The sequence below is a fragment of the Lissotriton vulgaris genome, chromosome 7, assembly GCF_964263255.1.
Source record: "Lissotriton vulgaris chromosome 7, aLisVul1.2, whole genome shotgun sequence".
In the NCBI taxonomy this organism is placed as follows: domain Eukaryota; kingdom Metazoa; phylum Chordata; class Amphibia; order Caudata; family Salamandridae; genus Lissotriton; species Lissotriton vulgaris.
The window spans coordinates 1025538504-1025610293 of record NC_141695.1 but is presented as its reverse complement, the minus strand read 5'-3'; the positions used below and the strand labels follow the sequence as shown (position 1 = coordinate 1025610293).

Genomic DNA, 71790 nt, shown 5'->3' with positions numbered 1-71790 from the left:
AGGAACCTTGAGGAGTGTTCCGCCCTGGCTGTGCTTTACTGACACTTGCATGATTGACTACAGCTGTCTTTTGTTCTCTGCCGCCATCAGACAGGGATGTTGGATCATAGCCATTGATATAGCGCATGGGTACTCACAAACTTTCTCTCGGGGGCCAAATTTACAGTGTGGTTTGTGTCCGAGGGCCGCACCGGTGGGGGCGGGGTCAGTGGGGGTGGGGCGGGGCTAGAGCAACAAAAAAATAACTGACCATGAGGTTGAACACAGGTCCCAGCAGCAGACGCCTTCGTCCACTGAGCTACAAGACCCGGCATACACACCTCTCTCTCCCCCTCTCCATCCCTCTATCTCTCTCTCTGCCTCCCTCCCTTTATTTCCCTCTCCCTCCCCGGTCTCCCTCTGTCTCACTCACTCTGACTGTATCACTCCCTATCTCCTTCCCTCTCCCTCCCTCCCTCCCCTCCCCTCACTCCCTTCCTCCCCTCCCTCCCCTCACTCACTCCCCTTCCTCCCCTCCCTCCCCTCACTCACTCCCCTTCCTCCCCTCCCCTCACTCCCTTCCCTCCCCTCACCCCCTCCCCTCACTCTCTCCCCTTCCCTCACTCTCTCCCCTTCTCTCACTCTCTCCCCTTCCTCACGTTTTGAGATCTACTACTTATATGTAATCGGAAGCTGTGAGAAGTTGGCCTGATATGCAGTGCTCACTATTCTAGTGAGCACTATGTATCAGTCCAGCAACCCTTATTGATGATTGGTTGTAAGTCAACCTTATAGACCAGCTATCCTAGTAGCGTGGATACGAGCAGTCTAAGGCTAAAGACTCGAGAGGGCGTGTTAAGCCAGCTGTTATACCACACATATACATCTTGAACACCAAGTGAAAGGACACCACACAAGTGTTATGAAAATAAACAATGTATTTATTAAAATCACAACAGCCCTGTACTCTTTATGAGGACAGGGTACTAAGCACAACACAAAACTCTTACGAAAATACTTAAGTTAGCACAGTATATACAAATGCCCGAGGGGCACGGAAAACCATATACTCTGAAAGTGGAATGCGAAATTACTAGCAGGTAAGTACAGTACTAATAGGCTTTGGAATCGCTAGGTCTTGACTATAGAATCTTCAGATTACTTCTAGGAGGTCTAGGGGACTCGGGTGCAGTGTGTGCACTCTCACGCGGGATGCGGGACAAAGTCTATGGTAGCTAGTAAAGACAAAGTTAGTGTTCTCGGGCGAACCCGACCTGGTAGGAGGAAAACGAAAGTGGATTCTGACCCTTGGATAGTGAGGCTATGCTTGGGCACCGAAATGCCAAAGTTACCTAGCCCAGGGGCTGCAGCTGCATATGTCTCAAAAGACATCGGGAATCCTCGTAGACGGACCAGGAGCCTGGAAGAAAGATGCTGGCAGGCGACCAGTGAAGAGAGTTCGAAGTGATCCAAGCCTGGATCTTGAAGAGAGATGACACCTGAAAGCAGAGGGGACCAAGTTCGTGACTACTAGCCAGTAGTCAGGTGGCACCAGGAGGGCACCGGATGGTAGTCACCTCGACTAGGTGAGTGGGTGACGCTGTGCTCTGCAGATCTCACGGACCAGGAGGCGATGTCGGCGACCAGGATGGAGGAGCGAGCTGCCCCACGATGGATGAAGCTGTCGGCATCGCTGGACCCAGGATTGGGCAACAAAGCCTTGGCAAATTCAAGCCCACGCGGTGGACCTAAAATGGCGTCTGGAGTGGACCAGGGGGGTCCGGGGTGCTTCTCTTTTGGAAGGAAGCAAGGGCCAGTCTGGAGCAACCAGACCAGCAGCAGTGATGTCGTCGGGCGTCGTGAAGAAGGCCACAAGCCAGCCGGCTAGTAGCCAAACAACGCGGTGAGCAGCAGAAGGGCCCCACGCAGATCGTGGAGATGCTGGAGGGCTGATCTTCGGTGCTGGAGCCGCTCAGGGTCGGGGCTTCTCGGACCCCAAAGCACTCACCAGTGGAACACTCAGTGGGCTTGCTGTAAAGAAGTCGTGCAGTCTTGGCGATCGTCGGTCCCTCGAGGTCTCGTCGCACTCACGGTTCTCAGCTTGGCTGTAGAGGTGAGTAGGGGTCAGAGGTGCCAGGGAAGCCGGGTCTCGTCGAGCTGTGTCGTCGGATTCCTGAGGAAGGACTTGCAGCAGACCGCAGTGTTCTTAAGATGGTGCCTTCGGATGCAGGGTGACTACTCCTTAGCCACAAGGGAGAATCTTGAAGAAGAAATCTTGATGTCCTTTCGCAGAAAGTCGTGTCTTGATTCCAAAGATGATCTAATTTGAACAGGGGGCCCGCTGCTATCTTTATACTAAGAAAAGGGGCTGACCCGGTGACTAGGTCCTGCCTATGGCTGGGACTAGGAGGGGGTGGTTACACCCCTCTCCCATGCCGGACTTTCCCCAGGCCAGGGGCTGGTATGCCCCTGGAACTGGTTCTGACCGGCCTATGCGTAGTGAGCACCGGGGTGCCACTCAGCAGTCACCTTCCTGTAAAGCCCTGCCTACCCAGGATACACAAAACCCTGTCTGGGATGGTGCTAGCACCGCCCCGGACAGGAAACCCTTTGTCCAAGCTCTCCTCGCTGGAAGGACTCCCAGCAGCAGGAGGTCAGACTCGTGTCTGTGGTGGCAGCATCCATTTTGTGGAGCTGAGGCTTCGTTTAACTTTAACCGGGGTTCACAGTTACATACATGTCGCGTCCCTCTGGAAGGGTGGAATGCTAACCCCGTCGCCAGAATTGGCGAGGGGTTAGTATTCCAATTCGTATGACACCTTACTCGACATGTTTTGATAAAGCAATACCAAAGATAGCATTTAACCGCGAGGATTATAATGCACTTAAGAGTATATGGTATGCGTTATCATGGAACAGCTATTAGGACTTGGTTCCGCAAGCTGCAGACAGGCTCAGCTCATGCCAGAGCACCATCTCACACGATTCCAAGCACTCTGCCTTCAGGATTGTCAAGGCTTGCCATAGGAGTGACTGATAGGAATCTGTGTGTCCATTTTTAGGGTTAGATATAGGTATACTATATCTATAGCAAAGGGTGATTACACGACTTTGCCCCAGCTGTCATGCAGCCAGTTGTGTCAAATTTAGGAGGCCAGCCAGGGGGGGCATAATACATGCTTCAGCCCCTGGTGGGCCCTGGGTACACCTATGCCCTGAGTTACAGGGTCTGATAAGGTGGCCCAGTACCAATTGGTAAATGCACCTAGGGTACATGTTGTAATTTAGAGAGAGAAAAGCTAGGCTGTGGGTCTGATTGGCAGGCCCACAGCCAGAGAAAGTCGTAAACCAGTGAAACAAAAGCAAAAAATCTGGGCGATCATAGGATTGCAGACCCTACTCTCCTACATGAGACCCCCCCCAAACTTTGGGACAATAAGCTAACCTTGACCAGGTGAGTCTTCTTGTTCTAAGTGGAAATATCTGGAGAGCCCATCGGCATTGCCATGATCAGTACCAGGTCTATGTTCCACTGTAAAGTCCATCCCCTGTAGGGAAATGGACCACCTAAGCAGTTTGGGGTTTTCACCCTTCATCTGATTTAGCCACAAGAGGGGCTTATGGTCGGTCTGAATCTTGAAGTGAGTGCCAAACAAGTATGGCCTCAGCTTCTTCATGGCCCAAACCACAGCAAAGGCCTCCCTCTCAATAGCTGACCAATTCTTCTCTCTGGGGGTCAGCCTTCTGCTTATAAAAGCAATGGGCTGGTCTTGACCATCAAAATTCAGTTGAGATAGAACAGCTCCCACACCCAACTCAGAAGCATCTGTTTGGACAATGAATGGTTTGGAGTAGTCTGGACTCTTGAGGATAGGTGCTGTGCACATGGCCTGCTTTAGGTCATCGAATGCTTTTTGACAGACTGCTGTCCACTGAACCTTTTTTGGCATTTTCTTACTTGTCAGTTCATTTAATGGAGTCACAATTGATCCATAGTTCCTGACAAACTTTCTGTAGTAACCAGTCAGGCCCAAGAAAGCTCGAACCTGAGTCTGGGTGGTTGGAGGAGCCCAGTCCCTGATTGACTGTATTTTGCTCTCCAGTGGCTGAACCTGGCCTCCACCTACAAGGTGGCCCAGGTATACAACCTGTGTCTGCCCTATCTGGCACTTGGTGGCCTTGATAGTGAGGCCTGCTGCTTGCAGAGCCTATAACACTTTCCTCAGGTGGACCAGGTGATCCTCCCAGGTGGAGCTAAAGACAGCAATATCATCTAGATATGCTGCACAGAAGTCATCCAGCCCAGTGAGAACATGATTCACCAACCTTTGGAAGGTGGCAGGTGCATTTTTCAGACCAAAGGGCATTACCACAAATTGATAATGCCCACCAGGGGTTGAAAATGCTGTCTTGGGAGTGGCATCCTCAGCTAACCTGATTTGCCAATACCCAGCTGTCAGGTCAAATGTACTTAAGTAGTTGGCAGAAGCCAATCTATCTATAAGTTCATCTGCCCTTGGTATTGGGTGGGTGTGAGAAGTTGGCCCGATATGCAACGTTCGCTATTCTAGCGACCGCTATGTATCGTTCCAACGACCCTTATGGTGTTTGGTTGTAAGTCAACCTATAGACCAGCTATCCTAGTAGCGTGGATACGAGCAGTCTAAGGCTAAAGACTCGAGAGGGCGCGTTAAGCCAGCTGTTTACCACACATGTACCCCTTGAACACCCAGTGAAAGGACACCACACAAGTGTTATGAAAATAAACAGTAGATTTATTAAGAATCACAACAGCCCTGTACTCTTTATGAGGACAGGGTACTTAGCACAAACCAAATCTCTTTAGCAAATACTTTAAGTGCACAGTTAAAACAAGTGTCCGAGGACACGGAAAGGTTAAGGCAAGTCGGAAGCGAGGGACTCGGGACCCTAGAGTAAGGAGGCTATGCAGGCACTGAAATGCCGAGTTACCTAGCCACGAGGGCTGCGGCTGCACAAGTCTTACAGGCGTCGGGGTCTTCGCTGACGAGCCAGGAGCCGGAAGAAAAGGAGTTGCTGGCCGGCGACCCGTGATGAATAGTTCGTAGAGATCCAAGCCTGGATCGGAGATTGATGAAACCTGAAAGCAGAGGGGACCAAGTTCGTACTACTAGCCAGTAGTCAGAGGGTACCAGGAAGGCACCAGTTGGCCGTCACCTCGACCAGGTGAGTGGGCGACGCTAGGCTCTGCAGTCTCACGGACCAGGAGGCGTTGTCGGCGACCACGGTGGAGGTGCGAGCTGTCCCACGACGGATGACGCTGTCGGCGTCTTGAGTGGACCAGGAGGGTCCGGGGTGCTTCTCGAAAAGATGGAAGCAAGGGCCAGTCTGGAGCAACCAGACCGGCAGTGATGATTCTCGGATGTCGTCACAGAAGGACACAAGCCAGCGGCTAGTGACCAGACAACGTGCTGAGCAGCGAGCAGAAGGGCCCCACGCAGATCGTGGAGATGCTGGGGGACTGCACTTCGGAGCTGGAGCGGCTCAGGGTCGGGGCTTCTCGGACCCCAGAGCACTCACCAGAGAGTTACCTCGATGGTCGTGCTGGTTTTTAAGAGCGTGCAGGTTCTGATGATGGCCGGTCCCTCGAGGTCTCGTCGCACCCACAGATCACAGCTGAGCTGATGACGGGGGTAGAGGTCAGAGGTGCCAGGGAAGCCGGTTCTCGTCGAGCTGGGCCGTCGGATTCCTTGAGGAAGGACTTACAGCAAACCGCAGAGTTCTTAGATGGTGCCCGCTGATGCAGGGTGACTACTCCTTAGCCACAAGGGAGAAATCTTGAGAAGAGTCTTGAAGTCCTTTCGTAGAAAGTATTCTTGATTCAAAGATGATCTAATTTGGAAGGGTCCCCGCTCCGGCCTTTATCCTAAAGAAAGGGGTGGGTACATGACTAGGTCCTGCCCTAAGGGTGGGACCAGGAAGGGGGGTAGTTACACCCCTCTCCCCTGCCGGACTTTCCCCAGGCCAGGGCTGTCGCCCCTGGAACTGGTTCTAACCGGCAGATGCGTAGTGAGCACCGGGGTGCCACTCCGCAGTCACCTTCTCGCAAAAGCCCTACCTACCCAGAATACACAAACCCTGTCTGGGACGGTGCGAACACCGCCCTCGACAGGAAACCCTTTGTCCAAGCGCTCCTCGCTGGAAGGACTCCCAGCAGCAGGAGGTCAGACTCGTGTCTGTGGTGGCAGCATCCATTTTGTGGAGCTGAGGCTTTCGTTAACTTTAACCGGGGTTCACAGTTACGTACATGTCGTGTCCCTCTAGAAGGGCGGAATGCTAACCTCGTCGCCAGGGTTGGTGAGAGGGCAGCACCCCGATTCGTATGACACCTTACTCGACATGTCTTGATAACGCGACACCGAAGTTACCGATGTGGTACGCGTTATCATGGAACACCCATTGGGTCTTTTCTCCGCAAGCTGCAACCGGCTCGGCTCGTGCCAGAACACGGTTCACACGAGCCCATGCACTCTGCCTTCAGGATTGTCAAGGCCTGCCATAGGAGTGACTGATAGGAACTCGGGTGTCCATTGTATGGTTAGATATAGAGCTACTATACCTAAAGCAAAGGGTGATTACACGACTTTGCCCCAGCTGTCATGCAGCCAGTTGTGTCAAATTTAGGAGGCCAGCCAGGGGGGGCATAATACATGCTGCAGCCCCTGGCGGCCCTGGGTACACCTATGCCCTGCGTTACGGGGTCTGATAAGGTGGCCCAGTACCAATTGGAAATGTACCTAAGGTACATGGAATCCATTTTAAAGAGAGAGCAGTAGGCCTGGGGTCCTGATTGGCAGGATCCCAGGTCGACTATGTCAAAAACCAGCTAAAACACAGGGCAAAAAGTTGGGGGCAACCATAGTCAGGATGTACCTTCCTACAGTGGGCATCAGTCTTAGTGACTGCATTGAGACCCCTGTAGTCTACGCAGAACCTCATCTCTTTCTTACCACCCTGGGTGTGAGGTTTTGGCACTAGAACTACTGGACTAGCCCAAGGGCTATCTGAGGGTTCAATGACTCCCAACTCCAACATTTTCTGCACTTCAGTTTTGATGCAGTCTCTAACATGATCAGGCTGCCTGTAGATTTTACTCTTGACTGGCAGGCTGTCACCAGTGTCAACCTCATGGGTACACCAATTGGTCTGACTGGGTGTCAGAGAGAACATATGTCTGAAAGACTGGAGAACCTGTTTACAGTCTTTCTGTTGATGCTCAGAGAGGCTGCCACAAAAGACAACACCATCTACTGACCCATCATCAGGATTCTGAGTGAGCAGGTCTGGGAGAGGGTCACTCTCTTCCTCCTGTCCCTCATCAATGGCCATGAGCAAGCTCATGTCCTTCCTGTCGACATATGCTTTGAGCCTGTTGACATGGGGGGCTCCTGGGAGTTCCAAGGTCCACCAGGTAGGTGACCTCTCCCTTTTGCTCAAGAATTGTGTGGGGCCCAGACCATTTGTCTTTGAGTGCTGCTGGGGCCACTGGCTCCAACACCCACACCTTCTGTCCAGGCTGGTAAACAGTCAGGACAGCCTTTTGGTCATGCCAAGCTTTTTGAAGTTCTTGACTGGCCTTAAGGTTTTCAGATGCCTTCTCCATATACTCAGCCATCCTGGAGCGGAGACCAAGTACATAGTCCACTATGTTGGTTGCAGGCTTTTTGAGAGGTCTCTCCCATCCTTCCTTCACCAAACACAGGGGGCCTCTCACAGGATGCCCATACAAAAGTTCAAAAGGGCTGTAGCCAACCCCCTTTTGTGGGACCTCTCTGTAAGCAAACAGAAGGCAGGGAATCAGGACATCCCATCTACGCCTGAGCTTTTCAGGTAGTCCATGAATCATCCCTTTTAGGGTCCTGTTGAACCTTTCAACAAGCCCATTGCATTGTGGATGATAGGGTGTAGTGAACTTGTAGTTGACACCACAATCCTTCCACATAGCAGTTAAGTAGCTTGACATGAAGTTTGCACCTCTGTCAGAGACAACCTCCTTAGGGAAGCCCACTCTGGAGAACACTCCAACTAGGGCCCTTGCCACTACAGGTGCTGTAGTGGTCCTAAGTGGAATAGCTTCAGGATACCTGGTGGCATGGTCCACCACCACCAGTATAAACTTGTGCCCTGATGCTGTCTGGGGTTCCATTGGACCAACAATGTCAATCCCCACTCTTTCAAAGGGCACCCCCACCACAGGCATTGGTATAAGGGGGGCCTTTGTTGTGCCACCTGACTTACCACTGGCTTGGCAAGTGACACAGGAGCGACAAAACTCCTTGGTATCCTCATTCATGTGAGGCCAGTGAAAGTGTGAGACAAGCATGTCCCAAGTCTTTGTCTGGCCTAAGTGTCCTGCTAAGGGAATCTCATGGGCCAAGGTGAGAAGGAAACCTCTCTGAGTCAAGGGCACAACCAGCCTCCTGATCATGCCAGGCTTGGGGTCTCTTGCCTCAGTGTACAGGAGTCCATCATCCCAGTATACCTTGTGGGTACCTGTGGCGTTCCCAGCAGCCTCAGCAGCAGCCTGCTGTCTGAGGGGTTCAAGGGAAGGGCAGTCTAATTGTTCCTTCCCCAGGTCCTCCCTTGAGGGTCCCCCTGAGCCCAGGAATTCAACTTGATCAAGTTCAAACTCTTTAGGCTCAGTTTCCCTCAATTCCTGTAGGTTAGCCTCCTCTGAGACTTGATCCACAACCTGGGAGAAGGGGGAAGGCACAGCCTTAACCCTACTGCTCTTCTTCTTGGGAGGTGTCTGGTCCATTGTTCCAGGATCCAGCACCTGTTCAGTGGGGCATCTTTTGACCTGTGACCTAGTCACAGCAAGCACATGTGCTGGCAAGCCTAACATCTCCATGTGAGTCCTCTGCTCCACTTCTGACCATTGTGATGACTCCAAATCATTGCCCAACAAACAATCCACTGGGAGGTCTGAACTAACAACAACCTTCTTTTGGCCATTTACCCCTCCCCAGGAGAAAGCAACAATTGCCATACTATGACTGGTAGTGACATTGCTTGCATTGGTCACCAGGAAATCTGTACCTGGCATGATCTGTCCAGGGTCCACAAAGTTAGGTGTCACCATTGTGACACTGGCACAAGTGTCCCTATAGGCCTGAGCCATTCTTCCATTTATTAAAGGTGTCTGTCTGTATTTGCCCAAAGTATTGGGCCTGACATCAGGGGATATATCCACATCCCCTGTACAAACAAGGACAGCCTGAGTGAGTGTGCCAACTAAGTTGTCATACCCCTCAGAACCCAAGGTTAACCCAACTAAACCCTTGAGAGGTACACTACCACTGCTGACTGTACTAGGGGGCACAGGTGCCTTAGGGGCTGCAGTGGCAGGAGTCTGCCCTCCTCCTTTCTTGGTGCACTCACTAAACCAGTGAGTTTTACTTTTACAGTACTGGCACCACCTTTTGGACTGGCCTTCTTGGTTTTTTTTCTGGGGAGCCTGACCCCCACCCTCTTTGGGTTGTTGGGGACCTGACGAAGACTTCTGGTCATTTTGTTCCCCCTTAGAATCTTTACCCTTCTGGTCTGCTTTCTTCTAACCACCCTGGTTCTGGCCCTGGTTCTACTTAACTCTTGTTCTGACCCATCTGTCTGCCTTCTTTCCCAATTCTTGGGGAGAGGTCAGATCTGAGTCAACAAGATGCTGATGCAACAACTGGTTCTGACAAGTGTTTAAGATGTGTTCTCTCATGATCAAATTGTACAATCCTGTGTAATCAGTAACCTTACTGCCCAGCAACCAGCCCTCCAAAGCCTTAGTGGCACAATCTACAAAATCAGACCGAGACTGGGTTTTCTGGGTATCCCTGAACAGCAACCTGTACTGCTCAGTGGTTAGGCCAAACCCATCAATCAGTGTATTCTTCAGGACTTGGTAATTGTTAGCATCCTCCACTCTAGTAGTGAGGAGCTTATCTCTACCTTTACCTTCAAAGGAGAGCCACAAGATAGCTGCCCACTGACTCTGGGGGACACACTGTACAGTGCAGGCCCTCTCCAAAGCAGTAATCCGTTTGTGGATGTCATCCCCTTGCTTAAAGGGGGGCACTATCTTATTCAGGTGCTTTGTATCAAAACTCCTTTCCCTATTGCTAGGTATAATGCTGCCACCAGTGGGTTTTGACCCACTCAATTCCTGCTCTCTAGCAAAGGCAAGTCTTTCTTTGGCCAGGGCAAGTTCTTCCCTTGCAATCCTCAGATTGACTTCCCTTGGCTTCATAGACTCTCCTCTGAGGGGAGGTCATCCTCCTCAGAGCAGATGCCTGAGAGCCATTGGTTTGAATGGATCTGTTAGAGCCTCTTGATAGAGACCTAACTCGTCCACTCCCAATGTTAAGCTGGCCTGAGAGGGGTCCCAGGGGTCTCCTAGTACCATTCTCATGCCTGCTTAAGTTGTCCCTAGTTAGCTGACTAACTCTTTCTGGACCTTTGTCTGCCTCATCCCCAGATGTCTCCTGATCATCATCCTCCTCACCTGAGAGATGGATGAGATCTGGGTCACCCCTGGTTCCTTCTAGGGCTGGCATGTCCCCTTCTGGATGAGAAGAGCTAAGACGTTTCTCAGCTTTTCTGGCATCATAAGTCTCTAAGAGACCAATCAGAAATGGGATTGTGGGGTTAGACCCCTGTTTTAGCTTCCTGGAGGTACACACTTGTCTCATCTCCTGGAAGCTAAGGGCTGTATATCTAGAAGAGGCCTGTGGAGGGTCCTCAACCATCACAGGGGTCTCAGTAGACTCTCCGAGGTTAGACATGCTTCTAGTGTGGTGCAAGTGATGCACCACACTATGTGTTTGCCTACTGATCCCTTGCTAAGAGTTGCAGCCAAGGTGTGCTAAGCCTTGAGGAGCTGCAACAGCTGGTTCAGTAGAACTCAGAGTATTCTAAGCTAAGTTATATGTACCTAAAGTACTTATGTGATCTTTCAACAAGATATTCTTAGGATACGTGTGGTAAAACAAAAGCAAGCTCAAATCCCAACCGCTGCTCACCAATGTGAAAAGTTGGCCTGATATGCAGTGCTCACTATTCTAGTGAACACTATGTATCAGTCCAGCAACCCTTATTGATGATTGGTTGTAAGTCAACCTTATAGACCAGCTATCCTAGTAGCGTGGATACGAGCAGTCTAAGGCTAAAGACTCGAGAGGGCGTGTTAAGCCAGCTGTTATACCACACATATACCCCTTGAACACCAAGTGAAAGGACACCACACAAGTGTTATGAAAATAAACAATGTATTTATTAAAATCACAACAGCCCTGTACTCTTTATGAGGACAGGGTACTAAGCACAACACAAAACTCTTACGAAAATACTTAAGTCAGACCCTCCAGTTTATCGCGATTTCGCGATTCACGAAAAAATCGCGAAATCGGCAGATTACCGCGATGGCCGCGATAATAACCATATTGGCCGCGATATTTATAAAAAAGTGTCTCTACAGCAAAACAAACAATGCCTTTTATTGGCTGAGCGCGCCCCCCCTCCCCCCACTCGTGCGTGTCAGCAGCTTCCCTGGACACACACAGACAGTCAGTTTTTGAGCACCGAGTACTTCACAGGTCATTAAAAGACCTTTCACTTGCTAATGAGGCTTTGTTTTTCACGCCCCCGCCTGTTATCCTCGGCTCTGTCAGGGGCTTGCGGTGGTTTTGGGGTTCTGTGTGTCATTGCACGAGAAGCCAACCCCCTGGGTCCTCCCATTAGGGGCATGTTTTTCTTTTATGGCTGGAGGGGGGGGGGCGGCATTCTTTTTATCCTTTCCAGGCCGGTTACGATCTCTTCTGGATTTCATTTCATTACAGTCTCCTTAGTAACAGCATGGTGGACTGTCAAAGGAACTGGATGCATTTGCCTTTATTTCAGCAGTTAGCTGCCTAAACCCAGATTTCGATAGGATGGAGACTCACTATGTATAAGTGCATTTTGTCCGATAGTTTTTAGTTTGCTTTCAGATCCAATACATTTGTCTCGTACTTTTTTCTACAGTTGATTTTTAGTCTCCCTGCCTATTACGTTGTCCCTTGTTTCCAGGTCATTTCTTATCAAACAAAAAAATCAGTTGAACCTCCCCTGCACATCTGAGACACACCCAATACATATGCACCTATTAAGGTAATGACCGGGGGCTTTGACAGTTCAACTCTGCAGCATTACCAACACAGCGCTGATCGCACAAAATATACGTGCCACTAAATGTGAAGAGTGATAGCCAAGTAATTGGAGGCGCTGGGAATTATAGTTGAGCGCCTTGTGACTTCAAGCTCACAGGGTTCCAGGTCCATTACTCCTCGCTCCTTCGAGTGCAATTTGACAGTGAGTCAGTATTACAGTGAAGTCTTCCATTGCCAGAGTAGACCGGAGGGAGAGTTGTGGTAGACTTTAGAAGTATTTGATAAGGGAGTTGGTGGTAAGGTTATGGGCTCAATGCCAGGATGGATGGTGACTAAAGCAAAATTATCCATAAAAAGGCAGTGGGCTCTGCACTATATAAGCACTGGCAACAAGCACTTAAACAGTGCATACTTGTGCTGGGTGTCGTGAGTTGCACGGGTGGTGGGGGGGGGGGGGGGCGTCCGCATCAAGACCCATGACCTCACAGGAATTGACATGACAAAATGTGACACAAAATTTTAGACCTCACACTTCTGTTTAGCCCAACTGGCAGATGAAGAATTGCCATTCCAAGGGATAACAGCCTTAACCTGTGGGCTGCTTCCTCTATTCCAGATTGCCTAATCAAAGTGGAATACTCTGCTAAAACAGTTTCCATTGATTTAAGGCTGAAAATGAATGCTTATGAGTAAAATAAAGTGCCGCTAAAATGCCGCTAAATTTCCATATTTGTGCCGCTAAATTTCCATATTTGTGCCGCTAAATTTGCGAATCCATGCCGCTATATCCTGGGGGGTCTGTTAAGTTAGCACAGTATATACAAATGCCTGAGGGGCACGGAAAACCATATACTCTGAAAGTGGAATGCGAAATTACTAGCAGGTAAGTACAGTACTAATAGGCTTTGGAATCGCTAGGTCTTGACTATAGAATCTTCAGATTACTTCTAGGAGGCCTAGGGGACTCGGGTGCAGTGTGTGCACTCTCACGCGGGATGCGGGACAAAGTCTATGGTAGCTAGTAAAGACAAAGTTAGTGTTCTCGGGCGAACCCGACCTGGTAGGAGGAAAACGAAAGTGGATTCTGACCCTTGGATAGTGAGGCTATGCTGGGGCACCGAAATGCCGAAGTTACCTAGCCCAGAGGCTGCAGCTGCATATGTCTCAAAAGACGTCAGGAATCCTCGTAGACGGACCAGGAGCCTGGAAGAAAGATGCTGGCAGGCGACCAGTGAAGAGAGTTCGAAGTGATCCAAGCCTGGATCTTGGAGAGATGACACCTGAAAGCAGAGGGGACCAAGTTCGTGACTACTAGCCAGTAGTCAGGTGGCACCAGGAGGGCACCGGATGGTAGTCACCTCGACTAGGTGAGTGGGTGACGCTGTGCTCTGCAGATCTCACGGACCAGGAGGCGTTGTCGGCGACCAGGATGGAGGAGCGAGCTGTCCCACGATGGATGAAGCTGTCTGCGTCGCTGGACCCAGGATTGGGCAACAAAGCCTTGGCAAATTCAAGCCCACACGGTAGACCTAAAATGGCGTCTGGAGTGGACCAGGGGGGTCCGGGGTGCTTCTCTTTTGGAAGGAAGCAAGGGCCAGTCTGGAGCAACCAGACCAGCAGCAGTGATGTCGTCGGGCGTCGTGAAGAAGGCCACAAGCCAGCCGGCTAGTAGCCAAACAACGCGGTGAGCAGCAAAAAGCAGAAGGGCCCCACGCAGATCGTGGAGATGCTGGAGGGCTGATCTTCGGTGCTGGAGCCGCTCAGGGTCGGGGCTTCTCTGACCCCAAAGCACTCACCAGTGGAACACTCGGTGGGCTTGCTGTAAAGAAGTCGTGCAGTCTTGGCGATCGTCGGTCCCTCGAGGTCTCGTCGCACTCACGGTTCTCAGCTTGGCTGTAGAGGTGAGTAGAGGTCAGAGGTGCCAGGGAAGCCGGGTCTCGTCGAGCTGTGTCGTCAGATTCCTGAGGAAGGACTTGCAGCAGACCGCAGTGTTCTTAAGATGGTGCCTGCGGATGCAGGGTGACTACTCCTTAGCCACAAGGGAGAATCTTGAAGAAGAAATCTTGATGTCCTTTCGCAGAAAGTCGTGTCTTGATTCCAAAGATGATCTAATTTGAACAGGGGGCCCGCTCCTATCTTTATACTAAGAAAAGGGGCTGACCCGGTGGCTAGGTCCTGCCTATGGGTGGGACTAGGAGGGGGTGGTTACACCCCTCTCCCATGCCGGACTTTCCCCAGGCCAGGGGCTGGTGTGCCCCTGGAACTGGTTCTGACCGGCCTATGCGTAGTGAGCACCGGGGTGCTACTCAGCAGTCACCTTCCTGTAAAGCCCTGCCTACCCAGGATACACAAAACCCTGTCTGGGATGGTGCTAGCACCGCCCCGGACAGGAAACCCTTTGTCCAAGCTCTCCTCGCTGGAAGGACTCCCAGCAGCAGGAGGTCAGACTTGTGTCTGTGGTGGCAGCATCCATTTTGTGGAGCTGAGGCTTCGTTTAACTTTAACCGGGGTTCACAGTTACATACATGTCGCGTCCCTCTGGAAGGGTGGAATGCTAACCCCATCGCCAGAATTGGCAAGGGGTTAGTATTCCAATTCGTATGACACCTTACTCGACATGTTTTGATAAAGCAATACCAAAGATAGCATTTAACCGCGAGGATTATAATGCACTTAAGAGTATATGGTATGCGTTATCATGGAACAGCTATTAGGACTTGGTTCCGCAAGCTGCAGACAGGCTCAGCTCATGCCAGAGCACCATCTCACACGATTCCAAGCACTCTGCCTTCAGGATTGTCAAGGCCTGCCATAGGAGTGACTGATAGGAATCTGTGTGTCCATTTTTAGGGTTAGATATAGGTATACTATATCTATAGCAAAGGGTGATTACACGACTTTGCCCCAGCTGTCATGCAGCCAGTTGTGTCAAATTTAGGAGGCCAGCCAGGGGTGGCATAATACATGCTTCAGCCCCTGGTGGGCCCTGGGTACACATATGCCCTGAGTTACAGGGTCTGATAAGGTGGCCCAGTACCAATTGGTAAATGCACCTAGGGTACATGTAATTTAGAGAGAGAACAGCTAGGCTGTGGGTCTGATTGGCAGGCCCACAGCCAGAGAAAGTCGTAAACCAGTGAAACAAAAGCAAAAAATCTGGGTGATCATAGGATTGCAGACCCTACTCTCCTACAGAAGCGGGTACAAAATCGCCTCTGTATATTTGAGCTATAGTTCCCAGTGGCTGCTGGCATCTACCGGGCAGGGGAGGTGGGCAAATAAAATAATTTATGCATGCAACATGTTAGCAGCGCCCTGATTGGAGGGAGCGACTCACTCGGCACTCCACAGCTGCCTAGAGGCGTGTACTTACTCTAAGCCCAGCTACCTTAATGCAGCTGGGTTGAGAGGTTTAAAGTGTGCATGTCTGGCTGGCAGTAGCATGATGGCCAGTCTAAAAGACATGTGCACTTTGAACAGTGCATAGGCAGCTTTCTGCCCACCACTCCTCCCTGCTGTCTCACTCAGCAGGTCCTGTGCTGTCCTAACACTTTGTTCAGCACGAGACAATGAAAAATAAAATGGTAATGAATTTCCATTTTATTTTTATCAGGGGGATCTTGGCGGGCATTTAAGTGGGGTGACGCTCCTACACTTTAATGGAGGAGCACCCCCTGAAAGTTCCCCGTTCTGAAAATCCAATACTATACCATCAGCTACTCACCGGTCATAAATGAGGTCTTTAGTGGTTCAGAGCTAGAGCAGAATGAAGAACCAGCAATCAGGGACATATTTTCCACTCTTTATGAACCGCTCTCTGGTGTTAACAGGAGATGCGGTGGGAACACCTGAAGCCATCGTGGTATCATGGCACGCTGCCCAGTACTTTTGGGAGATATCGTGCAGCATTTTGCGGTTAGGCTGCGCCTCTTGAGGAGAGTGCCCTGATTGTATTTCTCGGCTCCAAAACTCATCTGCCGAGTGGACAAGATTACCTGTGAAATCATGCCTCAAACATTTGTATTTTCTCATATTCAGCAAGAAAGCGGAGTGCCTTGCACTCTTAATGATCAAGAGAATAGATTGGCTCTTTAAATCCCATTTCAGGCCTGGAGCCGGTGGCAGGCAGCGCTGCAGCTATTCACTGAAAGCGCTATTCTGAACTGAGCTCTGCGATAAATATTTGGAATTGGGTTGGAATGTAATGGGCTGCCACTCCTGCGCCACTCACCCTGCCTGTGTGCCCTCCTACCCCAGTTTTAGTACAGTCGAGCAGGGGGGGAGGGGGGGGGGGGGGGGCGGAAGGGAGTTCATTGCATAATGAACAAGTTTTTTCAGTTCTAAAGCTAGGGCAAAACCTTAAGGCAAATGTGCATGATGTTGCTATGTGGCTGCGATACCTCAGCAGCAATTTGCAATGTTGTATTGTCTATGGCAGGAGAGACGATCACCTTCATGTTCTGAAATTGGTTCTGTTGCTTCAGCGCTTGTGCCCCCTTTGACAGTACTTCTCTGGAATGTGCGAGGTTTAGGGGACAAAATTAAGAGAGGCCTCGTGCTGCACTAATGAAAGCATTGCGGACCAGTGGTGGTACTGTTACAGGAAACCCTTCTGGTGGGTTCTGCTTGCAAAGCTTTGGATCGCTGGGGATTCAGAATGCTGGTACACTCAAGAGTTCACATCAGGCTCGAGAGTAGGGATTTTACTCCGGAAACAATTCCCATGGATTGTGCATCACACCTGGTCAGATACGCAATGGCGGTTTGCAACCATCTCCTGTCAGTGAGAGGGGAAAAGATTTAATATAGTATCAGTTTATATACCCCCTGCTCTTCAATCCGTAGGCTTCCCGGCGCTTAGCGCTTTCCCGTTAGACCTGCCCGAAGGAGAACTTATGGGGAGCGATTTTAATGCAGTGGCTGACCGTTCCAGGGAATCGCTGAGACTTCCTCCGTAAAAATCTAGAACCTCCCCTTTACCGATTCCGATCAGATGTCAAACACTGGCACACTTTGCCACTGACACTGCTAGGTAAAGCCTTATGATGCATTAGCAGAAAAGGTTATTAACTGGTTGTTAATGCTTGTAGCTCACTAACTCTTCTTAGAGAAGTAATAGCTATTAGGAAAGCAACTTTCCAGGTTAAGAATTGCAACACACATTTATGTAAAGGTTCAAATGGAGGTCCCATTAACCGTGTGAAAACAATGTTTAAATTCCACAAAGGTGAATGTGGTGCTCTAGGAGGAATTCTTTTGAGGCCCTCCTTAAAAGCCTTTATGGCAGAGCGATAGAAGTTTATTTTGTAGGTATGCTGCAATGGCAGCAAGATGCAGCCTGTTGGACCTAGGTTATCCAAGTCTACATAAGGTAGCTTGGCACAGTAGTGGCTACAGCTAAACTCAAGGCATTGGTTAAGTGCTTACAAGTCTCACTCACAGTAACTCAGTGATGAACCACTAAAATAAAAGACACAACACCAATGTTTGGAAAAATACCGTTACCTTTTATAAAAATAATATGACTCTTGCGATTCAAATTATACCGGGTACGACATCAGTTTCTCTCAGAAATAATCATTATACTTTTGTCTTGGAAAAATACATGTCACTCTTCTTGCTGTGGAAAAATTACAGTAAAACACATTCTATTGTCAAGGATTCAGTAATGAGTAAATGACACTCTTTTGGAATTAAAAGAATCCCATTAGGTTTACACTATGCAGGGTTACTTTACATTAATACTCAATGTCAACAATACTTCATCAATTGAACCTGCCAAATCACTGGTTATTCTATCACTTACAGGGCTATGATCTCTATCCCCTTATCTATTATGTCACAGTTAGAATTTAAGAGGACCAAAACGGTCAGGGCACTCTGTTTGGCGCTAGATCTGGTAAGGTTTCTTTAACTTTAATCACTAGGGCCCAGCACCTTCCTTCCTCACCCCCACTCTCCTTACTGTCTTAGTGGCAGGTACACCACAGTCCACAGGTCTCTAGATGACACCAGACTCCTGGTTTTCCCCAACCAGCTGCTTGCCTGTTGCTGGCGTGGGGGGGGGGGCTTGTTAAACTTCCTCAGCCCAGGCGCGCTTCCACTGTGCAGCGCTGGGCGAAGGGGCCTTGTTGAAGATCAGCGCAATGCACTCGCTCGCTAGCAGGGCGCGAGGGGGGGGCTGGTCAATCTTCCTCTCAGGCGCGCTTCCACTTGACAGCGATGGGCGAAGGGGGCCTCGTTGACGTTCAGCGCGTTGCACTAGCTTGCTCCGTTGGCGAAAGGCTGTTCTGCCTTCCGCCGGTTCTCCTCCGCTCCCTCTGTGCAGCGCTGACTCTCCCACTGAGCGTGCGCGATAAACGGACGCTTCCCGCGGCGTCACCCAGGCCGCCGGAACACGGAGGCTGCTCGCTTCTGAGACACGCCTCGCCTTCACCGATCCGCCTCCTCACAGTGAAGGGTTGAACAGCGCGGGCGCGAGGGATTAGTATTCCCGCCCAGCGCTGTGCTTTCTCCACTTTCCTGCGCAGTCTCTCCCCTCACCTGGCTCCACGGGGACCACGCTTTGGAGCGGCGACTCGCTCCTCCAGGCTGCTAAAGTTCCACTGACACGCGCCTTCTTCTCAGCGCGACCAAGGACACCGGTCACAACGTGGGGCTCACAGCTCCTCTTCCAGTCTGGTAGGTGAGCGTTGGCAAGGGGAAATTGAATGTTAGGGAAGCCCTCAGAGCGACCTATCAGGATTCGTTGGGGCTCAGTCTAGGAAGGGTCTTCCTTTACACGCAGGTTGCTTTTCTTCTTAATAGTTGATGTATGGGGAGGGATTGGTCAGAGGCTGAAGGGGGAACGTCCCTCTGAAGTGACTGTCTGCCTCCAAGACAAACTAGCTGCTCTCAGTGCGTCCACCTCCTCTCACCACTGCCTCACTCCTCCACTCTTGGGTCAGCACAAAATGGCTGCTGGTCACTGGCCTTATATAGGGTGGCCTGAGACCTGCAGAAGTCTCTAGTTGATTCTAGAAAGTTCCCTATGTTAGCCTATGGGCCTGTCCTCCAGTAGTGTCCGTTATGGCAGTTGGTGGACACCATTTTAGGTTTCTGGAAGTCCCTAGATTTTCAAGGGCCCGACTAGGCCTCACAGGTTATGAGGGAAAAATGGCGTCATAGCCAAGGAACACCTAGCCCCCTGACAGCATTGAAAAATCCTGATGGACATATATGTAAAAATAAAAATAGAAACTCTGGGAGGCTAAGGGGGACAAAAATAAATAATAATGGTTACAGTATCCCCAGAAGCAGACAGGTCTAACACGCGTCCCCCCCCAGCTGAAAGTGGGGAGAACTACCCAACCCCTTGGGAGTCCTCATCACTAAGGCGGAAGTACCTGGATAGACCGTCTGCATTGGCATGGTCCGTCCCAGGTCGGTGTTCCACCCTAAAGTCCATTCCCTGTAGGGAGATGGACCACCTCAGCAACTTGTGATTCTCCCCCTTCATTTGCATCAGCCAACGAAGGGGGCGGTGGTCAGTCTGAACTAGGAAGTGCGAGCCAAACAAGTATGGCCGCAGCTTCTTCAGAGCCCAAACCACCGCAAATGCTTCTCTCTCAATTGTACTCCACCTCCTTTCCCTGGGGAGTAGTCTCCTAGACAGGAAGACCACGGGTTGATCCAAGCCCTCATCATTTAGCTGCGATAACACTGCCCCAATGCCATGTTCTGACGCATCTGTTTGGACGATGAATTCTCTAGCAAAATCAGGGGCCTTGAGAATGGGAGCAGAACACAATGCTTGTTTCAAGGTCATGAAGGCTCGCTGGCAAGCCTCCGTCCAGACTACCCGTCGGGGTTGTTTCTTGGAAGTAAGTTCAGTGAGGGGCGCCACAATGGTGCCATACCCCTTCACGAAGCGACGGTAGTATCCAGTGAGGCCCAGGAAGGCTCGGACCTCTGTTTGAGTCTTGGGGGGCTCCCAGGCAATGATAGCCTCAATCTTTGCCTGGAGGGGCTGCACCGTCCCTCTGCCCACCAAGTGCCCTAGGTACACCACCGACCCCTGTCCGATCTGACACTTGCTGGCCTTGATTGTCAAGCCAGCCTGTTGCAGGGCATGTAGAACAGCTTGCAGGTGCTGCAAATGGTCCTCCCAGCTGCTACTGAAGACAGCAATGTCGTCCAGGTAAGCAGCAGAAAAAGCTTCCATTCCAGAAAGGACCCTGTTCACCAGCCGCTGAAAAGTGGCAGGGGCATTCTTGAGCCCAAAGGGCATCACACGAAATTGGTAGTGTCCCTGAGGGGTAGAGAAGGCTGACCTTTCCTTCGCCTCCTCGGTAAGGGAAATCTGCCAGTACCCTGAAGTTAGGTCAAAGGTACTTAAGTATTGAGCAGCTCCCAGCCGGTCAATAAGCTCATCCGCCCGTGGGATGGGATGTGCATCAGTTTTGGTTACTGAATTCAAGCCTCGGTAGTCCACACAGAATCTCAATTCAGGTGTGGTGCTGGGTGGGGCAGCTTTTGGTACCAAAACCACCGGGCTAGACCAAGGGCTACCAGAAGGTTCAATCACTCCTAGCTCCAGCATCTTGGCGACTTCACTTTTGATGCTGGCCTTCACCTTGTCCGACAGCCGGTAGATTTTAGACTTCACAGGTGGGCTGTCTCCTGTGTCCACATCATGGGTACACAGGTGGGTCCTACCTGGGACAAGGGAGAACAGAGAAGAAAATTGCTCCAGGATCTGGCGGCAATCACTCTGTTCAGGAGTCAGGGATGGCGAGAGAATTACTCCCTCCACTGACCCATCCTTTTCTTGGGACGAGAGAAGATCAGGGAGAGGTTCACTTTCTTCTTCCTCTGCTCCATCGGTTACCATCATTAAGACAACCTCGGGCCTCTCATGATGTGGCTTGAGGCGATTGGCATGCAGCACCCTGTGGGGCTGCCTCGGGGTCTTAAGATCCACCAAATAGGTGGACTTCCCCTTTTTCTCCAAAACCTCAAAGGGGCCTGTCCAACGGTCCTGGAGGGCGTTTAGCTCTCCAGGTTCCATTACCCACACTTTGTCCAGGCTCCAGTTCCACTGGGTGAGCGTTGTGGTCATACCACTCTTTCATAACTGCTTGGCTGGCCTCCAAGTTGTCTGAAGCTTGCTTCCACAACTTAGCCATTTGGCTCCGGAAGGCCAGCATGTAGCTCACCACGTCCTGGGGAAGCTTCCTGGGAGTCCGTTCCCATCCGTCTTACACCAGGCTGAGAGGTCCCCGTACAGGGTGCCCGTACAAAAGTTCGAAGGGGCTGAAGCCCACTCCCTTCTGTGGCACTTCCCTGTAGGAAAACAAGAGACAGGGTAGGAGGACGTCCCATTTCCTCCGCAGGCTCTCAGGTAGACTCCGTATCATACCTTTCAAGGTTTTGTTAAACCTTTCCACAAGACCATTGGTTCGTGGGTGATAAGGAATGGTAAACCGATAGGTAACACCGCACTCCTTCCACATAGCCCGCATGTACGCTGAAAGGAAGTTAGTCCCCCTGTCGGACACAACCTCCTTGGGGAAACCCACTCGGGTGAAGATCCCCATCAGGGCCCTTGCCACTGCAGGTGCAGTGATGGTCCTCAGAGGTATTGCCTCTGGGTACCGTGTGGCATGATCCACCAAAACCAGTATGAACCGGTGACCAGCTGAAGTTGGTGGATCCAATGGCCCTACAATGTCGATGCCCACCCTCTCAAAGGGGGTGCTAACGACAGGTAGTGGTTCCAGGGGAGCTTTTAGCTTCACCCCTGTTTTCCCACTGGCTTGGCAAGACACACACGTCCGACAATATGTATCAGACGCCACTTTCATTCGAGGCCAGTAGAAGTGGGGGACAAGCCGGGCAAAGGTCTTGTCCTGTCCTAGGTGTCCTGCCAATGGTATCTCATGAGCCAGTTCCAGTAGAAAGGCTCTAAAGCATTGAGGGACTACCAAGGCCCTGGATGAACCATGGCCAGGTGCCTTGGGCTCACTGTAGAGGAGTCCATCCTCCCAGTAAATCCGGTAGCTCCCTACAATGTTTCCTGCTGCCTGGGCTTTGGCCTGTTGCCGCAGCCCCTCGAGAGGACACTCTTTCTGAGCTTCGCAGAACTCTTCCCTGGAAGGACCTCCCTCCACATGCCATTCAGTAGGGATGGGTAGGTTTTCCAGGGAAGCAACATTCTCCCCTGTGGACTCCAGATCCACCTCCGCAGGTGGCCCATCTGTCTCACGAGGTGGAGATGTCGAGGCAGGGTCCTCCGGCCTCCTGTCCTTCTCCTCTCTGGCAGCCGGCTGGGCCATTGTTCCAGGCTCCAGCGTAAGTGAACTCCCCCTTCGGGCAGTCGCGGACCTTGTGCTGACACAAGTCCAGTCAGGGGGTCCCAGCATCTCAGAGTGAGTCTGGTACTCCACCCTCCTCCAAGCATTGTGCTCCATATCATTCCCTAACAGACAACAGGCAGGGCTTACGGCAACTCGAAGTGGACCTGCAACCCCTCCCCACTCAAAGGGAACCTCAGCCACAGGGTAGTGGCCCAATCTGCCGTCAGCCATTACGGCGGGATGGAGTACATCTGGGATGACCTGCTCTGGAGACACCAGCTGACTCCTTACCATAGTCATGCTGGCTCCTGTATCTCTCAGAGCCTCCCCTCTACGGCCATTGATGGTGACCCACTGCTCATACTTAGTATTAGAGGGCAGTTGGGTCTTTGGAACCATCTCCTTATCTCCCAGGGACACTAAAGTGACACCCGCCCGCTCCCCTCCATTAACCAAAGGCATCTCCTCCCCGAGCACTACACTAGTTATTCCCGGGGTTTTTCCTCCAGTGGGAGGGGGTGGTCTTTTTGGGCATCTCACATCTCCCTTATAGTGTCCCACACCACCACACTCAAAACAATGAACAACCCTTGGCTGCTGGCTTTGGCCAGGGGTAGGGTTGCGAGGGGGGTTACTCTTAGGGATGAATCCTCTGCCCCTTCCTTGCGAAGTATTTTGTGGCCCTTTTGAGAACTCCCTCTTATTTTCCCCTCCCTCTTTCTTCTGGGGGGCGCCCTGTCCATGCTTCTGGGAATCCCCTCCAGTCCCCTTAGTCGACACCCGGGTACTAACCCAGATGTCCGCCTCCTCAGCAAGCTTCCTGGGGCAGGTCAGCTTGCTGTCCACCAGATGCTGTCGTAGTTCGGGAAGACATTTCTCGAGTAGGTGTTCCTTGAGTATGAGGTCATATAGTCCCTCATAGTCCCCTACCTCGCTGCCTCTCACCCAACCCTCCATGGCCTTCCTGGAGTAATCCAAAAAGTCTACCCAGTTCTGCGTGCCTAGTTTGTGGCTGCCCCGGAACTTTTGCCTATACTTCTCAGGGGTCAACCCAAACTTTCTTAGCAGCGCTGTCTTCATAGCCGGGTAGTAGGTCTGTTCACTCTGATCTAGGGCCAACAAAGTATCCCTGCCAGTGGGGGGCATGTATTTATATAACCCACCCCCCCAGTGGACTTCCAAGATCCCATGGGCCCTCAGTGAGACCTCGTAGGCGGCTAGCCATTTGGCAATATCATCACTGGGTACATAGCATGCCATAATATCTTTTGGTAGGTAAGGTCTGGGTTCCCTGATGTTGGTCTGGATATCGCTGCCACCATTCTCTGATTTGGGGGTTCTTAGGTTTAGGGCTTGTAAATCCATCTCTTTGATGGTCCGCTCATGCGCCAACCTCTTGTCCTCCCTCCTTTCCATGTCCATCCTGGCTAGTTCTATTCTCATCCTCCTCTCCTCCCTCCTATCCTCTAACTCGGCGTCGGTCAAACCCCTCTCTGAGACACTACTGCCCACTCTGGAAGGTGTCCTAGGGCCTGTTAAAAGGTTCCCCCTTCCCGCCTGGTACAGTGTTGCGGTCTCCAGGACAGTGTCCTTGTCACTCCCCTCAGGATCTACCTCCTCCCCGGAATGAGCCTCCACCCATGCCCGGATACTGGTCAGCAGCTCAACTTACCTGGCGCCTTTCTTAAAAAACACCCCCTGCTGCTGACACCATTCCTTCAATTGGGTCACGGTATAATTTTCCAGCTCTTCCACATTTATCTCCATTTGGAGTATAAACTTCTACACAGGAGAAATCCACAAAGTGACCTGGGGTCAACCTCCACCCACCACCAGTAGTTAATTTAGAAAAAGCAAAATTTAGATTAGGAGGGCCGCAGGGAGAAAACACCAGGTGAGGTCTCGTGGTTGGCACTGCGTTACTAATAAGTGAGTGTAAGCACAAATCCGTGATCCCACCGCTGAAACACCAATTATGCTGGACCTAGGTTATCCAAGTCTACATAAGGTAGCTTGGCACAGTAGTGGCTACAGCTAAACTCAAGGCGTTGGTTAAGTGCTTACAAGTCTCACTCACAGTAACTCAGTGATGAACCACTAAAATAAAAGACACAACACCAATGTTTGGAAAAATACCGTTACCTTTTATAAAAATAATATGACTCTTGCGATTCAAATTATACCGGGTACGACATCAGTTTCTCTCAGAAATAATCATTATACTTTTGTCTTGGAAAAATACATGTCACTCTTCTTGCTGTGGAAAAATTACAGTAAAACACATTCTATTGTCAAGGATTCAGTAATGAGTAAATGACACTCTTTTGGAATTAAAAGAATCCCATTAGGTTTACACTATGCAGGGTTACTTTACATTAATACTCAATGTCAACAATACTTCATCAATTGAACCTGCCAAATCACTGGTTATTCTATCACTTACAGGGCTATGATCTCTATCCCCTTATCTATTATGTCAGTTTAGAATTTAAGAGGACCAAAACGGTCAGGGCACTCTGTTTGGCGCTAGATCTGGTAAGGTTTCTTTAACTTTAATCACTAGGGCCCAGCACCTTCCTTCCTCACCCCCACTCTCCTTACTGTCTTAGTGGCAGGTACACCACAGTCCACAGGTCTCTAGATGACACCCGACTTCTGGTTTTCCCCAACCAGCTGCTTGCCTGTTGCTGGCGTGGGGGGGGGGGGGGGGGGGGCTTGTTAAACTTCCTCAGCCCAGGCGCGCTTCCACTGTGCAGCGCTGGGCGAAGGGGCCTTGTTGAAGATCAGCGCGATGCACTCGCTCGCAGGACGCGGGGGGGCTGGTCAATCTTCCTCTCCTCAGGCGCGCTTCCACTTGACAGCGATGGGCGAAGGGGGCCTCGTTGACGTTCAGCGCGTTGCACTAGCTTGCTCCGTTGGCGAAAGGCTGTTCTGCCTTCCGCCGGTTCTCCTCCGCTCCCTCTGTGCAGCGCTGACTCCCACTGAGCGTGCGCGATAAACGGACGCTTCCCGCGGCGTCACCCAGGCCGCCGGAACACGGAGGCTGCTCGCTTCTGAGACACGCCTCCCTCAGGCCTCGCCTCCACCGATCCGCCTCCTCACAGTGAAGGGTTGAACAGCGCGGGCGCGAGGGATTAGTATTCCCGCCCGGCGCTGTGCTTTCTCCGCTTTCCTGCGCAGTCTCTCCCCTCACCTGGCTCCACGGGGACCACGCTTTGGAGCGGCGACTCGCTCCTCCAGGCTGCTAAAGTTCCACTGACACGCGCCTTCTTCTCAGCGCGACCAAGGACACCGGTCACAACGTGGGGCTCACAGCTCCTCTTCCAGTCTGGTAGGTGAGCGTTGGCAAGGGGAAATTGAATGTTAGGGAAGCCCTCAGCTAAGAGCGACCTGTCAGGATTCGTTGGGGCTCAGTCTAGGAAGGGTCTTCCTTTACACGCAGGTTGCTTTTCTTCTTAATAGTTGATGTATGGGGAGGGATTGGTCAGAGGCTGAAGGGGGAACATCCCCTCTGAAGTGACTGTCTGCCTCCAAGACAAACTAGCTGCTCAGTGCGTCCACCTCCTCTCACCACTGCCTCACTCCTCCACTCTTGGGTCAGCACAAAATGGCTGCTGGTCACTGGCCTTATATAGGGTGGCCTGAGACCTGCAGAAGTCTCTAGTTGATTCTAGAAAGTTCCCTATGTTAGCCTATGGGCCTGTCCTCCAGTAGTGTCCGTTATGGCAGTTGGTGGACACCATTTTAGGTTTCTGGAAGTCCCTAGATTTTCAAGGGCCTGACTAGGCCTCACAGGTTATGAGGGAAAAATGGCGTCATAGCCAAGGAACACCTAGCCCCCTGACAGCATTGAAAAATCCTGATGGACATATATGTAAAAATAAAAATAGAAACTCTGGGAGGCTAAGGGGGACAAAAATAAATAATAATGGTTAGAGTATCCCCAGAAGCAGACAGGCCTAACACAGCCTAATAGATGTGTACGCTAAGTTACATCTTTGGAGGTGTAATAAGTACCCTATGATGTGTTGAATAAACACATCTAGACGATTGATGTTGTAGACCCCACATGTGAAAGAACGGGTGAAGAACTTGTGGATGAAGTTCGCATCCGTGGATCTGTTGTCTGATCGGCCATGGTGTTTTATACCGCTGGAACATGTTGGGCTAAAAGGAATATGTTCTGGAGGTGTAGCCCATCTCCATATCTGCTGCGCTAACAGAGTTGCAGAGTGTCCCTCCTTGTAATGTGCTTTAATTTCTTGATCAGAAAAAGCAAGGGCGGAATTGGTCTAGTGGCTCTTCAAATGGAGGCCTGGAATGAAAGACTATTTAAGGCCCAGTTCCAGATAGAACTTAAGTCACATAAGAGCCGATCAGGTCGAGCTCAATGCAAGCAGTGTGTAACACTGGAACTGGTCTTGAAACAAGGCACAACTGCATATAAATTCATGCGAGTTACTTGCCGGCTCCTCCGCCATAAAATGTTTTAGGATAGGCAGGGCTGTGAAGAGCAAAAACAAGTTAGAAGGGTCTCTCTCAAAGAAATTTACAGATCTTGGGCAAGGCGGTTTCACTGAGCAATAACAATGGTCCAAGCAGAGTATCTATTTGGATTAGTAAATTTGGTAGTAGAATTGAGTTTCTGCAGGAGATTAGGGCTTCACAAATTTGTTTTACTCAAAACAACCACCTCTGGGGTCCCTTACAGGCGCCAAGCTTACTCCGCTTCAGTTCGAGGCTGGGACACAGAAGTTGAGGCAGTGGACGATTTACTTCAGCTGTGGTTGCATACAAAAAGGTTATTCATTTTCATTTGCAATGATTCTTAGGACTTTGGTTCGTTTCAGGAGGAACAAATCCACGCTTGTCCTGGTCACACCATTCTGTACAGCTGAAACTTGGTACCCTCAACTTCAAAGACCAATTGAACAAGTTACTTCTCTCCCATAAATAACATTATCAGATTATAGACTATATAGTTGCATGTTCCTTACCACTGATTATTCACAGGTGTCAGAATGGGTCCAGAATTCCTGCCACAGACCAGACTAATGCTTAGTGAATGTGTGCAGAAAGGCCCAAGTTGCAGCCGAACAGACGTCCAGAATAGAAACTCCACAAGCTAATGCAGTCTTTGCTCTGGTTGAATGAGCCAAAAAAACCTCAAGCGGTTGATTTTGGGCCAGTGCATAGCAGATCTTACTGCAGAGTACAATCCATCTGGAGATTGTCGGCATCTGCAGTTTTACCTTTCTTTGCCCCAGCAAACCTGATTAAGTTAATCATTTCTTCGGACATCGGGCTGAGGAGGGGAGCAGGCACGCGCATTTTCCCTTACCTGCTGCTGGGGCCCGGACGCTGCTCGTTCCCCCTGCCGCCGTAGTTTCCAGCCCCACGGCCGCAGTTGGGGGGGGGGAACTACAGCTCCCAGCAAGCCTTGGGCGAACTTTCGGTCCCGCCCACACAGCCACAGGAACAGCGCGCCCGGAGGCGCTCAAATTGAGGAAGCTCCCTCCGCGTCACGGACGCCGGGCGAAGCCCGGGCAAAGGGCGGGCCCTCTGTGGCCCTCAGAGGCACGAGGACGGGACGGGCCACATCTCTTGGCTCCAACGCTAAAGATGGTATAGTACTGCATACTACCCACAAGACTATTTATGGACTTCTAGGCTTCCCCTTTACTGCCACATTTAAATTGAATATACTTTGATAGTGATACATAAGGGGGCATACGAACTTTCTATACTAAAGTCAGAGAATGGAAAAACTTATTCTGCGCTATGCATCACCTACCACTATTTGTGAAATGGTTACTGATGATAGTCGTCAACTGCTATCCCCGTCACAAACCCCTGTTAATCTGCCAAACTTGCCCTATTGGGAGGAACTAAATGCACTGTGCGGGTCTAACTTTGTTCCAGTGACATCCCCCTCCCCCATAAAAGGCCCTAGTATTAACACTCCCCCTGACAGACCTTGTGAACTTTCCCTATTACCCAATAAGGATATCATCGAGGCAACTGCTCTATCGCTGGGCCAAGTGTGAAAAGGAAACATGAAGGGGCAATTGATTGCGAACTCCAACCTAAAACACAAAAACGCTGTATTGATCCCCCATCGCCTGTTATAAACTCCATCACACCCAGGGGGGTCAGTGAAAATTTGGATGTCAAAGTACCATCGCTGCAATTGCAACTACTGCCCCAGCTCGAACAGTTGTTAAATTCTGTAGTAGCACCCCTGCTAGAACAAATTTCCGTTTTAGGGGATAGGCTGACAAGTATAGAGTCCGCCATAAAAGCAAACTCTTTACCTGTTAAAAAGATAACACTCAATTGCTCTATTCCACGATCTGTACCTGAAGTGCCCTTGTTAACAAAAAATGTTCCAGCTCCAAGTAAGTTACCTCCAACTGCTACTAAAACCGCGCACAAACCTTTGGATAATATAAAAAAGGTCCAGATTGATAGACGGCCTCCCAAGAGTCAACCCCCACCGGTCACTAAAGTTGCCCCCATTCCTTTGTTAACAAATTACTCTGCTATTAGAGCAGAGTATAACAGAACTACACATATAGACCTACCTCCAGAAGCCGCCCCCTTTGTGCTAGTTCTTTCGGGAGTTCCAGCTCCCGCTCACAGGAAACCAGAGAGATACCAGGACCTATTGTACAAGGTCGTTTTCTGGCTAGATAAAAATAGACCCCTGCCACCAAATATGGATGGTGGTATCCTGAGTGTTAGAAGGGTGGGCTGGTTAGGGTCACTAGCCAAGGACATTCCGGGGGACCTAATCCTTGTTAAATTTAGGAATAGGAACATCGTCCCCTATCTACGATCCTCACAGCCCCATGAAGGTGACGGTCCCATCTCCATTTGGGATTTGTATGATTTTTATCCGTGTACCCCACACATCCCCTTATTAAGATCTACAGCAGTATACAATTGTTTGCCAGAAAGGGGTGATATTAGCCCTTCAGCCCCCCATAGACACGACATACCCTATTAATACTGTAATGGTTGAATAGCTGTTATTAAGGGTCTAGTTTATATTTTACCCCAGTCAGTAATGTGGTTTCTTGTAGTATGTTCTTAGACCAGGTATAGGCTCCTATAGATTGGGCATATGTCTCTTTTTAACTTGTATTATATGTAACTACGAAGTGCTAATAGCTAAGTGTCTAATCTGTTAAACTATTTTTTCCGGGAAGCATTCCTAAATAGACCACTTATATCTGTATTAACATTGACACTAACGTCTTTCAATGCAATTTAATTGTTTTTTTAAACAAGATTCTTGAAGGAATATTTTAATTGTCTGTATAAATCTGTACATATTAGTTGTGTGTTGTGTATGTATTTTATATGCCTGTCTTTTATGAAGAAGAACTTCGAAATAAAGACGTTAAAAACTGAAAACTGAAACTGTTAATCATCCACCTAAAGTTTCTTAGGACAATCAATATAGAATAGGAAGACTTAAGATCTAGTCAATGGAGTCTTCTCATTGGAGTTAGCAGTGTGATGGGCTGGCCAACATGAAAGGAGGTCACCACTTCTGGCAAGAACGCAACCTGTGCTCTGACCCAGTTTGTCTGAAAATAATGTAGTGGAGTATGAAGGGTGCACGGAGTGCCTTTCAGTTCGCTAACCCTCCTGTCGGATTTAATCAGTATTAGGGCTTCTAAAGTGTGTGGTGTGGGGAGGTGGGGGTGTAGTAATAACCAAAAGGGGACAGACTCACTCCTGGCTCTGAATAGCAGCACAGTTGACCAGTAGCAACTAGGATTTGAGGTATTTGACAGCATTCCTATTGTAATGGGCATTAGAAAGGCAGTTTTAATGGTCAGAGGGCAGTTGGGCATAGGCTCAAAGGAAGAGCACATCAAGAACCTTAAGATACGGTTCACATCTCATTGGAGCATAAAGGGTTTCAGAGGAAATGTCGAGTCCTTTTAGAAAACAAGTCACAACAGGTGACAAACAGGAAGGGCTAGTCCAGTAACCAAAAGAAAGCTGGGATGGTCTAAAGATGCCCTTTAACTATGCCCAGACAAAAGCCTTGCTGGGCTTGGAGTTAAACAAACCTCATGCGAGGGTGCAAAAAGGATCTAAAGGTTTGGTAGCACAAGCCACAAATGTATCCCAATGGCAGGTGCATAATGTCTCTGCTGAGGAACACCTGGCTGCCACAATGACATCACAGACTTCAGAAGGGAGATCATAGAATGGTCAGTTACCACTGCTCAATAATCCATGTATGAACGCAAAGCATGGGCAGATTGGGGTGCAGAACCTTGCCCTGCCGCTGTGACCGGAGATCTCCCGAAAAAGAAACTGATGACAATGCTCAGGATACCCTAATTCTCCTGCCCATTCCGTAGCCATAACGACGACTTTAGCCCAGTTGTTTCATATCCTCTTGAGAACGGAGTCAGTATATTTCAGCTAGGCGCCCCACTGACAATCTCCCTACCTAGCAAGTGAGACAATCCAGTCCACAGCCTATGGTGATCTTAGCTCTGCATCCCAGCAAAAGCACGAGTCAGCATTGCTCAGGCCCCCCTCCAAAACCATGGGCAGCTCTTGCACAACAGAAGCCCTAACTGGGTGTATCGGCCTAAAAGGCACGCTGTGTACACCGCCCAGTGCGAGGCTGGTGAAAAACATTTTGCCTAAGGTATCCGCCCTCTTTTGGTTCCCTGTCTGGGGTGGTAGAGTTGACTCTGGATGTGGAGGCCTGGATGACCAGGTAACTCGAGTGGAGTGCTGGATACAGGAACCTGGGTCCTCAGAAGCAGCAGGCGGCAATGGTCATGTCCAAATAAGCCCCTGTTGAGAGATAGACCCATGCCCTGTGTTTGACATCGGTGAGCGCTTTAAGAGGGGGGGGGGGGGATAGTAACCAATAGAACACTGCTTCTGAATAGCTGCACTGTAAACTAGTAAGTAGCAACTAGGATTTCTTTAGGTCTTTGCTTGAAGGTGTTCAAACTGCCCTCTCGTGACGTGGGGGGGGGGGGGGGGGGGGGGTCATCACATTTTTTTAAGCTGTACTACAGTGGCTGCTTAAGCTCGAGAATAAAGTTTGGAAACTTTTCCTCCAGATCACCAAGGGAACATACAGGGAAAACGTACCCGGGTGGTAGTTCTACAGGCTAGGATTTAATGTACACTTCTCGCACTTAAATCTCTTATCTGGAAGATACTCTCCCATTTTGTATTCAACTTTATACTTTACAAACCCTTCACCTAGCCCAATTCACGTGTACCAGCACCCTCTGCTCAATCATGACCAGCCACAAATTGCATCCAGGTCTCAGTTCGCCCTTATTGAATTTGGCACGTTGGTCTCGCACTTCATTTTACATTAAAAATGGTTGTGGAGTTGTGTAACTATGTACACATTACCTTTAAGCCAGGCAGCCATGTGCATCATCACCGGAGATTGAGCAGATGTTCATTTTCTTTTATTAGACATCTAGCACGCGCTGGCCTTATCCTTTGAGGTGGACAATTATTCACCCTGAACACATTTACCTACAAATAAGGTATCTAGGCTTCTGCAAGGACTTAAACCCCATTAACTCGACAGTACAGAAAAATCACTAAGCCCCCGCAAGATTTTAAAGATCTGCATGCAAAGAAAGTCTGTTTAGCCACAACTGGAGTCAGTCATGACATAGTAAACCAATCACCGATATAATGGGATTAATGCAGTGTATAACGAAAACAGTGTATCTACAATATGGTTTACCACACTACTCAGAGACTCCATCAATTAAGTAACAATTCTAAAATAATGACACATTCTATTGGATAGGATTGTCTGAAATATCGTCCATCTACAAATGTTTAGCTGAGCTGGCATACAACTAGCTTAACTACTACTATGCATCTCAGATCCATTATCGCCAATTTAATTTTACATGATTATCTTAACAAAATCCAAAAATATTGCTTGTGGCAACGGAACAAGTATTTACCGCACAACTATTAGGCTTAGTCAACATTAAAGCTCCACCCCATACCAGCTATTGGAAAATTGGGATTTTCACCTAAATGCAGACAATTTCAAGACGGGGTTTATAAAACAAATGGGGCATGGGTTCGGTCCACCAAGCCGTTCAAACTACCATCATAGTAAATTCACTTTAAGTGACATGTTCTTGCTATGCCAGTTCAACAGATTACCAAGGGAAAAAAATGCATCCAGAGTACTCTATTGATATGGTCCTTCGTGCATCCACGCACTGGCACCCTAGTAGCTAGAATAACTATTAGTCCAACGTGTCGGATTGTACCAGAGGCCCACCTAAAACACTTCTGTACCAAGTCTTGCCTTTTAGTAGAATACCCCTCCGAAGCATTTTTTAAATTGGGTTATTATTACAACAGTCTACTGCTTCCAATAAGGCTTGCACCACCAAAACTCGCATGGTGAGAAGGCCCAACTGTAGAACTGCCTTATCGGTGTAAAGACTGTTGGTCAGGTGGGCACATTGCTAAGCAGTAAGCAGGCTTAGGCTACAACCACTTTCTTTGAAAGGAAAACAGATTTTAATTTAAAAGGTTTATTTAACAAGTTTCACTTTACATCGCGCAGTACACCAAACAAAAGGCTTCACAACACAAGATTAATTGTGGCTTTGGAATTTCATACAAACACCAAAGCCAAACCCTTATAACTGTTCTCGAAAAAAATGCAATTAAACTAAAGCTCTCATACGAGTGGGTTTACATAAGACTTCTCATGCATTCGAAACAGTAGAACAGGTAAAAGGGTAACTTTACAATCCAACAGTTAAACCAAAATGTGCCAACTGTTGTCTATGGAATAGGTAATTGAAAATGAATGTCTAACCCTGCATCCATTGTTTAATTCTGTGTTTTAAAATAAAACAGTCCCGATTACACTTACAGTAAGCATAAATGACAAGCTTGTATTGCATTTTTTTTAAAAGTCTAATGAACATTTAAATTCCCCAGGCACCAGTCATGTTGGACATGTTTGACATCCCAGCCATTCCATTTACACCCAAGGACGGTCGGCTGGTATTACTGTAGTAGCTGCTACTCAAACCACTCTGGCTACCTGCAACAAAACAGATTAAAAAACTAAAATAAATACATTTTTATGGCTATAGGACAGCAACTGGCATGTTTATAGTACACGTCATTTCAGCCCTCTTGTAGCACAACTTCTTTATTTAGCTAGGTTTAATAGAATCACGGTATAGCAATGTAAACCAATTGTTAAAAAAGCAAGATTTGCATAAAAGGTTTGAAGTGGCCTGTATGATTCATTAACAACGCTTTTCCTGTTCACGCTCTGCAGCTTTCATGTATAAGCTTGTTTTTTTGTATTTAGGCTATAGGTCTGCTCCTTTAAAGCGTACCGAAAAGGTCAGACAAGTCACAAAAAATCGTTAGTGCATGTTGATGGCATCTTTAGGTACAATTCACGCACGTTTGATGCCCAAAACCAAAAAAATCCGTAATCCCATTAATGTCCCCTGTAGCTGCACTGGACACCTACTTGTAAATCTGAAAACCCAGTCTGGTATACTTCGCTTATAGGAACTAAAAACCATTAGAAGCAAGAGATGTGGCTATCGGCACAATATGATGAATTGGCTAAAGAGGCGATGCACTTTCACCTTGGTAATAGCCTTCCGTACTTTATAGTTAAAAGTAGTTTTGAAGTTTGCTAGCAGTTACTCAGAAACCAGTGAGATCATTCATTTCTAACTAGCATTACGAACCGTGCTTGCAATATCGAACTATGCCACAAGTACGCAGAGAATGTAAAACCGAACGATTTAAGCCCCAGCATATTCAGAGGCTCTTAAGCCCCGTCGTGAAAATTGCCACAATTTGTCACCTAATTGCAGGACACAAAATAACAAAATGGGCAACGCTACAAAACAACGCTACATGGTCTTCCTTTGACACCTACACTGAAGAAGAAATAGGCAAACTGCTCATCACCTTGAAACCCTCTAATCACCTCACGGATCCCCTCCCCGCTAATGCGGTCAAGGATTTCACTCCATTGCTACTTCCACTCTGGACCAACATTATGAACAGCTCGCTCCAACAAGGAACCATTCCTGACTCCCTCAAAGTTGGACAAGTTACACCTTTACTAAAGAAACCTACGGTCGACCCAACCGACCTAAACAACTATCGCCCCATTACCAATATTCCCACCCTCGCCAAACTATTGGAAAAATGCACGCAACTACAACTTACTAAACACATTAATCAGTTTGATCTCCTCAACCCTCATCAATCAGGCTTCCGAGCAGGACACAGTACTGAAACTGCTATGACACATAATTGACGATGCCCTTCAAATCCTAGACCAAAATGATACCTGCCTCCTCATCCTTCTTGATCTCTCTTCAGCATTCGACACTGTTAAACATGAGAATTTACTCGAACTTTTGAACACAAGGATGGGTATATCTGGGACTGTTCAAGTGGTTCACCTCCTTTTTACACAACAGATCGCAGAAATTTAACAGTAACAACCTGATGTCCGCGCCAATACCTGTTTCGCTAGGCGTCCCTCAAGGATCCTCCCTATCACCAACTTTGTTCAACCTAGTTATGGAACCTCTTACAAGCATCCAATGTACTTTTTTACATTTACGCAGATGATACCCAACTATATCTCAAACTACAATCCCCCAAAGACATTTTGCTCCTGAACTCAACGATCAGAAGCACCCAATCCTGGCTTGCCGATAATCATCTCAAACTCAATGCGCTGAAAACAGAGTTCCTTCTGATCTCACATCCCGCGAAGATCTATACTACTCAATCCTGGCTGAAACCGCTAACTGCACTCAATGTCCAACCCACCATAGTAGACTCAGCAAAATCTCTAGGCATAACTCTTGACTCCAATCTCAACATGCAGCATCATGTCAGCAAGGCTACTAAGGGAGCAAACTTACAAATCAATATCTTGAGGAAACTTAAACCATTCCTGCCAGCCAAAGACTTCCAAACTGCAGTACAAGCACTAGTAATCCCGCGAATTGACTATGGCAGCATCGCCCTCTGCGGTCTTCCGTTAACCACTACTGCACCCCTAAGAGCTTCTCTAAACGCTGCAGCGAGACTCATCACGAGGTCAAAAAAAACTCGCATATCTCCCCTAACTTGAAATCCTTGAACTGGCTGCCTTTGGAAGCCAGAATTCACCTGAAAATCGCCTGCATGACACACAAGGCTATACATCTGAGCGCTCCCGGATACCTCGCTCAGAAGCTGTTAATCTCTGGCGGTTCTAGAAACACCTGAGGCACTAACAATTTTCTGCTAAAACCTTGAAGATTCCGTAAGGAAAAAACTTATAAACGCTCCTTCTCAGGAATGGCACCCAGGATCTGGAACTCACTCCCTCCTGAAACCAGGCTCATCTCTTCCATCACACTTTTTAAGAAAGTAGTAAAAGCTATTCTCATGGCCAAATACACCTGACCAATGAACGTTATCCGTATAGACTCTGCACCATTCTGTATTATTCTGCCTGCTCACTACGACTATGTGTTACCTGTATTATTGACTTACCTGACTATATATGCACACATCTATCTGTAATTTCTGCATATTGATGTACCTGTTTTGCCTTACTCCCTAATGATCCGAGTTTCACTCTCTTGTTGGTATGCCCTGCCTTTGTAAAGCGCTATGATATCTGCAAAGATCTTGTTTGCGCCATATAAAACTTTCAAAATAAAAATAAAATAAACTTCACAGCTGTAGCTTTCAAAGTTTTAGATTCACGTGCAGGATCCAACCACAAGATAGAATAATGCAAGTTATGTGAATTCAGAAAAAGATTCATGCTGCTAAAGTAAATCCATGTGATTTGATACATTTTTGGCACTTAGTACAATACTCATGGGCCCGGACTCAATTTCGCCCATTGAAGCATGGGGCTCACACAGTTGCATTGCAGTTACTTGTGTAAGATACAATGGCACCCAACAAGCTTACTTACCGTACGCACTCATGCTGCCCTGACTTCCATACGCTGCACCATAGCTTCCAGTTAATGGTTGGTTATTTGGACTTCCGTAACTCGTCTGGCTCCCTGTTGCACAAACCAATGACATTTAGAACAAACCCTGAAAGATTTGCTGGCTGCATTGCTCAACAGTTCTTCATTATAAAGCAGGACACATGCAGCAGAACATGTTAAAATGTCATAAGTACCATTCAGCCAAATTGAAAAATTTGCTTAGCGTGCTCCACCTTATAACAATCTTGAGAAAGCCTTTTGTCACTTTCATGAGTGCTGCATGAAGCATCACGTGAGTGACAGGATGGCATTTTAGACAGAATGGCATTTTAGGATTGTATGTGCAGGAAGGGGCACCTTCCATACAAACCATCCTCCCCTGCAGACACCTGCATTGGAGTTAAGTTGCTAAACATTGTGCCAGCGCAGGACATTGTGCCATCGCAGGGGGGAAAAGCAAGGCTGCGCCACATTCTTGTAAATATGGTGTGGTCTTGTATCAGAAGTGGGGAAGAGAGGCTTTAAGCCAGGAAAGCGAACCACACAGTTTCATTGCACATATCTAGAAGTATTCTTCTGCCCACCCACTTAAACACCTGTAAGACAAAGCCTTTCTACTTAGCATACATTTGCACGGACAGTACACAGCCACACACTGGAGCACCTTTCCATTCAACATGCAGGCACGCAGAATGAAACTGGGGAATTTTAAGTGCAGCAAAGCATTGCACTGTACAGTACTAACGTATCGTGCATGTTGAGTAATAAAACATACCCATTCCAGCCATCATCTGGCTACTGTATGCACCACCAGTGCCCCCTGCTGTAGAATTCAGGAATAGTTCGACGTATCTGTGTTCTAGGAATAAAAAGGTAAATAGAAGATCGAGATCAAGTAGTCATAGTAGAGAGCCCAAAGAACAAAAATGAAAGTTACTTAAAGACGACCTTAATGCTGGCCATTCACTATTAAAGGCGATATACTGCATTTATGCAAGATATTGCACCACTTTTCCTACTCGTTCCGGGACAGGCTGCAACGGTGTAATAGAAAACCAAGTAACAAAACTTACGCATATTTGCTTTGTCTTTAGACATGGCAGCAACAGCATCCTCGTGTGTAGCAAACTCGACATCTGCCTCTCCTGTTACTCTACCATCGGACCCAACTTCAATATGTACTCTGACTGGGTTCAGAGGAGAAAAGAACTGAAAAGCAAAGGAGCCATTGAGATGCGACGAAACTGGTCCAGTGGATTAAGTCAAGTTGCTAGAAATTGAAGGCATCCCCTAATTTCTTTAACTTAAGACATTCTAATTATTGTAGGCACGAATGCATTAAGTGCACAAGCAAAAACCCACTCTAAAGAATCAGAAGTAACTAAACCTACGTTGTAGATGTCAGTTTCAGTAGCTCTGTAAGGCAACCCTCTCATGTGTACACAGTGCCCAGTTGTACTTTGGAAAGTTGAAGTTCCGTCACCGTAGCTATTATCCGTTAACCCTAAAAATAAAGAACCAAGTTAGCCCTGTAACCGCTTCTGTGGTTTTCATCAACATTTTGAAATCTGAAGTTCTATACCTCTTCCGTATCGGTTATCCGTGCCAAAGCCATAGCCGCCATCACTGTACCCATTGTAATCGTCATATCCTCCATAGCCTGTGAACAATGAACAGTATACAAACGTGATGATTAACCTAAACAGCTTCCCAGCTCTCCTGGAAAATGCACCACTCGTACAAAAGCACTTCCATCTGGCACACATAACCAAACGAGTCCGGTTAATACAAGCCCTTGCATCCACTGAAACCACTGACAGCTACACCCATGCAGTGTTGCCACACAGAATGGGCACTATATCGTCGACAAAAGCCCCACGCATTGTTAAGTGATTAACAACTGAAATGAACATACCGCCACCGTAGCCTCCACGCCGCATTCGATCAAAACCAGCTCCTCTGCCCATGCTATATCCTCTTCCGGCACCTGGTCTGTCATAGGGGCCAGGCCGCTGCATGGCCATGAGTTTCCGAGGGGGGTCATAATGAGTGCGTACTTCTGCTCGACTGCTCTTGAAAATTTCAATGTACCTAAGACACGCCCACAAAAGTATTAGTTCCATATTTAAAGTTCAAAAGCTGAAACGAGAATTTAAATAAGCTGGCATTTGGCAATGAACTCAGTTCAGCCATAGATGTGTAATATACATCTTCAATCGCCATAAAATATACAAGTAGCACCACAATCCTTTAAAGGTTGAGAGGTGCAGTTACTGGAAGCACGAGAGAAACTCTGCTCCAGGAACAACAAAGTTCATGGGTTAGAAAAATTAGCCTCCACTAAGATTCTAACCCATTCTTGCAGTTCAGCACGCAAACGTATGTCAATTTGAAACTAGGCTATCAATGTAAAATGTAACGTACTTTAAGAAAACTTAAATAATTTTAGTTTACAGTACCATAATCAGACAGCGTGGGCTGAACTATGGCAGATTCGTTTGCGTTTTCACCAATTAGGTGTGGTAACGTGTATAACAAAGTTATTTTACCAAACTCGTTTAAATCTAGAGCATCGATTTTTACTGGTTATACCATGAGCAGTGAAATTGATATACCATAAGAAAAGTGACTTAACCAACCAACCATCCATCCCCACCTGTGCCCTATTCTTTCCTTGTGTTTCTTTAGAGCCTTTTCAGCTATTTCCTGTGAAGCAAACTGCACGAACGCCTCCCCCGTACTCCTCCCCTGGAAGTCCACCGGCAATGTTATCCCATTTGGCACGATTTCCAACCCTTCAACCCAAGGACAAATAACCCCAAGTGGGGGGCAACATTAACATCACATGCCCAAAAATCTTAATGCTTTAAAAAAACACCATCATTTCAACACTGTGCTGTAGTTTAGCGCTTGAACTTATAACATTCACAAATCAAGGCACTGTAAGGTAATTAACACACCCCGTAACTAAACGACAGGGTGTTTTAATAAAACATGTGAAAAAGCAAACATACAATAAGCAAATTAACAGCAGACACCCACATAATGAAATAAAGTGCAACTCATTGAGATCTTTATGCTAAAAAGCACTGAAAGGAGAGGTAAGATACATAACTATGACCACGTCCAATCTACTAAAATTAATGTTTAAGAATGGCTAGTTAGAAATAGCTCTATTCACATCTATACCTACTAAATTGGAACGTCCTGCTTTGTTGAATTAACAGGCTAAAGTTGTGAATTCAAGATGTAAGTGTTTTTAGAACTTATAACCTTAAGTGGAGACAAAAAAGGCTGAACGTCCAAATATATTTAAAACAGATAGGGGTGAAATCATGTTGAAAGACCCTTTACTAATAATTTCGTGCTGAGGTGCTGCAGCTGGGATTGGCATTCCAAGTTAACAAAGCCATCTTCACATTACTGCTGACAACACTAACTGATGCACACAAGGTGAAGTGATCACCACCGGTAACCTTTCATACGTTGGCCACAAATGTGATCAATTTAAGAACACTAATTAGTTGTGCACAATGATTTAAATTAAACATAAGTAGCTCTTATAAACACAACTGGCTGGTGTTCCCAGTGTGCACACTCAAAGTACTGAAGGCGTAAGCACAGCAGCTGATAGCACGACCGCACGACCCATTTGCGATAGAACGATGTAGTTAGTGAAGTATAAATCATTCCGAAAATACACGTTTTAGAAAAACATTCGCATGTTCTAATTCTGAAGGTACAGCACTCAAATGAAAGGCAGCAATAAGGAAAAAAACACATTCGGAATTTTATTCGGAATTTTGGCGCACGCGATACTTAAATAAGAACCATTTTTAAAACTATACTGATTCGAACTCGTTCACAATGGGTCAATGTGCGGCGTATGTTCAATACTGAGGAACAAATAAGTTTATCGGTGGCAATTTTACACAGGAACACGACATACCCGAGAAGAATTGCACGATCTCTTCTTTACTACACCCGAACGGGAGACCGCGAAGACGAGCGAAACCATCGTTCGCCGTGTCTGGGCTGTTGGGGCCTGTGTGTTTCAAAACCCAATCCATTTCCACGTTATTCGACCTAAACACTGAAACAAATAGGGGGAAAACGGGTTATGAGAACATAGTTGTCGAGGAATACAGGATTATGAACTCTGATGGACAATCCAAACCAACCTTCAACGTATCGGTGGCCCATTGTTTCACGGTCTTTTTTCAGTGCCATCTTCACGTCTTCTTCGTCTTCCAGTTCGACAAAAGCCTCTCCACTAGGCCTCCCCTCGCGGGTGTAAATAAAACGAATACCTCCAGCTCCATTCAATATTTTACACTCTGGGGGCAAAAAGTGAAATGAATTGTTCAATCGAACAGTCAATCAAATTTCCGTCTCAGACTAAGAGGTGAAACCCGTCTCTATCAATGGTGAAGACACTCAAAGCTGGGCATCCGAATAATAAGTCGCAAATGGTCACTAAATGCACTTACCGGAAAAGAAACGCTCGATCTCGTCAGTGGAGCAGGACCAGGGCAGACCACGGACCTTCACCACGTAACCCTCGCCTCCTTCAGACATCTTGTGAGATACGGTGACACTAAAATTCAAACAGCAGGAAAATGGTTAATTTGCAACGTAGAAAACAAGGGCGGCCTTTCGAGTGAATCAAAACGCGCCAAAATACCCTAGTATTTTGGAATACGAAACAAGCACCATCCTTAATCGACAATAGAGAAGCTCAAGGTAATGTCGTTAAAGACTTCAGTTGCCCCTGCGGCGGCCATTACGGGAGAAAGACATACGGGAAATGGCGGCTTCAATACGTGACTCCCAGGCCTGCCTACAACTAACCCAGACTTCTTGAATTCCAGTGATGAAAAATAAATCAGCACTAATGGAGCAAACGAGTAGAACAGTAAATATACCGTAAAGAGTTACCAAATAACTTTACCGTAGCGACGGATAAACAGAGCCTCACAATAGACCTAAAATGGCGGCGATGCAGGCCCCGCAAGACAGACGAGGTGAAACCTCACACAGCGCTCACAAAGGTAGGATTTAATTTCAGGGGCAAAATCTCCAGCCAGCCGTAGAAATACAAAACAGGAGAAAAATAAAGTGAACGTGGTGTGTTCCGTCGCACTCACCGGTACAAGAGATCCAACGAGGTCTATGGCGTGGCCGACAGTGAACGAACAAACGCCCGGGACAGATTATAACCAAACAACGGGCGCAGACGCAGTGAACAGGGGGCGGAGCCTATGCTTCCTCCCCGGACGTGCGCAGCAACAGAACCAGGAGACCCGCCCTGTTACGTCTGCGCGAACAAGTGCAACTTGGCACAACAATCGATAGAACGATTCTTCTATTTCTAGACTCCGCCCGCTACGTGAACTCGTCACATTTGATGTCCCTCGTGGAACGTGTAGTTCTTTGTAGTTCGGGACGCTGTGGCGTAATACGGGCATTTAACTTAGTTTGAATTATTTTTTTCGGATCCTACCAAAGCCAATCTGAAATAAATTTTAAACTTTAGTGTGTGCGTGACGTAGTCTAGAGCAGTGTCCACAGAGCGTTTGTATTTCGTACTTTTGACGCCTTTTTTGTAAGGGGGGGGAGTCCATTTTGTCCCCACGCATTTGTTAGCGAACGATTGTTTAGAGGGGGAAGGCCAAATTGGGAAGCACTGGAAGGGCCTTTCTCATGAAAATAGTTAAGGGAAATATGCTGAAAACAGTGCAATTAGAAAATCAAATAGGGGATCCATGGCAGTTAGAAAATAAAACAGTTTCTAGCATTCGTGATAGGATTTTTAAATTCTATTAAGGATGCTTCTCTTTGTTCACTTATATTTTCAGCAGTCAATCAAAGGGTTAAATTCGAAAATATTACATTTACCATGACCACACACTGATAGAGCGTGCAGGTCACCCGACTATAATTTTACCAATACTCACCTGGGCCCATCATTCAAATACACATTTATCAGGGCACAATTCCTAAAAAAATAAGTGGGGGGATGCTGTCACCGAAAGTGACGTCACGACAGGAAGTGACGTCTCGAAAGGTGGCTAGCACCATCAGGCTCATTGCCTCCCCTCGCTCACCCCTCTTCATTTTTTTGAGTTTTGCCGGCCAGTACAATATATATTCTACCAAAAGTGTCATGTTTAGATACATAAAATGAGATGAGCAAGAACGCTATTGTGGGCAATACCATTATAACAACTAAATCGCACATACAATTCCCCCACCCACTTTCAAAATATCCTACAGTGTGCTACAACATTCAGTTCGGCAGTGTCACATATTTTAAAACATCTCTTCCCTCTGTTCATGGCACCTTCTTTTTGGTAGTCCCTTCTGTACCTTTATGGCTCGAGCATGGGTGGCGGTAGTTCTTCTGTGTTTAGCGCGCAAGTTCTTGGTCGTCTCCTTTCTATGCGTGTAGCTCCACAGTTTGTTGCGATTGCATCTGAGAAGCCAGCGCGTGAGCAGCGCACTGTGAGCACCGATCTCGCCCCTGAGATGCCAAAAAGTGAAGTCCAGCTGTTTGGCAGGGGGGACGCCGTCCACCCTGGTAAAATAAGTGGGGGGACGCCGTCCACCCGCGTGGTACCCCGACTCGAGCCCTGACATTTATTCAATCAGGTAACCCACACTCTACTACTAGTTTATTTTATTTCAAAAATTCCTATACCATTGACTTACCAATCCTTTTCACTGGTACCTATGACCACAATGGATCAGGGAGTTATGTAAAGAAAGGCAATCAAAAATACCATAACATTTGCACTTATATAATAACCGCAAGCTCAGGGTAGGTTCAAACTCTTTATCTAATCATCATCAAAAGTCATGAGCCATAGATTAAAAACAATTAAACTGTCAATAACCAAGCACTTATATAATAACCGCAAGCTCAGGGTAGGTTCAAACTCTTTATCTAATCATCATCAAAAGTCATGAGCCATAGATTAAAAGCAATTAAACTGTCAATAACCAAGATCAGAAACAGTGTATAACTATGCAAGAGATAGATTATGCCAACCATTTAGTAAATTTGAAATAAAGGGAAGGTAAAACAAGGAACATACTATTTCGAAAAACAGGTTTACACAACTTGACTAAAGGAGGGTAAAGAAAGGGAACATACTAAACCAACGGTTTTTCAATTATTAGTGGTTTGAGAAAGAGAACACAATATGCAATATCAAAACTAAATTTTAGCACATAACCATAGGGAAGGTAAAAATTGGAACATGCTATGAATTCAGATAATCAAGCTTAACTCCTTAAAGGGAGGGTGAAGAAAAGGAACAATTATGCAATCATAAAAAAACGTTATAACATTCAGCTAAAAGGTGGGTAAGAAAATGGAACACGCTAATAGACATTGATTTTCTCATTTAAAAGGGAAAGGTAAGAAAAGGAACATATGGAAATCAAAGCTTTACAAATTCAGGGAAGGTAAAGAATAGGACGCAAATGATATTGACAATTACCCACACAGATTTATATTTACCTAGAATGGTGTCGCCAGGGGTCAGTTTGAAAAGGACGGGAGAACCCCAAAAGACTTCAGTGCCAGTAGGCGAGCAGGTGCAGATCAGGAAAATCAGGACAGGATAACCCCAGAATTAGGATCAGGACCGGACCACCAAAGGTTAAGACCAGCACCCGCAGTTTCGGTTGCCACGCCTGCTCTACTCCCTCTCTGCAAGGAATCAGCCAAAACCCCGATTGGGTTACAGCATTCACCAGCAAAGTGCTTCGCAAGCACTTCAACTTCCCAGAACCCCGATTGGGTTCTCGAATCTCCCGACAGAGTTCTCCGCAGCCCTCTGCTCTTAGTCACCTATTGAGTGCGTTGGGTCAGTGACAGGTCAGCTATTCGGACAAGTCGACAATTTCTCTAGCTAAACCTACGCTAGTTATACTGTTTTCCAGGTCAGTGTACCACCCCCCAATGTTGCAAGTGTAAGCATCCCCAATTTTGATTGGACAAAGGAGGAGGACAGGTCATCACACCACCTAAAATTTAGACTTTCGCTGTCTCCTTATTCAAATTTATGTCCACGCCCATCAAATTCAGATTCTCATGCCGATTCCTTACACCCAACAATGGATGCCCTCACCACATTTTCAACAAAGCAGACTCCATCATAGCACCACACCTCCGAGATGTCATCAACTGCTCCCTCAACTCCGCCACCTTCCCGGAAAGCTGGAAACACGCAGAACTCAGCGCCCTTCTGAAAAAACCCACAGCTGACCCCTCCGAACTCAAAAACTACCGCCCCATCTCACTTCTTCCATTCCCGGCCAAAGTCATTGAGAAAGCTGTCAACAACCAGCTCGCCGCCTTCCTCGAAGCCAACAAATCTCTCGACTCCTCACAGTCCGGCTTCCGAGCCAAATACAGCACTGAAACCGCCCTCATCGCAGCTACAGACGACATTCGAACTCTACTGGACAATGGAGACACAGTCGCCCTCATCCTCCTCGACCTCTCCGCTGCCTTCGACACAGTCTGTCATAGCACCCTTCTACAGCGCCTCAGAGACATAGGAATCCAAGGAAAAGCACTGGAATGGATCACCTCGTTCCTCACCGGAAGAACACAGAGAGTCCACCTCCCACCATTCAAGTCAGAGGCCTCTGAAGTCATCTGCAGCGTGCCACAAGGATCGTCGCTCAGCCCCACCCTCTTCAACGTATACATGAGCCCCCTTGCGGCCATCGTTCGCCAACACAATCTCAACATCATCTCCTACGCGGATGACACTCAACTGATCCTATCACTCACCAAAGACCCTAACACCGCCAAAACCAACTTACACGAAGGAATGAAAGAAGTAGCCGAGTGGATGAAGCACAGCCGTCTGAAACTGAACTCAGACAAAACAGAAGTCCTCATCTTAGGCACCTCCCCCTCCGCCTGGGATGACTCTTGGTGGCCAGAAGCCCTTGGAAAAGCACCCATCCCGACGGACCACGCACGGAACCTGGGCGTCACCCTGGACTCCTCACTCTCGATGTCCAGACAAGTCAACGCCGTTTCATCATCTTGCTTCAACATTCTTCGCATGCTCAAAAAAACATTTCGCTGGATCCCCACCGAAACTAGAAAAACGGTCACCCACGCACTGGTCACGAGCCGCCTGGACTACGGAAACACACTATACGCCGGAACCAACCACCGCAAAACTCCAGAAAAAACTCCAACGCATCCAGAACGCTTCAGCCAGGCTCATACTAGACATCCCGCGTAAAGAACACATCTCTGGTCACCTGAAAAACCTCCACTGGCTCCCCGTAAATAAGAGGATTACTTTCCGCCTCCTAACCCACGCACACAAAGCACTTTACGAACTTGGGCCCGAATGCCTCAACACACGATTGTCCTTCTACACCCCCTCCCGTCAGCTGCGATCCTCCAACCAAGCCCTTGCCACTGTACCTCGCATCAACAAAACCACCATGGGAGGTAGATCCTTCTCCTACCTGGCAGCTAAAACCTGGAACTCACTTCCCACTCACCTTCGCCTTACTCAAAACCACCTAGCATTCAGAAAGCAACTTAAAACTTGGATATTCGACAAGTAATTCCCCACCCTTCCTCTAGCGCCTTGAGACCCTATGGGTATGTAGCGCGCTATATAAATCTCTTGACTTGACTTGACTTGATGTTCTATTGTCGATTACAATGTATACAATTTAGAGTCATTCGGTGACTTTCTCAGGAGCATCTTCTAGTCAGTCAGCTCCTTGGCAATAGTCCAAAGGTCACTTGTTCTTGAGACTTGCGGTTCTCGCGGAGTCGCAGTTTCAACAAAGATGGAGTACAGCGTTACGAGACAGGCCAGTTTTCAAAGTGTAACATGAAATGGAAAAGAAACAGTTTTAGAACACAGAATAAATGATTACACTGTATACCATGAATTTCTACACAATACCCATTGTGAGAAGTTGGCCCGATATGCAACGTTCGCTATTCTAGCGACCGCTATGTATCGTTCCAACGACCCTTATGGTGTTTGGTTGTAAGTCAACCTATAGACCAGCTATCCTAGTAGCGTGGATACGAGCAGTCTAAGGCTAAAGACTCGAGAGGGCGTGTTAAGCCAGCTGTTTACCACACATGTACCCCTTGAACACCCAGTGAAAGGACACCACACAAGTGTTATGAAAATAAACAGTATATTTATTAAGAATCACAACAGCCCTGTACTCTTTATGAGGACAGGGTACTAAGCACAACCCAAATCTCTTTAGTAAATACTTCAAGTGCACAGTTTAAAACAAGTGTCCGGGGACACGGAAAGGTTAAGGCAAGTCGGAAGCGAGGGACTCGGGACCCTAGAGTAAGGAGGCTATGCAGGCACCGAAATGCCGAGTTACCTAGCCACGAGGGCTGCGGCTGCACAAGTCTTACAGGCGTCGGGGTCTTCGCTGACGAGCCAGGAGCCGGAAGAAAAGGAGTTGCTGGCCGGCGACCAGTGCTGAATAGTTCGTGGAGATCCAAGCCTGGATCGGAGATTGATGAAACCTGAAAGCAGAGGGGACCAAGTTCGTACTACTAGCCAGTAGTCAGAGGGTACCAGGAAGGCACCGGTTGGCCGTCACCTCGACCAGGTGAGTGGGCGACGCTAGGCTCTGCAGTCCCTCGGACCAGGAGGCGTTGTCGGCGACCACGGTGGAGGTGCGAGCTGTCCCACGACGGATGTCGCTGTCGGCGTCTGGAGTGGACCAGGAGGGTCCGGGGTGCTTCTCGAAAAGATGGAAGCAAGGGCCAGTCTGGGGCAACCAGACCGGCAGTGTTGATTCTCGGATGTCGTCACAGAAGGACACGAGCCAACGGCTAGTGACCAGACAACGTGCTGAGCAGCGAGCAGAAGGGCCCCACGCAGATCGTGGAGATGCTGGGAGACTGCACTTCGGTGCTGGAGCAGCTCAGGGTCGGGGCTTCTCGGACCCCAGAGCACTCACCAGAGAGTTACCTCGATGGTCGTGCTGGTTTTTAAGAGCGTGCAGGTTCTGATGATGGCCGGTCCCTCGAGGTCTCGTCGCACCCACAGATCACAGCTGAGCTGATGACGTGGGTAGAGGTCAGAGGTGCCAGGGAAGCCGGTTCTCGTCGAGCTGGGCCGTCGGATTCCTTGAGGAAGGACTTACAGCAAACCGCAGAGTTCTTAGATGGTGCCCGCTGATGCAGGGTGACTACTCCTTAGCCACAAGGGAGAAATCTTGAGAAGAGTCTTGAAGGTCCTTTCGTAGAAAGTAGTTCTTGATTCAAAGATGATCTAATTTGGAAGGGTCCCCGCTCCGGCCTTTATCCTAAAGAAAGGGGTGGGTACATGACTAGGTCCTGCCCTAAGGGTGGGACCAGGAAGGGGGGTAGTTACGCCCCTCTCCCCCTGCCGGGCTTTCCCCAGGCCAGGGCTGTCGCCCCTGGAACTGGTTCTAACCGGCAGATGCGTAGTGAGCACCGGGGTGCCACTCCGCAGTCACCTTCTCGCCAAAGCCCTACCTACCCAGAATACACAAACCCTGTCTGGGACGGTGCGAACACCGCCCTCGACAGGAAACCCTTTGTCCAAGCGCTCCTCGCTGGAAGGACTCCCAGCAGCAGGAGGTCAGACTCGTGTCTGTGGTGGCAGCATCCATTTTGTGGAGCTGAGGCTTCAGTTAACTTTAACCGGGGTTCACAGTTACGTGCATGTCGTGTCCCTCTAGAAGGGTGGAATGCTAACCTCATCGCCAGAATTGGTGAGAGGGCAGCACCCCGATTCGTATGACACCTTACTCGACATGCCTTGATAACGCGACACCGAAGTTACCGATATGGTACGCGTTATCATGGAACAGCCATTGGGTCTTGATTCCGCAAGCTGCAACCGGGCTCGGCTCGGGCCTGAACCTAGCTCACACGAGCCCACGCACTCTGCCTTTAGGATTGTTAAGGCCTGCCATAGGAGTGACTGATAGGAACTCGGGTGTCCATTGTATGGTTAGATATAGAGCTACTATACCTAAAGCAAAGGGTGATTACACGACTTCGCCCCAGCTGTCATGCAGCCAGTTGTGTCAGATTTAGGAGGCCAGCCAGGGGTGGCATAATACATGCTGCAGCCCCTGGCGGCCCTGGGTACACCTATGCCCTGGGTTACAGGGTCTGATAAGGTGGTCCAGTACCAATTGGTAAATGCACCTAGGGCACATATCGTAATTTAGAGAGAGAACAGCCAGGCTGTGGGTCTGATTGGCAGGCCCACAGCCAGAGAAAGTCGTAAACCAGTGAAACAAAAGCAAAAAATCTGGGTGATCATAGGATTGCAGACCCTACTCTCCTACATGACCCCCCCCCAAACGTCGGAACAACTAGCTAACCTTGACCAGGTGAGTCTTCTTGTTCCAAGTGGAAATATCTGGAGAGCCCATCGGCATTGCCATGATCAGTACCAGGTCTGTGTTCCACTGTGAAGTCCATCCCCTGTAGGGAAATGGACCACCTAAGCAGTTTGGGGTTTTCACCCTTCATCTGATTTAGCCACAAGAGGGGCTTATGGTCGGTCTGAATCTTGAAGTGAGTGCCAAACAAGTATGGCCTCAGCTTCTTCAGGGCCCAAACCACAGCAAAGGCCTCCCTCTCAATAGCTGACCAATTTTTCTCTCTAGGGGTCAGCCGTCTGCTTATAAAAGCAATGGGCTGGTCTTGACCATCAAAATTCAGTTGAGAAAGAACAGCTCCCACACCCAACTCAGAAGCATCTGTTTGGACAATGAATGGTTTGGAGTAGTCCGGACTCTTGAGGATAGGCGCCGTGCACATGGCCTGCTTTAGGTCATCGAATGCTTTTTGACAGCTCGCTGTCCACTGAACCTTTTTTGGCATTTTCTTACTTGTCAGTTCATTTAATGGTGTCACGATGGAACCATAGTTCCTGACAAACTTCCTGTAGTAACCAGTCAGGCCCAAGAAAGCTCGAACCTGAGTCTGGGTGGTTGGAGGAGCCCAGTCCCTGATTGACTGTATCTTGCTCTCCAGTGGCTGAACCTGACCTCCACCTACAAGGTGGCCCAGGTATACAACCTGTGTCTGCCCTATCTGGCACTTGGTGGCCTTGATAGTGAGGCCTGCCGCTTGCAGCGCCTCCAATGTCTTCCGCAGGTGGACCAGGTGATCCTCCCAGGTGGAGCTAAAGACAGCAATATCGTCAAGATACGCCGCACAGAAGTCATCCAGCCCAGTAAGGACGTGATTCACCAACCGTTGGAAGGTGGCAGGTGCATTTTTCAGACCAAAGGGCATCACCACAAACTGATAATGCCCACCAGGGGTTGAAAATGCGGTTTTAGGCTTGGCGTCCTCAGCTAACCTGATTTGCCAATACCCAGCTGTCAGGTCAAACGTACTTAAGTAGTTGGCCGAGGCCAGCCTGTCAATAAGCTCGTCTGCCCTTGGTATTGGGTGGGCGTCAGTCTTAGTGACTGCATTGAGACCCCTGTAGTCTACGCAGAACCTCATCTCTCTCTTACCACCCTGGGTGTGAGGTTTCGGCACTAGAACTACGGGACTAGCCCAAGGGCTATCCGAGGGTTCAATGACTCCCAGCTCCAACATTTTCTGCACTTCACTTTTGATGCAGTCTCTAACGTGATCAGGCTGCCTGTAGATTTTACTCTTTACGGGCAAGCTGTCACCAGTGTCGACCTCATGGGTGCACCAATCGGTCTGACTGGGTGTCAGAGAGAACAGATGTCGGAACGACTGAAGAACCTGTTTACAGTCGCTCTGTTGATGTTCGGAGAGGCTGCCACAAAAGACAACACCATCTACTGAGCCATCGTCAGGATTCTGAGAGAGCAGGTCGGGGAGAGGGTCACTCTCCTCTTCCTGTCCCTCATCTAGGGCCATGAGCAAACTCATGTCCTTCCTGTCGACATATGCTTTTAGCCTGTTGACATGAAGCACCCTGTGGGGGCTCCGGGGAGTTCCCAGGTCGACCAGGTAGGTGACCTCTCCCTTTTTCTCCAGGATGGTGTGGGGCCCGGACCATTTGTCCTTGAGTGCTGCTGGGGCCACTGGCTCCAACACCCACACCTTCTGTCCGGGCTGGTAGAGTCAAGACAGCCTTTTGGTCATGCCAAGCTTTTTGGAGTTCTTGGCTGGCCTTAAGGTTTTCGGATGCCTTCTCCATGTATTCAGCCATCCGCGAGCGGAGGCCGAGCACATAGTCCACTATGTTGGTTGCAGGCTTTTTGAGAGGTCTCTCCCATCCTTCCTTCACCAAACACAGGGGTCCTCTTACAGGATGCCCGTACAAAAGTTCAAAAGGGCTGTAGCCAACCCCCTTCTGTGGGACTTCTCTGTAGGCGAACAAGAGGCAGGGGATCAGGACGTCCCATCTTCGCCGAAGCTTTTCCGGTAGTCCATGAATCATCCCTTTTAGGGTCCTGTTGAATCTCTCAACAAGCCCATTGCATTGTGGATGATAGGGTGTAGTGAACTTGTAGTTGACACCACATTCCTTCCACATAGCAGTTAAGTAGCTCGACATAAAGTTTGCACCTCTGTCGGAGACGACCTCCTTAGGGAAGCCCACTCTGGAGAACACTCCAACTAGGGCTCTTGCCACAACAGGTGCTGTAGTGGTCCTAAGGGGAATAGCTTCAGGATACCTGGTGGCATGATCCACTACCACCAGTATAAACTTGTGCCCTGATGCTGTCGGTGGTTCCATGGGACCGACGATGTCGATCCCCACCCGTTCAAAGGGCACCCCCACCACAGGCATTGGTATAAGGGGGGCCTTTGTCATGCCACCTGACTTACCACTGGCTTGGCAAGTGACACAGGAGCGGCAAAACTCCTTGGTATCTTCGTTCATGTGAGGCCAGTGAAAATGCAAGACAAGCCTGTCCCACGTTTTCGTCTGGCCTAAGTGACCTGCTAAGGGAATCTCGTGGGCCAAGGTAAGTAGGAAACCACGCTGAGACAAGGGGACGACCAGCCTCCTGGTCATGCCAGGCTTGGGGTCTCTTGACTCAGTGTACAGGAGTCCATCTTCCCAGTATACCTTGTGGGTACCTGTGGCGTTCCCAGCAGCCTCAGCAGCAGCCTGCTGTCTGAGGGGTTCAAGAGAAGGGCAGTCTAACTGGTCCTTCCCCAGATCTTCCCTTGAGGGTCCCCCTGAGCCCAAGAATTCAACTTGATCAAGTTCGAACTCTCTCGGCTCAGTTTCCCTCAATTCCTGTAGGTCAGCCTCCTCTGAGACTTGATCCTCGACCTGGGGCAAGGGGGAAGGCGCAGCCTTAACCCTACTGCTCTTTTTCTTGGGAGGTGTCTGGTCCGTTGTTCCAGGATCCAGCACCTGTTCAGTGGGGCATCTCCTGACCTGTGACCTAGTCACAGCGAACACATGTGCTGGCAAACCTAACATTTCCATGTGAGTCCGGTGCTCCACTTCTGACCATTGTGACGACTCCAAATCATTGCCCAACAAACAATCCACTGGGAGGTCTGGACTAACTACAACCTTCTTTTGGCCAGTTACCCCTCCCCAGGAGAAAGCTACAATTGCCATACTGTGATTGGTAGTGACATTGCTTGCATTGGTCACCAGGAATTCTGTACCTGGCATGATCTGTCCAGGGTCCACAAAGTTAGGCGTCACCATGGTGACGCTGGCACAAGTGTCCCTATAGGCCTGAGCCATCTTTCCATTTATGAAAGGCGTCTGTCTGTATTTGCCCAAGGTATTGGGGCTTACGTCAGGGGACATGTCCACGTCCCCTGTACTGACAAGGACAGCCTGAGTGAGTGTGCCAACTAAGTTGTCACGCCCCTCAGAACCCAGGGTTAACCCTACTAAACCCTTGGGAGGCGCACTACCACTGCTGTCTGTACTAGGGGGCACAGGTGCCTTAGGGGCTGCAGTGGCAGGAGTCTGCCCTCCTCCTTTCTTGGTGCACTCACTAAACCAGTGAGATTTACTTTTACAGTACTGGCACCATCGTTTGGATTGGCCTTCTTTCTTCTTTTGGGGAGCCTGACCCCCACCCTCTTTGGGTTGTTGGGGACCTGTCGAAGACTTCTGGTCATTTTGTTCCCCTTTAGAATCTTTACCCTTTTGGTCTGCTTTCTTCTGACCACCTTGATTCTGGCCCTGGTTCTGTTTAACTCTCGTACGAACCCATTTGTCTGCCTTCTGCCCCAATTCTTGAGGAGAGGTCAGATCCGAGTCGACAAGATGCTGATGCAACAACTGGTTCTGACAATTGTTTAAAATTTGTTCTCTCATCATCAAATTGTACAATCCTTTGTAATCAGTAACCTTACTGCCCAGCAACCAGCCCTCAAAAGCCTTAGTGGCACAATCGACAAAATCAGACCAGTCTTGAGCCTGCGTTTTCTGGGTATCCCTGAACAGCACCCTGTACTGCTCAGTGGTTAGGCCGAACCCTTCAACGAGTGTATTCTTCAAGACTTGGTAATTGTTAGCGTCCTCTACCCTTGTGGTGAGGAGCTTGTCTCTTCCTTTACCTTCAAAGGAGAGCCACAAGATAGCTGCCCACTGACTCTGGGGAACACCTTGCACAGTGCAGGCCCTCTCCAAAGCAGTAATCCATTTGTGGATGTCGTCCCCTTGTTTAAAGGGGGGCACTATCTTCCCAAGGTGTTTCGTATCGAAACTCTTTTCCCTATTACTAGGTACATTGCTGCCACCAGTGGGGACTGCCCCACTTAACTGTTGCTCTCTAGCAAAAGCAAGCTTTTCTTTGGCCAGGGCAAGTTCTTCCCTTTCGATCCTCAGATTAGCTGCCCTTTCCTTAGCTTCGTACACTCTCCTCTGAGGGGACGTCATCCCTCTTTGAGAAGAGTTGCGAGAGCCATTGGTTCGAAGGGATCTGTTAGAGCCTCTTGATAGAGACCTAACTCGTCCATTCCCAATGTTAAGCGCACCTGACAGTAGCGCCGGGGGTCCCCCAGTACCACTATCATGTCTGCTTAAGTTGGACCGTGTCAGTCTGACGACTTCTACCTGTCCCTTATCTGCCTCGTCCCCAGAGAGATCCTCATCCTCATCCTCCTCGTCATCTTCGTTCTCAGTTGCGAGGTGAATGAGGTCAGGATCGTCCCGGGTTCCCTCGAGGGGAGGCATGCCTCCTTCTGGATTAGAAGGGCTAAGAAGCTTCTCAGCCTTTCTGGCATCATAAGTCTCTAGGAGACCAATCAGAAAGGAGGTGGTGGGGTTAGCCCCTTGCTTAATCTTCCTAGAGGTACATACTTGTCGTAACTCATGGAAGTTAAGCGCAGTATATCTTGACGGGATGACCTGTGGAGGGTCAACTGACACAAGGGGAGACTCAGAGTTTCCACCTTTGTCCGACATACTGGTTCTAGTGTGGTGTAAGTGATGCACCTACCTACACTATGTGTTTACCTACTTTTCCCTTGCTAAGAGCTGTAGCCAAGGTGTGCTAAGCCTTGAGGAGCTACAACAGCTGGTTCAGTAGAACTCAGAGTATTCTAAGCTTTAGTTATATGTACTAACAGTACTTGTGCGATCTTTCAACAAGATATTCTTAGGATACGTGTGGTAAAACAACAGCAAGCTCAAATCCCACCCGCTGCTCACCAATGTGAGAAGTTGGCCCGATATGCAACGTTCGCTATTCTAGCGACCGCTATGTATCGTTCCAACGACCCTTATGGTGTTTGGTTGTAAGTCAACCTATAGACCAGCTATCCTAGTAGCGTGGATACGAGCAGTCTAAGGCTAAAGACTCGAGAGGGCGTGTTAAGCCAGCTGTTTACCACACATGTACCCCTTGAACACCCAGTGAAAGGACACCACACAAGTGTTATGAAAATAAACAGTATATTTATTAAGAATCACAACAGCCCTGTACTCTTTATGAGGACAGGGTACTAAGCACAACCCAAATCTCTTTAGTAAATACTTCAAGTGCACAGTTTAAAACAAGTGTCCGGGGACACGGAAAGGTTAAGGCAAGTCGGAAGCGAGGGACTCGGGACCCTAGAGTAAGGAGGCTATGCAGGCACCGAAATGCCGAGTTACCTAGCCACGAGGGCTGCGGCTGCACAAGTCTTACAGGCGTCGGGGTCTTCGCTGACGAGCCAGGAGCCGGAAGAAAAGGAGTTGCTGGCCGGCGACCAGTGCTGAATAGTTCGTGGAGATCCAAGCCTGGATCGGAGATTGATGAAACCTGAAAGCAGAGGGGACCAAGTTCGTACTACTAGCCAGTAGTCAGAGGGTACCAGGAAGGCACCGGTTGGCCGTCACCTCGACCAGGTGAGTGGGCGACGCTAGGCTCTGCAGTCTCTCGGACCAGGAGGCGTTGTCGGCGACCACGGTGGAGGTGCGAGCTGTCCCACGACGGATGTCGCTGTCGGCGTCTGGAGTGGACCAGGAGGGTCCGGGGTGCTTCTCGAAAAGATGGAAGCAAGGGCCAGTCTGGGGCAACCAGACCGGCAGTGTTGATTCTCGGATGTCGTCACAGAAGGACACGAGCCAACGGCTAGTGACCAGACAACGTGCTGAGCAGCGAGCAGAAGGGCCCCACGCAGATCGTGGAGATGCTGGGAGACTGCACTTCGGTGCTGGAGCGGCTCAGGGTCGGGGCTTCTCGGACCCCAGAGCACTCACCAGAGAGTTACCTCGATGGTCGTGCTGGTTTTTAAGAGCGTGCAGGTTCTGATGATGGCCGGTCCCTCGAGGTCTCGTCGCACCCACAGATCACAGCTGAGCTGATGACGTGGGTAGAGGTCAGAGGTGCCAGGGAAGCCGGTTCTCGTCGAGCTGGGCCGTCGGATTCCTTGAGGAAGGACTTACAGCAAACCGCAGAGTTCTTAGATGGTGCCCGCTGATGCAGGGTGACTACTCCTTAGCCACAAGGGAGAAATCTTGAGAAGAGTCTTGAAGGTCCTTTCGTAGAAAGTAGTTCTTGATTCAAAGATGATCTAATTTGGAAGGGTCCCCGCTCCGGCCTTTATCCTAAAGAAAGGGGTGGGTACATGACTAGGTCCTGCCCTAAGGGTGGGACCAGGAAGGGGGGTAGTTACGCCCCTCTCCCCCTGCCGGGCTTTCCCCAGGCCAGGGCTGTCGCCCCTGGAACTGGTTCTAACCGGCAGATGCGTAGTGAGCACCGGGGTGCCACTCCGCAGTCACCTTCTCGCCAAAGCCCTACCTACCCAGAATACACAAACCCTGTCTGGGACGGTGCGAACACCGCCCTCGACAGGAAACCCTTTGTCCAAGCGCTCCTCGCTGGAAGGACTCCCAGCAGCAGGAGGTCAGACTCGTGTCTGTGGTGGCAGCATCCATTTTGTGGAGCTGAGGCTTCAGTTAACTTTAACCGGGGTTCACAGTTACGTGCATGTCGTGTCCCTCTAGAAGGGTGGAATGCTAACCTCATCGCCAGAATTGGTGAGAGGGCAGCACCCCGATTCGTATGACACCTTACTCGACATGCCTTGATAACGCGACACCGAAGTTACCGATATGGTACGCGTTATCATGGAACAGCCATTGGGTCTTGATTCCGCAAGCTGCAACCGGGCTCGGCTCGGGCCTGAACCTAGCTCACACGAGCCCACGCACTCTGCCTTTAGGATTGTTAAGGCCTGCCATAGGAGTGACTGATAGGAACTCGGGTGTCCATTGTATGGTTAGATATAGAGCTACTATACCTAAAGCAAAGGGTGATTACACGACTTCGCCCCAGCTGTCATGCAGCCAGTTGTGTCAGATTTAGGAGGCCAGCCAGGGGTGGCATAATACATGCTGCAGCCCCTGGCGGCCCTGGGTACACCTATGCCCTGGGTTACAGGGTCTGATAAGGTGGTCCAGTACCAATTGGTAAATGCACCTAGGGCACATATCGTAATTTAGAGAGAGAACAGCCAGGCTGTGGGTCTGATTGGCAGGCCCACAGCCAGAGAAAGTCGTAAACCAGTGAAACAAAAGCAAAAAATCTGGGTGATCATAGGATTGCAGACCCTACTCTCCTACACCCATTACTTTATAATAAACTATAGCACTAGGATTAGGCATAATGAACAGCTTGGCAAAAGCAGCAGTGCAAGCCTCTCGCATGTGAGAACACAGAGCAGCCATATTAACACTAGTGCGCAGATGCAACAGACTTCCCTCCAAAACTTCAAGTACGTCATGTCACATGGGTATGACAGACGCATGCGCAGTAGAAATTCCAGCGTAGCAGCAGCCATTTTATTTGCAAGCGTATTAGAATTAGAAAACACATAAGCAAGCTTCACTCGGATACCCAATATCGAGGGGAAAAGGGTAAATTTTTAAGACAAAAATGTTGATTACATAGTTAGGGTTATTCGAGGTTCATGAATTCAAGCAAGTCGCCTTTCGTGCGAATCCTTGCTCCATCAACACACTGTCACATCTTCCAATTATAAAGGCCTCAACGCTGTAATCTCAGAACCATTGTGTGTCCTCTTTTTTTGTACCACACGTGGGAATAACAGTCAATCACTCCAGAATCCTCCAAAGATAAGATCACAACCAACAAGAAGAATCAAAGGATTCAACCGGAGTCCAACTTGAAGACCCTTGCTCCAGGGTGTCAAAGACCGTATCTGAAACAAAACATCCGTAGAGGTAAAAAAAACACACACCAACGGGATCTGCACCTCATTCATGGCACCAACCACACCAGCGTCTCCATGCTTAGGCATAGTGCTTATTCGACCCTGTGGACCAGGCCTGTCCAAAGAAGGCCGCAGCGTCCTGCAAAAGGCCTGGGAGATTCCGTCATTCCAGGAAAGCCTCCATGCCAACAGTGAGAGGTGTACCGAAAGGATCAGAGAATGCGGCTGACCCCCTGGGTCCAGCCACAGGTTACAAAGGAATGGGATAAATATCAGGCAAGCACAAGTCAATTCGAGGACTACCAGAAAACAAGCTTGCGCTTTCCAGAAAGTAGTCACTAGAATCATGTGGACCCTGCACCTTACCTAGGAAAGAGCCCTGGGAATCATAATGAAAGGTGGGGAAGCGTAGCTCAGGAAGAGAGACCAGTTCTGAAGGAAAGCATCCGTGGCCTATGCTTCTGGATCTGGTCACCAACTGAAGAATGCAGGGAGTAGCTGGTTGAGGCAAGAGGCGAAAAGCTCATACATTGGCCTCACTGACGGTGAATCGCAATGAAGATCTTCGGGTGAATTCTCCAATCGCTGAAATCCCAGAGGTGACAGGAATGCCAATCCACAACAGTATTGCATTGGCCTGTGAGATTGTTCGCCACCATACATATTCGATGTCGAAGACAAAAGTCCATGGCTATCTCCACTAGGAGGTTGAATTTGGTCCCACCCAAATTTGTTCCCATATCAAACTGCTGGAATGTTGTCCATCCGAAGAAGGATGCAACAATCTGTCTTTTCTGGGAAGAAGCTCCAAATTGCAAAAGACCCGCATGAAGGTTCAGTCAGTTGACATGGAGGGACAACTCTGACTGGGACCAGTGGCCCCCCACAGAGATCGTGCTGCATCGTTTATCCCAGGCCCATTGGCTGGTGTCTGATTCTATAATCATCTCCAGAGCTGAACAAAAGATTGCCCTGCTGTTCCAGTCCTCCATGTGATCCAACAACCATGACATCTCTGTCCTGGCCTCCTCCAAGAAACTGACCTGTTCTGAATAACTGAGACCCTTGCAGAGGTGCTGAATTTTGAGCTGTTGAAGGGCTCCGCAGTAGAGAGGGGCCGGGAAAATGACTTGGGTCGAAGAAACTAGAAGCTTTACAAGGATATCATCTGCTTGAACACTGCAGACCTCAACTCCTTGATATTCTGAACCTTCTGAGGGGGAATGACTAGCTGCATTAAGACAGAGTCCACCTGAAACCCCAAGAATTCTAGGCATTGAGTTGGGGCAAGAACAAATTTTTGGACATTTATAATGAACAAACACAAATGTCCACGGGTCTATCACCTACCATGAGGTAAGAAGCACAACCAATACATGAAAGTAATCATAAATACCCATGGAAGAGTCCTATTTAAGAGGACGGAATCCCATCACCCACCGAGGTGGCATGCTTCATCATCTGGAATCTCCTCTTGTTTGCAGAACCTAGTGCAATCAAGGCTGCAACTCCCTCACTGTGGGGGAGGAGCTCACAGATGTTTTGGATTGAATCAGTTGGTCGGATCACCTAAGATCTGTAAAGCAAGGAATATTACTTGTGGTGGGTGTTTGCAGTGCAGAGAATAGTGATATAGTGAAGTGACATTAAAATTGACTACCTCTCTTCCTTCTGTAATGCAAGTGGCATTATGTAATAAGTTAGAAACATTAATAAGAGATGTTCTTCTTTAAAAGCACAATAGACAGTAAAAGAAAATATTCATCTTCTCCAACATGGTACACCTTGTCACTATGTTTGTTTTCTTTCACAGGTGACAACATATATCCTGTACATTCTTCAATGATAAGACAAAAGGTTAATGTAGGTTGTATCACTCCAATTTGTTTCGTGCATATATATATTTGCAGTAGCAACACCATCTAGGTGCTGAGAAAGGCCACGATCGAAATCCGATCACTGGCAGAAACATGTAGACCCTCTAAATAGACCATCGCGCTCGACCATTTTTTCAGATCGCACCTGCACAGTTTTTTAACCATTGACACCAAGAGTCAATTATTAAAGTTATTAAAATTATTAAAATTTGACGTTCTGTGGATATTGCGAAATATGCATTGACTAATTGGCACATGGCTTGCTGAGCCCAACCCACTAAGACGTCTGGGTCAATGGGGTTGCTGAATCCATAGCCTAGAAGGCCAACTCTGGGATCTTAGTTAGAGGGCCAGAGACGTCCAGCAAATTGTTGTGGAAGTTGTGCCAGGCACAATCAAGGCCTCTTCTTGGGGGTCCTCGCAATATTTTTAGAGGATAGTGAACAAAGTGGGGTCCACTTCCGGGGTGTCTGTCACTTTGCGGAAAGATCCTACCTGAGGAACTCCGAGCACAAGTTGTCCTGACATCTTTATCAAACCCCTGGTGAATGCGGGCATTGAACATAATCAGCCACTTCTTGAGGAGGCATTCATATGTTGGAACATGGATGGATTATGTCCACTGGTTTGAAATCCAGCACCTTAGGCTGTTTCTAGGAATTTGCATGGTGCATTTTGCACTTACTTTTGCTGGGCCGAGGTTCGTCTTCGTGATCAGAGCTCTCTGAAATAGAAGACTCTGAATCTCCAAGTTTCTGCGAAGGTGAAGGTGGAATAACAAGGGGGGTGGCGCTATACTGGACCTTTCTGGTTGTGAGGATATTTAGGACTTGTAGGTTCACCAAGAAACCGACTAACCTTGAGCCAATAACTGAGCAGCATCTTAAAATGTTTTTTTTATTATGTACCGGGTATATAGCAATTAATTTGGGAAAATATATACATGGAAAAATCGGTATGAAAGACACCTATGTATTTCTGAAATTGTAACAAAATATAGAGTTTAGAGACAGTAGATATTTGCACATTTCCGAAATTGTGATTACCCATACCAGCATGAAAATTATAGGTCATTTTTCAAAATGACCTGTACTGACCTATTTTGCAAAATGCCTAGCTGTAGATTTTGAACCCTAGCTCTGCTGGCACCAAGGGAAACGTAGCACACCTATACATTTTTGAAAACTAGACAACCAGGAGAAGTAAGGATGGGGCGACTAGACTGGCTCTCACCAGGTTCTGTTACCCAGAATCCCTTGCAAACCTAAAAATGTGTCAAAAAAACACATTTTCCTCACATTTCTGAGGTGGAAAGTTCTGGCCTTTGCGCGGAAATACAAAATCTCTCCCAGCCCACGTTTCCCCAAATTGTTCAGAGGAAAATGGTATCGCACTTGTGTGGGCAAGCCTAGTGCCCGCAACAAGAAATGGCCCAAAATCCAATGTGAACACACCACATTTTCACAATGAAAACTGACCCTTTTTTTTGCAAAGTGCCTAGCTGTAGATTTCGAACTCTAACTCTGCCAGCACCTAGGGAAACCTAGCAAACCTATACATTTAAAAAAAAACTAGACACCCAGTGGGATCCAGGATGGGGTTACTTGTGTGCCTCTCACCAGGTTTTGTTACCAAGAATCCTTTGCAAATCTCAAACTTAGTTTTAAAAAAAAGACATTTTCCTCACATTTCTGTGATGGAAAGTTCTGGAATCTGTGTGGATCCACAAAATTCCCCAAAGTCTTCCGGGAAATATGGTACCTCACTTGTGTAGGTAGGCCTAGTGCCCGCAACAGGAAACTGCCCAAAACGCAATGTGGACACACCACATTTTCACAGTGAAAACAAACCCTTTTTTTAAAAAGTGCCCCGCATTCCCCAAAGTCCCCCTTGCAAAACCAGATTGTTTTGTGATAGGTAATTTTGATGTCTCCTCAATACGTTTTGGGCTCTTGCCTGTCGCGGGTACTTGACCCACCCACGCGAGTGACATATCATTTTAGTGTTTGTGGGGCACTTGCCTGATTTACATTTCAATCTAATGTCCCAAGTACATGACCTCCTTCTGACAGTACTGCAACCTTTCAGGGGATATCTTGTGCCTGTTCTCAGCCAAGTGGTTGAGCACAGCAGTAGTGTCTTGCCAACAAGCTTCCTTTTTCATCGCTGCAATGAGTAAGTCATCAATACACTGAATCAGGATCATGCTACATGGAGGTTGCAGTTTTTATAGATCATTTTTAAGTATCTGAATGAATTAGAATGAGCTCTTTGTATACCCTTAAGGCGTGCAACACAACATATCTGATTGAAATAAGACAGGCTCTCTATATTCCATTGAAGAGCACGATGCAACACAAGAAACTGTCTCTCTTCATGAAGGGGAACTGAGAAGAATGCCTGACAAAGTTCAGTGACTATGAACCATTCTGCTTTGGGGGGAATTTGGAACAGGATCACGGCTGGGTTTGGCACCACTGGAAAGCATGGAATGACAATTTGGTTAATCTTTTGGAGAACCTGCACTAATTTCCCCTTTTTGTTTGCTTTTTGCAAAGCCATAATTTGAGAGTTGCATGGAACTTCTGATGACTTCCTTCAGGATGTCCTGTTTTATCATATATTCTATGACTGGGGTCAGCTTGTAAGGACAGGTTTGAGGGAATACTGCATTAGGCTTAGCATCCTTAATCAACCCAACCCAAGCTCTCTCCCAGTGAAAGTCCACACATCTTCTTTGACAGGTAAATATTTTTTTTAGTAATGACCAGATTAAACCGGACTACAGGTTCCGAGGCCTGTAATATAAATTCTGCACCTGCCACTGGGGTCTCTAAACCCACTCTGTTTTGGTTATAGAATATGGTGAAATTGAGTTTACAGAGGTGGTACCTGCCTAGCAAATTTGCAGGGCTTGAATTGCACCGAACAAACTTGTGTTGTTCTTTAAGATCTCCACTTTTTACCTGGCCAGTGACCTAATTCGTATGCTGCTGATTTTGTAACACCAACGACTTGGACATCATTTCCTGAGAGGGGTAGATTCAGGACCTCAACTGAGTTTGAAGGGTGACTTTTACATTTAATCTTTCCAAATCTCAGTCACTTAATGGTCTCTTACTGTATAGACCACCAGGTCAAAAAACTCACTTTCTTGATGCAATTGATCAGTCCCTAGAATCCTCTCTCTTCACAACTGATTTCACTCTGTTTGGGATTTTAATTTCAATTTAGAGGACAGCAACAATAATGATATGGCTGCCGTCCTCAAGTTAATGTCCGGTTTTGGCTTAGAGCAATGTGTGGCTGGGCCTACCCACCGTGCCAGCCACATCTTAGATGGGATCTTTTCTAATTGTAATCTCTTCATTAACTTTGCTACCTTGCCAGTGACATGGTTTGATCACAGTGCAGTTAGCTGGGAAATACTCATTCGTCGTAATAATGCCCCATATAAGGTTCTTAGGAAGCTAATTATTCCCGGCCTTGGAATAAGGTCGATGTCCAGGCTCTCAACTCGGTTCTAGCTAATCTTCCACCCCTAAAATGTGACTCTCCTGATGAAATGGTTTCCGGCTACGCCTTATGGCTATCTAGAGCAATTAATGGTCTGTCTCCAGCCAAACAGTCCCTTTCTAGGATGAACAAACCTACTTCCCCTTTGTTCGGGGAAATGCTCAGGGCTGCTAAGAAATCCTGTAGGAAATAAGAACGGATATGGAGGGAAAATTACGATAACAAGGAAAAAGAAAAATATAAATTGCTGCTGGCAGATTATAAAAAGCTTATCTTGAAGGAAAAATCAAAGTACTTAATTAATTCTATAGAAGCAGCTACTGCTTGTCCAAAGCCCTCTTCCAAGTTGTCTCCAAACTCTCCTCACCAGCGGCTATGAATTTGGAACATATTAACCAGGATTTCTGTGACTCCCTGGCATCTTTCTTTCTGAATAAAGTGAAAGTCATGTTTAATAAGTTCACCTCGATCACTGCAACACTATCTTCTGGGTACAATTAGTGTCCTAGGGATGTCAATGTTATGTTATGTTATGTTTTGTTATAACCCATTTGTAAAGCGCACGTAGGCCAAGGTTTCATGGCGCTGTTCAGAGTAGGATGCGGGCAGGACTAATTTACTCATGTGCCTGTGTGAACAGCCAGGTCTTAAGCTGCTTTCTGAATCGGAGTAACTCAGAGCAGGAGCGGATCTCTAATGGAAGTGTGTTCCAGAGTTGTGGTGCCAGGAACCCGAAGCGACGGCCGCCATGTCGCTTCCGTTTGAACCTGGTACTCACTAACAGATTTTGATATTTGGAACGGAGATTGCGAGTGGGAGTGTGCCTTAATATCAGATTATTAATAAAGATGGGGCTATAACAATTTAAGGACTTGAATGTTAGGTAAGCTGTTTTGAAAATGGACCGTTGGAGCAGTGGAAGCCAATGTAGCTTCTTTATTAGGGGTCTTACCGATTGCCATTTAGGCTGCTGATAGATCAATCTCGCAGCCTGGTTCTGTACCAGCTGGAGCTGGATGTACGACATTACAACGCATGCTTTTACAACGCGGGTTTTACAACGCATACCATTACAACGCATAGTGCTGTGGGGCACTGGATAGTGAATAGTTTAATTTACTATTCCAACTCCAATCCCCGTGGATAGTAGGGAAGGTGTTGGATAGTATATTAAACCTATTCCCTATCCTAGAGCGCCCCCCAGCGCAATGCGTTGTAATGGTTTGCGTTGTAAAAGTTGCGTCGTAAAGGCTCTGCATTGTAAAAGTTGCGTTGTAAGTGATGTTTCCCGCTGGAGCCTCTTGAACTGATACAAAGGGAGTCCTAAATAGATTGAATTTGCATAATCTAGGTGAGACAGGACCAATCCTATCACAACTTGTATCAGTGCTGCCTGGGTGAGAAAGTGGTGTATCTTCTGGATCTTTCGCAATTGAAAGAAGCATTTAGATACTACTGTACCCACCTGAGTATTCAGAGAGAGATCTCTATCAATAGTTACCCCTAGACTTTTTACAGAGGAGGAGAGTTTGGGAAAAGGCCCTAATTCTGTAGGCCAATAGTGGGGGCCCCAGGAGATGCAGCTGTCTCCTATCAATAGCACCTCCGTCTTCCCAGGGTTGAGCTTCAATTGATTATGATCCATCCAATGACGGATAAACACCATAGTTTCCTGAAAATTGGTGATAGACTCAGTTGAATTATCTATGGTGAAAGAGAGCTGCAAGTCGTCCGCATAATTAAATGTGGATTCTTTCCTCTGTTTTATAGCTTTAATCAGGGGGAGAAGGTAGAGATTGAACAAATGTGGGGACAAAGAAGATCCCTGTGGGACCCCACTTGTGGTGTTCGACCTAGAAGCAGTAAAATTTGCTAGGCGAACTGCCTGCGTACGATCTTCCAAAAAGCAGTCATTCTCAGAATTTACTTCTCTCTCAGAGTTAGAAAATTGATTCTTGCAACCAAATCAGACTCCCCTCATGATCCTTGTCCTCCAAAAATCTTACATCTCATTCCCCGTCCAACTTTAACACACTACTTAACACCGGTGTATTTCCAAAAGCCAACTTGAGCTCCCTTGAAACTAACAGCTTTAGACCAAATCCAGACTGCCTTTCCCTGCAAAGATATTAGAGAAAGAAATGAATCTCTAGTTATCGGCTTTCCTGAACAGTAACCGATTGCTGGACGACTCACAATTTGGGTTCCGCAGTGGGTACTCTACGGCATTGGCTCTGGTTATAGCCCCTGAATGGATCAGGACTGCAGTTGATGGTGGAGGCAGTGCTGCCCAAATACTTCTTGATTTGACAGCAGCTTTAGATACCATCAATCATGACCCACTGATTCACCGGCTAGTGGATTTGGGTGTAGTTGAGGTTGCCCTGGCCCTCTTCAGATCTTTTTTTACTGAGCAAACCCAGACAGTAGCCTTGGGTAGCTTCATGTCGAAATTATTTTCTCTGCTGTGCGGTGTACCTCAGGGCTCTGTGATGAGTCCAACACTTTTTAACATCTATGGCACACCATTGGCTGCTCTGGTGAAGTCATTTGGGTGTTCCACTGTTTCATATGCAGATGACACCCAGATTGTTATGTCTCTTTCCAGAAGTGGTCCGGACATGAGTGAATCCTTCCAGTCATGCATGCGAAAGGACTGTATCTGGATGGATGTGAACTGCCTCAAGCTGAATTCCACAAAAACTGAGGTTATTTTTTTTTCTTGGTAATAACACTTCCTTTTGGAATTCCTCCTGGTGGCCAGAGGTATTGGGATCTCTCCCGATACTTGTGAACAGGGTGAAAAATCTGGGTACCCTGGTAGATGTCAAACTTAAATACAATGGGGGGAAAAGGGGGTCCTAGGGGATGTTACCGACCGAGCATTGCTACTGCCCTTAAGCATACATATGAACCAACACAAAGTAGCAATGGGTCAAAAAAGACAAACAATCTACTGACTATGTATCTGTAAGAACGTGACCTCAACTGTCGAGGGATGTCGCATTTAGGTCTAGTGTGGACCAATTGGTCCCTCAGATATTGTCCTCTCTTAAATGCGAATAATGGGGGACGTAATGTGTCTGTGCCTGTATTCAAAATTCCCCAATGCTTTCTTACAATTTTTTGGATCTGATTCGACTGGGTGCAAAACGTATTGACACATGTTATCCGTTCATGTTTTGGCTTAGGAGGTAAAATTTCTAACAAACTCTCCCTATTGTTGTTTGAAGCCCTTTTCTTTGATTTGCGAATCAAGCGGTTAGGATATTGTTTAACCGCCAGATCTGCTTCCAGACTACTAGCATGAAATTCGAATGCGGACTTAGTAGAGCAATTCCGTTGTAATCGCAAGATTTGCCCGTAGGGCAGATTGTCCCGTAGCGCTTTGGGGTGGCAACTTTCATAGTAGGAGACCGCTTGGCCCCGTTTAACTGCAGAAACATGTCGACCCAACATTCTTTTTAGTATTTATTTGTTAACACTACTACATTGCACTGTTTTTATAACTTGGGAGTGAAGAGGTGCTCATTAAAATTTTTTTACCCCTTCACTACCCAATTTTATGTGGTCTCACATTAGTCACTTATCATTTTCACTATTTCAGCACTGCTAGTCAGTTGCCACTTGACACCTAGATTCACTATACTATCACTGGGACATATAGGTGAGATTAGGCTTACATTTGCCAAATCTGCCGAGGGTACATCATTCTACCTTCATGGTGTGAAGGATCCCAGATGATGTAGGGTGGTACAGGTCGGCAATTTGATGGGAATTTTTTCTTACTGAAGAAGTACCCTAGGTATGATTTCGCTGTTTTATTTTAACAGTTGAGGTCACGTTCTTACAGATACATAGTCAGTAGATTGTTTGTCTTTTTTGACCCATTGCTACTTTGTGTTGGTTCAGATGTCAAACTTACCTACAAAGAACAGGTTAATAAGGTAATCTCTACCTTCTTTGTCATGCTGTGCATCATCAGGAAAACAGCACAGTTTCTTCCTTCCAGTTTATTATCCACTGTGATCTATGCCTTGTAATCTCCAGGAATGACTATTGCAAAAGCCTCTATATTAACCTACCCATGGTTCAGCTGAAGAAATTAAAACTTCTACAAAACAGAGCAGCTAGACTCCCGATGAAAATTCCAAGATTCCAGTTGGCCTCACATACTCTAGTAAGACTGCATTGGCTGCCAGTTTGGCAATGAATTCTCTTTAAAGTGCTTTGTATAAACTATAAAGCACTTCAGGGTCAAAGGCCAGCCTTCCTAATGGCAAAGCTCAGCAGGTATGTGCCCAACAAGACCCTTAGATCTAGTTCAGCGATGCATTTAGTAGTGCCTCCCTATAGGCTCTCTTCTTGGGGAGGCAGGAGTTTTCTAGTCTGCACAACACAAAATTGAACCAAGCTTACGTAGGCAATTAAACCAGTCCCCTCTCTCTGGAGTTTCTGCAAGTTTCTAAAAACCTGGATTTTTACTTAAATTTAATCTCATTCACTCTGTCCTCCCTCTCTAGCACCAAGACACCTCTGGGTAATTTGTACGCTTTGTAAAAATCAAATCAATCAACTGTTTTAACAATCGAGGAAGTGGCTCTTGTGTCAATCACAAATGATATGGGATATCCATTGCCTCTCCATCTACATATAGGCCACTCTGTTCACTTCCAGGACTGCGCTAAATAAGTACCCCCCCCCCCTCAGGCACTGTCATTGGGACTGTTTAAAATCGGTGGAGTTCTCAAAAGTCACAGGAACGGGGACCTCTGGGATGCGAATGAGTTATAGGAAACTTGGGTGCTAAGTTGGAAATGGGGATTTCCTACTTGCATCTTTATAGATCAGGGGGATTCTACACATTCCTTATTTTGGTTTTTTAGAATTAAATCAGTTTTTATTAGCAGAGCGTATAATGAAAACAATACAAAACATTCTGCCTACATCCCCATTGGGCTGACTGCGTTAAGGGTTACCAAAGAAACAAAGCAAGTAAGCACTGTAAATGCTTATGTAAAATAGGCAGCAAGCTGCCTACAACCCAACATGGGCCGGCAGCGTCAATAGAGGAGCTGGGTGGGGGAGGGGAAGCTGGCTGCATCCCACCATCATTCAACAAAGGCGAAAATCAGTGCGTAGCGTCCTCAGAGTGCATTCCCCAGGAAAAAGAGGCAGTTGCTAAGCCGGCAGAGCTGTCATTTCCTAATTAACAAAAAAAAAATCCTAGCACCAAATAGAAGGAAAAAAAGACAACCCCCCCCCCACCCTATCCCTTTCCGAACTAGCCAAGAGTCCAGGAAAAAGGGGGATCCTGCTAGAGAAACACAAAGGCGGCAAGTCCATCATGACCGTAACCCAGATTCAGAGGCAAAAATTTTCCCCGGGGGGTCCGGAACCAATTTCAAAATGCGCAGGTAGATGGGACAGGTCAGTTCTTAAAACTCACAAGAGAGAATTGATATAAAAGGGGCCAGATCTTCGTATAGTCAGATTTATCCCCCATTGTGGTCATCGACAATCTTTCCATGCCAAGAAGGGACCACAACTGTGTGTGTTCTGGTATTCTATTAGATTTCCAGCAAGATAAGAGCTCCCGATGGGCGGAATTAAGTGCTAGGGCCATCTGTCTACCTTTTATTGAGCGAAGTACGAAAGTTAATGCATTGGGCAGACCCAATATTGTGTAAGCAGGGAACCTAGGGATGGTGGTGTTGAATGTCCTGTCAATTTCATCTAAAATTTTAGCCCTGTATCTAGTGAGTTTTGGGCAGTTCCATAAAAGATGGAGTAGGGTGCCAGGGCTACCACAACCCCACCAGCATAGCTCGTCACACATCCCTAGGTTCCCTGCTTCGGGAGGGAGTAAAGTACCAGTATGAAATAATTTTGTATGATGTTTCAGTATGTCCCATGGTGTGTGCTGTGTGGTTTGTCCTGTAAAAAATGTACTCCCATTCTTTATCCGAAAATGTTCGGCCTATTTCCACCTCCCACCGCTTTTGACCAGCAGAAATGTCTTTTTCACAAGTTCCGGGAAAGAAACAAATACATTTCAGAGATGAGCATTCTTGAGAAATAACCACTTTTCGAATGGAGTCATTGGACTGCTCACAAGGGGGCGTACGGGCGCGCCCGACACTCAGTGCAGCATCTGTGAGTGGAGAAATCGGTCTAGGTCAGATAAGTCATAATCTACAGCGAGTTGTGTGAATGGGATAGGGCCATTGTGGTCAAAAAGACAGCCCAGCCGTTTACACCCTCCCTCTACCCAGTGGCGGTCCATTCCCTTAGCCATACCAGGAGGAAAATCCGGATTCGAGAATATGGGGGACATAAGTGATGGGAAAATAGTGAGATTCGCGGATGAGCGCACCCTATCCCTGGCCTGGAATGTCAGCTGCGTAACAGGAGAAGAGTCCCCAAGCCCGGGAAGTCCTAGGCATCCATACTTCCTTCCATATATGGCGACCAGCAACCGTCTGATCCATGAATATCCAATGTTTCTCCGTAAGCCGACGGTTCCATTCTACCGAATATCGCAAGAGCGCCGCCTGATAATAGTTAGTTACATTTGGCAACGCGAGGCTGCCATCTCGCTTCGGCCATTGCAGTAAATGTTTCTGCAACCTAGGTGATACTGACCCTCAGAAAAAATGCTCAATCTCTCTCTGGATTTTAGGAAGCTCACCCGGGGGCGGTAGTAGCGGAAGAGTCTGGAAAATATATAAAGCCCTGGGTAAGATATTCATCTTCACAGCAGCGAGCCTGCCAAGCCACGAAAACGGGAGCGAAAAACACAGTTGATGGACAGAATGCAGAACAATGTCTTACATTCACCCCAGTACAAAGATCTGGGCCTAAATCCATCGTTTTTTTGCACTCCACACCACCCTAGGTCAGACACTGGCTATATGCAAATCAGCTTTGACCCTGTGCCTCATGGGAACAGTCCAGCCCGAACTACCAAGCTATGTCTTTCCTTGACCGGAATCAAGCATCCAAGGACCGGTTTCTGGCTATCAGCCTTCATCAGCCTGGATAGCTTGACATACGACAACGGGAGCGGCAGCCATTGTGTCATACGACAACGGGAGCGGCAGCCATTGTGTCAAATCTTTGCATATACATGCATATAATTTGAAATAGTTGGCTTCGGCGGTTTTCGCCGAGCTCTTATTGACGACTAGACCAAGGTATGTTAGCTCCTCTGTGAACCAATCAAAGTCAAACTGAGCACACAGAAGTCCCACAGTATGCGGGGTAGAAGTCAAATTCAATATTTGTGACTTCTGCACATAGATCCTGAAACTGGATGCCTGCCCAAATGCCACAATTCTACCATGACAGCCCGAAGGGAGATCAAGGGATGGGCAAAGGAAAAGATAATGTCATCGGTGTAAAGACTGATTAGGTGCTGGTCAGCGACAAACGGAATGCCCTTAGCGTTAGGGTTGTCCCGGAGTCGCTGTGCGAAAGGCTCCATGTAAAGGGCTAAGAGCAACGGTGATAAGGGGTAACCCTGCCAAGTGCCTCTGCTGATTGCGAAACCACAAGATCTTACTCCATTCACCCCGACCTAAGCGCTAGGGCGGTGATACTCAAAGCACGGCCCGGGGGCCGCATGCAGGCCTCTTGACCTTCACATGCAGGCCCCTCGGTGAACAACCGCATTAGACTGCTGCAAACATTATCAGTTATAAAGATGTCAATTTAATCGGGCAAGTGTTTATTTACACTAACTGAAAGAAAAAAGAAGCAAATAAGGTGTCTTGCACCCTTTAGGAACACATTAATTTTAAAGACATCTTTCAACAAACGTGTAACAATAAAGTCTTTTCAAAATAACAAAACGTGTATTTCATTAACATGCGTTTCACCTAGTACATCAGATTATATCAGTGCTTTGAGATGTATTCTTAAAAAGTGACAGTTTTCCAAATGGACATAGAAACAGTCATGCCGCCAATACTGAACTATGAGGCAAGTCACTTATCACGATGAACCCTCTTGGTGGTCTGGATTATTATAAATAGACAACATTATAGTTTAATAAATCAAACCGAAGAGAACGTTTTATAGAGAATATATTTTGCCCACATGCATTTTAAGGTGCTCTTATATGTCTAAATGAAACAAGCATTTACAATGCAATGGTCTCGGCATTATTAAAGGTAGAGCTATTGGCATTGCTCATGACATTTTTTTTTAATCTTAAATAAATGGCATTGTCATTTACATTGCCAATAGCTTAATCGTTAAATAAATGGCATTGTCATTTACAATGCCAATAGGTTAATCGCTCGCAAATGCATGACCTATTGCATTTACACCCACACAGAGCCACACAGACAAAGCCACCCACACACACACAGCCACCCACACAGAGCCCCCCACACACACACATCCACACCCACACAGAGCCCCCCCCCACACACACAGAGCACCACCCACACACTTACTAAAATGCACAAAGTCTTCATACAAATAAAAATATAATCATGGTACATCAGCTATAAAATAGGTTTCTTTACCTCAGTGTGTTGATTCCTGCATTTTTGAAAATTCCTACAACCTACTGCCACTGTTCTGACAAGGGCAGGGCCAAATAAATGACACTATTATGAAATCATGTGATATTGTTTAGCAAGGTATTCCCAACCTGAACCCTGTATTTAAAAAAAAAGTAAATTGCACTTTAAAAAATAACTTCTTGCTTATTTTATGTAAAATAAATTATATCAAAATTTAGCAGTTTTGATGAGATTTGCGCCTCATTAAACTCACTTAACAATGGCAGAGGTATTTATTTAAGTCCTGCGGAGTGTGACGTTGCCGCCAAAGTACCACCGAGTGAAAATCCCGGACAATAGAAGCAGAAAATATAAGAACTGAAAGTTGTCCTGCAGTGAGCACTGCCACTAAAGTACTAAACATAAACCAAGCTATGGCCATGCTTCGAATGACAAATTAAAATCTGGGACCAGGGCGACTTGCGGGATTGTCTTTCAGATGTGTAAACCATATGTACATGAAAACTTATTTTTTTCAGGAAAATGTAGCCTGAAAGTTGAAATAAATCGAGAGCCATCCACTTAAAAAAAACTGATGTGACAAGTGGCATTTCGCAGCAAAAATCTAAATCCGAAACCATTGATCATGGGCAAGCACTGTTGATAGCTGGCACTTGCTTTGTGCTGCTACATTACATTACTTT

General features: G+C 47.7%; 1 protein-coding gene across 1 annotated transcript; it reads right to left on the bottom strand.

The window, feature by feature from the left end:
* Positions 1-33047: 33047 nt before the first annotated feature.
* On the bottom strand, positions 33048-41907 carry HNRNPH1 (heterogeneous nuclear ribonucleoprotein H1). The gene is made up of 12 exons (XM_086931452.1): positions 41675-41907; positions 41018-41124; positions 40709-40864; positions 40477-40620; positions 39184-39322; positions 38443-38618; positions 38110-38187; positions 37919-38031; positions 37601-37736; positions 37303-37386; positions 36507-36599; positions 33048-33584 (listed from the first exon to the last, which is right to left on the bottom strand). The coding sequence occupies exons 2-12, from the start codon at positions 41103-41105 to the stop codon at positions 33466-33468; spliced, it is 1326 nt and encodes a 441-aa protein (XP_086787578.1). The 5' UTR covers positions 41106-41124; positions 41675-41907; the 3' UTR covers positions 33048-33465.
* Positions 41908-71790: the final 29883 nt, after the last annotated feature.

Bases quoted from the DNA above. Each gene is read 5' to 3' on its own strand.
- HNRNPH1 (XM_086931452.1), bottom strand. From the start codon at position 41,105: ATGTCTGAAGGAGGCGAGGGTTACGTGGTGAAGGTCCGTGGTCTGCCC. The intron at 40,865-41,017 runs GTAAGTGCATTT...TTTTGCCCCCAG, and splicing joins GATCGAGCGTTTCTTTTCCG to AGTGTAAAATATTGAATGGA. The intron at 38,188-38,442 runs GTATGTTCATTT...CATTGTTCACAG, and splicing joins GCGTGGAGGCTACGGTGGCG to GCTATGGAGGATATGACGAT.